General features: G+C 34.0%; 2 long non-coding RNA genes across 4 annotated transcripts; both read right to left on the bottom strand.

The window, feature by feature from the left end:
• Positions 1-37,808: 37,808 nt before the first annotated feature.
• LOC144421121 (uncharacterized) lies at positions 37,809-52,939 on the bottom strand. 2 transcript variants are annotated; one of them, XR_013474974.1, is made up of 3 exons: positions 52,823-52,939; positions 45,273-45,395; positions 37,809-38,244 (listed from the first exon to the last, which is right to left on the bottom strand). It is a non-coding gene; the product is annotated as an uncharacterized LOC144421121 (long non-coding RNA). The 2 variants fall into 2 exon arrangements; XR_013474975.1 differs by having other exon boundaries at positions 45,281-45,395.
• Positions 52,940-55,051: 2,112 nt separating this feature from the next.
• LOC144420976 (uncharacterized) lies at positions 55,052-69,465 on the bottom strand. 2 transcript variants are annotated; one of them, XR_013474827.1, is made up of 10 exons: positions 68,078-69,465; positions 67,396-67,457; positions 66,106-66,224; positions 63,648-63,709; positions 62,354-62,472; positions 60,569-60,709; positions 59,887-59,948; positions 58,597-58,715; positions 56,130-56,191; positions 55,052-55,165 (listed from the first exon to the last, which is right to left on the bottom strand). It is a non-coding gene; the product is annotated as an uncharacterized LOC144420976 (long non-coding RNA). The 2 variants fall into 2 exon arrangements; XR_013474828.1 differs by lacking the exon at positions 60,569-60,709.
• Positions 69,466-72,089: the final 2,624 nt, after the last annotated feature.

Below are 72,089 nucleotides of genomic sequence, written 5' to 3'. Positions count from 1 at the left end.
TCGAAACCACCGTCGTCAAATTTTATTAGTGATGGTAATGCTTCTTCACAGATACAAAATTAACCAAGTCAGTTTTCCAAGTGGAAGAATAGCTCGCGGAGCCCTGAGGCTCCGTAGGGAGCACTTATAGCAGTGGGGATCAACTCCCGACAAATAACTCATCTTCTCGCCCTCATCGGATAGAAATACATCACTCAAACCCTCAATATAAGCGGAATAACAGCGAATATTGTATAAAGACTGGTTCCACGTGTATCTTACAGCAAAGCATCCAAAATTCATTAAAAAACCAATACATTTTTCCCGCCTATCAGCGTTTTCATACATAAAATACAATTACAGATCAAGGCTAGAGGTAGAAAAATATCTTCGAGTTGCTGTCTCCCAAATTAAACCTCGATTTGATATGTTGTTTATTATACACAAAGCTTATAATTTGCATTAGTCATAATAAACGCTATTATTCACAATTTTATGTGATAAGTTTCATATATTTTGTGCAAGAAAAATGCTAGTGTCGACAATAGTCTTAAAATCGATAACTAATTACATGTTTACCAAATGCTTGGGTCGCGAGAAGTTGAAAAATTTTTTGATCGCGCTAAAATGTAGTTGCGGACCCTTGCTGTAGGGTACGTTGACGATAATGCGTCATGCCCTAAGGATGCCAAAACCAGCATAAAAGCGACCATTCGTTAGGAGAGAAAAAGGGGATAACGATAGTCTTCATAACGATAGTCTTCATAAGATCAGATCAGAAAGCAACAGAAATAGCCAGAAACAACCGCAAATACAAAAACAATAGCAAATACTGATTTGTTCCCTAAACACTCAACTAGGAGTAATCGAACCTGTCCCTATCGGTCACATGGTGCCACGAAATGGTTATATGCGCAAAGAAAAATGGTAAGCCTCGACCAACTGTTGATCTACAGCCCCTGAACAAGTTTGCTAGTCGCGAAACACATCACACTTTATCACCTTTCTACCAAGCTCACCAGGTACCTCGTAACACAAAGAAAACAGTTTTCGATGCTTGGAGCGGCTACCATAGCCTACCCCTACACAAAGATGACCGCCATCTAACAAGTTTCATCACACCTTGGGGCAGATACCGTTACAAAACAGCCCCGCAGGGATATATTGCATCTGGCGATGGCTACAGCAGACGTTTTGACAAAATCGCCTCTGATATTTCTGACAAAACGAAGTGTATCGATGACACATTATTATGGTCGGACAGCATTGAAAAAGCATTTTTCCAAGCTGTTCAGTGGCTCGAGCTTAACCGATGCCCGGTCCTGGTTTGGCATGGTGAACCAGGTATAATACGCTTTTGCATCAGATGAAAAGATGTTACCATTCCGCCAATAGCTCCAGCCGTCGACCAAATTTGTCTGGACGGAGGAACTCAACCAGCTCTTCGAGGAATCGAAAAAAAAACAATCATCAGAGAAATTGAATCGAAATCTATGACAAAGATAGACCCACATGCCTAACCACTGATTGGAGCAAAACCGGGATAGGATTCCGGCTTCTTCAAAAACACTGTTCATGTCCCACACAAAACCCATTCTGCTGCAAATCAGGATGGAAAATAACACTTGTCGGTATCACGATATGCGTCAGTAGAAGGCGAGGCCCTAGCTGTTGTTGACGCCCTTGAGAGAGCGCGCTATTTTGTTCTTGGGTGCGAGAACCTTACAGTTGCTGTTGATCACAAACCACTCTTGAAAATATTTGGAGACAGATCACTGGGGAACATTTCGAACCCTCACCTAATGAACTTAAAAGAAAAGTTGCTACGCTACCATTTCAAAATGATACACGTTCCAGGGCTAAAAAACCTAGCGGCTGACAGCATGTCAAGACATCCAGTTGGTAAAGCAACAAAGATGACATTGATTGATGACATGTCTGCTTTAGATAACGCAATCGAGCATTCTAATGATCATAATTCGATACCCTTTCTACCTGGCTCTTTCATTGCTAAATCTGCATATCTAATGAATCAGAGAAGTTTCTCACATCCTGCGAAAATGCCACCACAATCCATGCTCTCAACAGCCTACAATCAGTTACATGGGACGACGTAAAAGTAGCCACTAATAGCGACCCAGGCATGTCAAAACTCATGACTATGATCAAAGATGGCTTCCCAGAATTCCGTATGAACTCCTCGTGGAACTACGCGAAAATCATAGATTTCGTAACGACCTCCACACTTACGACGGGATAATACTCTACAACAGGGGTGGGCAACCCCTGGCACGCGTGCCAAAATTGACTACAAAGAATTATATTATGACGTAACAAAAGAGTGAGGTCCCGAGAAATTTTGTTGAGAAGACCGCAGCATTCATTTGGCTACATTCTTACGTAATATAGTTCGTCTGTGCTGCCCTTTTTGCTTCATTTCTGCCTGATTTATGAAGTATAGCTCATGTTGGTTAGAGTTACTATTTGCTACCTTACTGTTATAAATTGATTTCGAAAAAACTATAAGCGATTAGGGAAGGGAATACAAGAGAGAAGTGCAGAAAACGAATTATTGCATGATTGGAATGCCATTGCCAAAAATATTTCGTGTCTTAAAAACTTTGCAACTGCATTACTCAGATATGTTTTCATTTACATATGCTTGTGAATCTCTGTTCTCAGTTATGAACTTTATTAAGTCTCGTAACAGGAGTATCCCAAAAGATGAAACGAGTAGTTTGTCTATTTTTTTGAAAGTTACCAAATATAAAACCAATGTAAAATCTCCATCAGCGGTAATGCAGCAGCAGAAGACTCACTGATATAGAATAAGAAAAGTAATCAAATCTATTTGCCGGACTGATATTTTACCGAATAGTGGATCTGTCAGTACATGTTTAAAATGTTTTTTGTTTTGACAGTAGCAAAGCAATGTTTCTATATTGGTAGGCACGCGGAAGAATTATGTTGTTAAATTTAGCCGATTTTGGCAACCGAGCCGTAAAAGGCCCACCCTGCTCTACAAGAACCGGATTGTGGTTCCACCGTACCTCAGGGAACGCATCCTAAAATCCACTCATTCTGCCCATCAAGGGTATCATCTATGTCATGACATCACGAGCAGAGACATCCGTTTTCTGGCCAGGCATCCCAAATGGTATCATAGCTGCGAGGACAAGATGCAAGCACTGCAATCGTATGGCACCATCTCAGCCAAGCAACCCACCTACGCCCACAATCCAACCAGTATATCCATTCCAATTTATATGTGCAGACTATTTTCACTATAAAGTGTTTAACTACTCTGTCATAGTCGACAGATATTCACAAATGGAGAATTAAACACGGATGCATTCCAGCGAGCGATGCTACAATATCGCAACATCCCAGATCAGGATACTAAAATGTCTCCGGCCATGCAGGTATTTGGTAGGCCAATTCGGGACTTTATTCCTATTCCACCCGGAAAATACGTACCTCAACAGACATGGCGAGAAACAAAAACAGCCAGAGAGGAAGCCTTGAGGAATCGTCACTAGGGCTGGGCATTTCGAATCGAATATTCGAATCGAATAGTAAATTATTCCAATCGGTTTAGAGCAAATTTTCGAATCGCCGCCATCTTGTTTTACTCTTTCCGCCAATGGTCGAGGTAAATTTCTCAATTTTTTTTTCCTTGAAGCCATATTTTTTCAACACAATTCTGACTTATGACTCTTTTCTGTATTGAGGTATTGATGAAAACGTTTTTTTTTTTATTGTCAGTGATGTATTCTATGTTTTCAGTAATTTATGTGTCTGGAGGACCTAAAATACTAAAAAATTTACATACAATTTTATACCTTCCAAGTATTCGAGATTCGATTCGATTCGAAAAAATTATTCGATTCGATTCTGAAATCATCAGGTATTCGAAAATGCCCAGCCATAATCGTCACATGAAGGCTGCGGAACGCTGGACTGAACACATGCGACAACTCCCTGCCTTGGAGATCATGTCCGAATCCAAAATCGAACTGGCACACATCCGAATAAATGGGAAAAGACTGGAATCACTCCTGGAGGTGAAACAGTTTGATCAATACATGGTTAAAGTTGACGGATCTGGTCGAATTATCATGAGGAACAGAAAATTTCTTAGGCGATATGTACCAATGTATCCTAGGAGCCCAATTATCGACCTTTTTCAAAATATGGCATCCCCATACATGCCACAAATTCAACATGGCCGCACGTCCAAAAGCGTTGACCGGTCACGAACAATACCACCTGATGATGAAGCAAAAATTCGTACTCCAGAAGAATAAACACCAGAGAGCGAACCCAACCACCCGCAGAAACCAACAACTGAGTCCCCGATTACACCAACATCTTCAAACTATAAGAAACTACGTAGAGCAGGGTGGTCCAAACCCAGCCCCGCCGCCGCTTCATTATCTGTGGCCCGCGTCACATTCGGAGAGTAATCAATAAATCGCATTTCGTGTTGTTTTGTAATCAAATTTATCAGAAAAACATATTGTTACATATTAATGATACATATATTTGACACTAATGTCACTGAATTGACTATAGTGTTATGGCTAGCTGAGGCAACTGGTGAAGTTGAATGATGTGCTTGGCAGTCTAAATTATTATCTGGCTTTCTATCTTTTTGGTCGGGAATATATGCTAACAATATAGGCATCATAGAAAACTGAAAATCAAATGCGGATTCTATTAACCTGGGATGGCTATGTCTGATAACTATGTGTTTGCACAATAAAAAAAGGGTTCGTTTTGTATTGCACTGTTTACCTATTCTTGGCACTATTGTGGCCCGCAAACAATAAATAAATAAATTTGTGGCCCGCGGAGCCGACAACCTTGGATCACCATGACCTAGAGCATTGGTTCCCAACCGCCGGTCCGCGGACCGGTGCCGGTCCGCGAAGCTTTTTTGCCGGTCCGCGAGAAAATTTTGGTGTTTTGTTGTTTTTATGCCGTCCAAATCGCTTTACCGAGGACGAGGTCGCGTTGGTTTATTACGCAATTTCTTTTCCGCCGTCATATTGCGACATCTTGGCGCCGAGTAATCATACTTTTCGCTTTTTCGGCTCCGATTCATCTCGAATGCGCTCCGATCTCTTTGACGAGGTCGATTTATTACGCAATTTCTCTTCCGCCGTCATATTGCGACGTCTTTCGCGACATCTTGGCGCCAAGTAATCACACTTTTTGATCATCGTGAATGCGCTCCATCGAATCTCGCAAGATTCAGAAACCTAAAAATTGGCACGCGTGCTTTTTCTGTTTTGCATGCTTTTCCTGGTTAATATGACCACCTAAATAAAACGTTACGCATATTTCTTTGTTCAAACCAGAAAACAGTCAAGAAAAGTATAATACTACAGTAAAATATGGCAGGTGGTCACGAGGAGCGCAAAAAAGCATGGGCCGCTGAGATCTTTCCCAGTATCTTGAGCAGACAAAGTAGGATTTTGAGCCTGGTGCCAAATTACCGACGACTTTGTCATTGTAATGTAAATTCCCTCCGTTTGAAGCATCGATCAACTGCAGAGGGATTAATATGATGAACCCAATGAAAAAGCTTGATTCAAATTGTGATTCTACTTTACAGTCCAGATTTAAAAAAGAATCACTGTCACAATTTTGGATATCTCTTGATAACGAATACCCATCGCTAAGTAATCGAGCAATCAAACTGCTGTCCGTATTTTCAACGAGTTACTTATATTTTTATTACTTATATATAAAAATATTTTCATCACTAGCTTCAATTAAAGCGAAGCAAGGAAATTGGCTGCACGCCGCTGCAGGGCTACGTGTTGCAGAAACTTTCTTGAGGCATCGTTTGCAATCCTATATTGGAAACTAAACAGCAGCAAAATTTCCACTAGAGTTAATTGCGTTTGTACATGATTTGACATGTACATGTTTTTTATGTTAGATGTTTTATGTGTGCCTTCCTTACGCATAATGGGCGCCCAGCACCAAAGCATTACGCAAATATTTTTGGCCGTCACATTATTTGATAGTTTTTCTTCGTGTGAGCTGTTTTTAAGTGTGCCTTTTTTGTCTAGATGCATATTGAGTGCCCGACATTGCATTGTATTACGCAAATACATGTTATTCTTTTATGTTCTGGTCATTTCAATTTTTTGCCGGTCCGCCAGTACATTTAAATTAATTTTACCGGTCCGCCAGGGTAGAAAGGTTGGGAACCACTGACCTAGAGCGTTATTCAGGCTTCAACCTTATAACAACCCTGGTCTACACGAATAGCCACGAATAACTTCACACAGGCCTAATACCTTGCCAAATCAAGATCTACCACTTCGGTCATTAAGACACAAGAAAACCGACTAATGACACAAATTTAAAATAATTTGCACTTATTGATATTGCAAAATTGTTTCAAACATTTATTTGTCACAATGCTCATTTATATATCAGTCTTTGTCTAAACTGGAACGCTATCCAAAAACTTGGGAGCGCATAGTTGATTATCAGTAGCAATATGCATTTCTTTTTGTATATATATTTATTGGTATTCGTTATTCACCATATACTTTCTGTTCATACATTGTTTACTGATAGCCTAATTAACAAATAGTGATTTATACTTATCTAGTTATAGTCGTCAAACATCATAACTTTACTTGAAGCAAAGATAAAAAATATTCCGTAAGAGAAATATTGTCAGACAAGCCAACTCAATTTGAAAACCTGCATACATTTTGTGATTTTCATTCAATGCTTCGGTAAGATTATGGGTTGATGCGACAGAATGTGCAAAGAAGTTGACAAAATAACAAAAGTAAATTACCTTAGATAATTAGGTCCTCATAATTAGCGCCTATATAAACAGACACGAGTTATTTGTATTCATGTCAAATAGCTATGAGGCGAATTTTATCCTATAATAGACGATGCCCACAATGAACGAATTCATGAATATAAATTTCGAAAATCGAATGAGGCCTCAAAATGTAAAACACTGACCAGGTGAGCTACTGGTGCCACCATGTCTTTCACGTTCGCATTTTTTTTTTTAATTTTCATGATATCCAAAGGTGAAGAATTAGCATTGGTGTTTCCGGCAGAACCTTATACATGCATGAGAATCAAATATTTTACTTTGGCCATTCATTTGCGTTCCATATTCAGATAATAAACATATATAGAATGGCCTTTAAATTTTTAGCAATTTAATCTATGTTCGATCAAGATTCGTCTGAATATAGAGGTTTCATCTGCGTCCGAGGATATTTTACTGATGCAATAATGGCACAATCTGAACTCAAGCTGTGAACAACCAAATGCGCAATTGCGCAATCTACCTTACGCAAAGCGTTACGCACGACGTTACGTTACGTCGCGTGAACATTATCACGACAATGTCGTCGTCGCCCTTTGCGTTGTTACGCAAACTTGGCGTCAAAATAGTTGATCAATTTTGTTCACAAACCATTGGAATCGATAGCACAAATTCTGCAACAAAATGAGTTATGCGTAATTTAAGAAAGTCATCCGTATATCTCCTGATAGGTAATTGAGTATACTTTTCAAAATTTTATATAAATTGATGACACATTTCTAAAAAAGTTGTCAAATCTTACCAAATACATAAAATTAGTAGATGGGGCTAAAAATAGGCTTACACATCTTATCAAAACATCTCGTAAGAAATGATGCCAGTTATAAATAAAAGACTAGATTAGCTTTTATAAGACATATTACATACCATCTGATATCTATTGGTTTAGAAGTTACATTGATTTAAAATTAGGGATATTACAAATTTTTAACGCGTCGAATTGATGAGACGCCGTGGGATGTCAGGGTGAGAGAGTAGCGTCGTTCTGGGGATTCAGAGTTCAAGGAGTTAATATACCGCACCAATCTGAACCAGTCTCTCTCGAATTTGGCCAGTACAAGGTTAGAAAGAGACCATTTAGTAGCAAGAATACCGTTTATCAGACTTACCAAAAAACGCCTAAAATCAAGATGATCGTACACAAAATCATCTTCATCCACAAATATTTTGCTATATGGCGCATATTCATCAAACTTCAAAGATATGTGTTTTATGTTGTTTACAGTCGGTTCATGTTCAAGAAGTCGGCAATTGCTTGTTTTAACTTGTGGTTGTATCGCGCGAAATATTTGTAGTATTATCAAAAACATAAAACTAAATCTCTCAACGTGCGACTGCGACTAATGATTCAACGTGTTACTTCAATACAAACTCAAACCAGAATTTGAGCTAATATCTGTGTTTTTATCTATACTAATTTTATTACATTTAATTGGAAATACATAGCATACTAATATATACATATTTTGAGTTTTAAACTGCACCAGAGTATAAACGTTGTATTCATGATTTGAATATATTTTAACGCTCCAGATAATGAATATATTCGAGAGGGTAATATTAGCCATCAATTTAATTCTTTGGTATAATTGTCTAAGTTATCAACATAAACACATTTGGAAAAATGCAATTTCCCATCCAATTCCTATTTCAATCATATTGTTGAAGACTCGCAACAAATCTTCTGCTGTCAGGTGCCGATTGCGCATTTGTAACCAAACACTTCTCGAGCTTGCTTCGATATCATTGTTAATAAGATTTCCCGTGTATATTATATAATTTTCGTAATCATTATGCATAGAACACATCAGCGTCGGAAAATCCTCTGCGACTTTTTCATCAGTTGTTTGCTGTTCCGACGAAGATGCGCCGATGTCTTTTGTTAATTCACTTTCAAACCTGTTCCGATCACTATTCATAATTCGATATCTGTTGTCTCCTATATAATCAGAGATTAGGGGAATCTTTTTAAATCTTATCTTTTCGATATTGTAATCTAACTGATAAAAGAATCTACCACGTTCGGTTGATTTATATTCTTTCGCTGCAACACACCCTGAGATGCTGTCGATCCTTAGGTTAGCATTCAGAACATCGAACCATTTACCGTCCAATCTGCCCCAGTTTATCTGATACGCAGTATCATATCCCTGAACACTTTCCTCATTGCCATACGTTGCCTTTCTTACAAAAAAATACAAAGGTCTGTGTTACTTCAAGACAAACTCACCCCGAATTCGAGCAAATAGCTGTGGTTTACTTATATCCGTTTCATTACATTCACATGGAATATATATAGAGTTACCATATTTTAATGACTTTAAAGCGGGACGCCTCCAAAGACCAAAACCCGATAGCTGTGATTTTTTTTACTTCACATTTTTTCGATTTTACCACATAAGCCAACATTTAAAGCCATCCCGGCAGTCTTCATTGACCATATTGTAAACGAGAGTTCATGCGCATATTCTCTGTCTAAATATCGGATTCAGTTCGAAAATAGCAAGGAATTGACTTTAACGATACAAAATAATTTGAATTTAGATATTTTTTATGTACAGCAAAAAGAAAAAGAATAATAAAATTGCCTGCCGCTCTCAAGCAATGAGAATTTACTTATTATACTCTATATTACTGTTTACTAACGATACAAAATAATTCGAATTTAGAATTTTTTATGTACGCTTTCAAGCAATGATAATTTACTTATTCGCTCAACCATATTGTTCTGTAGATAACACCTTCTTTAAAAAGACGTTGTTCGATGTTACATTCTTGCGTACGACTTTTACGTCCTGCTGACTAGCAACCTCTTGACGTACAGGGATTACACGTAACAAATTGTACCAATGAACCGCCAACAATGTTAGCGGAAAACAACGGAACAAACAAAACCGCCTTCAGTAAGTATAGGCTTCCGGCACGCTACACAGCAACAACAGTACCAAGAACATGCTAATTGGTAATGTTCGTGTATTATGCTGACTTAACGCCAAACCGGAACTTTTGGCTGAACGGTCGGCACAAGACGTGAAAAAGTGGGAATGTCCCGCTTAAAACGGGACGTAAGCCTGAATATAAAGCATATATATATATACAGGGTGTCTCAAAAGTAAGTATACACTTTTAATTATGATTTTCTTTTCAGGTACTCATCATAGAGCGTTCATTTCATCAGGAAACATCCTAAAAGTAAAATTTAGATATTGTTTGCATTTTTCAACAACCCACAGAATGACAAGGAGATTGACCCAAGAAATGAGGTGAAAAATTGCTGTTTGGCTAAGAAATTCCCTAGCGACACACATCTTTTCACCAAAATGCTTTTAAAAACGTCTGTCAAGTGTTCCACTTGTGGGACACATTCGGACAGGCCCTGGGGACATTCAGAAAGAACAAAAAACAATGATGTAATATTTAAAATAAAACCGGCATTTATATGTTACCAAGCAAAATTTCTAATTCCGGCCAAAGGCAAGTTATTTACTTTTTCGAACCTGCATCAAAAAAAATTGAATCTGGTTTACATTTCATATTGAGCTATGGGTCAAAAGGTAACCTAATAGTGCTCAAAACATAACGCATTTCTAGACTTCCAAGCACTTGATGAATCAAAAACTGTCGAATTGTGCCCAGTGGAGCATGTCCCACTAAACCCCGGTCCATTGTTCCCCACAGGGAACAAATATTTTCAGACTACCCCACGTCGAGATTAGGAATGCACATCGAAACGCCAACGTTTTGAATGTTTTACAGCGGACTGAAGCTGGAAAATATCAGACGTTGGTTTGTCATGTTGGAAAGGCTATGGTAGAAAAACAATAAAACTTCAATGCTAAAATTTTAGTTTCAACCCTCCAAACAAATTTTATCCCATAACTTACGTCGCTCACAGCCGTTGTCCGTTTGCGAGGACGTTGTAACTCAACGAAGGGCGGATTCAAAAATTGAACCGCAGACCTGATTTCGGGTATAGTATGAGTGTGAGAGTTGATTTTCTGTTGTGCCCCGTGGCCCACCTTACCTTACTTACTTTGAGGCACCCTGTAGAATATATAAATCAAGTATTTAACTACTCATCAAAGATAAAAGTTAACTTGAATATATTTTAACACTCCACTGAATATTTTAGAGAGAGTAATGTCATACAACACATCGTTCTTCGGAAAAAATATTTTTATTAGTTTTCTACATATACAAATTTAAAAATACAATATTATACGGCATTCCATCCATTTCCTATTTCAATCATTTTGTTGAAGACTCGCAAAAAATCTTCTGCAGTCGGATATCGATTGGGCATGCCTACCCAACCCCTCTCGAGTTTACTTCGATGTTTTTGTCAATATATTTTGCATTCATTATGTAATTTTTATAATCAGTATATATAGAAAAATCTATATCTTATCTTTGAATAATTTTTGACAAATTCTTCTTCAATTTTACGTTGTTTTGGTAAGATTACATCAATGTCGCCTTCAAAGCCTGTTTCCAATTTCTCCAAATTTTTATGCATAATCCGATATTTTCCGGCGTCTATATATTTGTAATGAACTTAAACTTTTTGTATTTTTCTTTTTCGATGTTATAGTCAACCTCATACGCAAATCCTTCGCGCTTGTAATCGTTTTGTAATGCATCCAGTAATGCAAAATCCATGATGCCTCTTCCAATCCATTTCTCAAGATTGAGAGTGTGTGCACTAATTAGATTCGTTCAGATTTCAGAATAAAAATTCATATTTGTAGTGCAAATTCCCGTGGTTTGCATGGATGACATAGATTACCCTATAGTTGCTGTGAGCAGGGGCTGCGTGTTAATCGATTAGCTACATACAAAATTATGCGATGATAGTGTATGTTTTTTGAGATTACAGACCCTGTACGAAAAAATGTTGCCGACAAATCATTTCATGTTTCTTTTGCAATCAATAAAACGCGCAAACAAGGAACATATCATGATTATGCCCTTCTTGTCGTAGCGACAGACGCAAGGATTCAACAATTTAACCTTGGTTGCTAAAGATGAAAATAGATATATCATTCACAAGTTTGCTGCTATTTATCCTTTGCATTTGTCTGGATGGTACCCCTGTCACCTGCATTACTAAGGATAAAAGTATGTATAGCAATGGGCAATTACAAATCACCCAAGCGCGGAGGATTTGCTGATACGATTGGCCCAACATCGAACGAAAAAAATATAAAAAAATTCCAGTTTATTATAAATATATAGACGACGGAAAATATCGGTTCATAAATAGAAATTTAGAAAAAATGGAAATTGGCTTTGAAGGCGGTATAGATGCAACTTTACCAAAACAACGAGATATTGAAAAACTTGTCGAAACTTTTTCTAAGATAAGATATAGATTTATTTATACTGATTATAGAAACTACATAATATACGCAAAATACGTTTGAAATATGCATTCAAGATGCTTAAAATTGGTTCTATCATATATATGCCTAGAAAACATACATCAGATGGTCGTGTGAATTCACGGTATATCGATATACATTCCTTGCTTGAAAAAGTTTCATCCATGCTTGAATCGCACATAAAAAGCGAGTTGTACTGTTTACCCTTAAGTACGTCTTCAACATCATTACAATCGGAATGAAAAAACACTTAAAGCAAAACGACATGTTATTCTCTTGCATCCAGCAGCATTGAGTTTTCACAGGTTGCCCTGGCAAACAACTGTACCCGAATAATTTTATTGTTGGTTGGTGAAGATGGGAAGGAACATTTTATTTTTTGGCTTCATGTTCTCATATTTTTAACTGCAACGTATGGCAGCAATGAGTAAAGTGTTCAGGGACATGATTCGGCGCATCAGCTGAACGGAGACATACCAAACGGAGAATGGTTCAATGTTCTAAATACTAACATAACGATCGACAGTATCGCAGGATGTGCTGTAAACATCGACTATAAATCAACCAAACGTGGAGTATCATCACATTTGTACGATTACAATATCGAAAAAACAGTTTTAAAACGTTTCTTCTACATTCTGATTACATAGACGGAAAAATATCGATTCATGAATAGAGATAGGAAGAAATATGAAAGTGACTTAACAAAAGATATCGACCGGATATCTTCACCGGAACAGCAAAAAAATGATAAAAGTTGTTGAGAACTTTCCGACGCTGACGTATTCTATATACACTGGGTACACGCGGGCCCCACAATTATTTTTGTATTGTTTGCGGGCCACAATAGTGTCAAGTATAGATAAACAGTGCAATACAAAACAAGCACTTTTATTGTCCAAACACATTGATCGTTATTTGTTATTTATCAAGCTAAAACATGCAAAAACTACCAAAAAACTCACTAAAACGTACAAAAATCTCACTATATCTACATTTAGTGTAAGATTTCACACTCATAACTGAGAAAGTTTCCGTTTTAGATTGTCTGTTTCAATTGGTCAGCTTTATTTTCATTAATATTTAGTTATCAGGCATAGCCAACCAACGCTAATAGATTCCTCATTCGATTTTAGTTTTCTATGAAACCGGCTTTGTTAGCATATATTCCCGACAAAAAATCAACTTCTATTCCATATTTGTATAGAATATTGTCCAAACACATTGTTCGTTATTTGTCATTTATCAAGCTAAAACATGCAAAAACTACCAAAAAACTCACTAAAACGTACAAAAATCTCATTATATCTACATTTAGTGTAAGATTTCAAACTCATAACTGTGAAAGTTCCCGTTTAAGATTGTCTGTCTCAATTGGTCAGCTTTATTTTCATTAATATTTAGTTATCAGGCATAGCCAACCAACGCTAATAGATTCCTCATTCGATTTTAGTTTTCTATGAAGCCGGCTTTGTTAGCATATATTCCCGACGAAAAATCAACTTCTATTCAATATTTGTATTCGCTGCCTCATTTAATCGCCGAAGGAATTCATTTATGATATATTCCTCATCGGCTGGGTCATACGAATTCTGGAAAATAACGTCATTAGCATCTTTAACAGGGTTGATGAACACTGACAGAATTATATAATTTTGGAAATGATTGAAAACGAATTGGATGGGACAAGTTCAAGAGATTTTCACCGCCAACAATATTTCTTCCCTGAACAATTTTGGTGCAAACAATTACAACGCAGATTAAGCGGCATTCGCCCTTTTCCAGAAAATGCTCGAACACAATACAACACAGACCGGAGTTTTCAACTGGTTTACTGACCCATTGCGTGTAATATAAGATTATATTCTGAAAAACAGGAGAAATTTTCCATTTTTTTGTTTGTTTTTCAAATTGAAACTCAATTCAAACTAAAAATGATTCAAAATAGATGTATTTGATAGTGTATAGCAAATAATAACAAAAAAATATTTTTTATGAATTTATCAAGTCAAATTTATGGCTATTCAACGACAATATCCCAAATGTAATATTTTCCTTACCTTGTAAATTGCTCCTACAACTTTAGTAATATCTGTTATAGTGGATGATGCATCATTATTTACCTAAAATGAAATCTTGCTATCTAACTAAATTTTTTGATGTTGTTGCTCTGTAGCTGAATTTCACATTCTGAAGTTTGCAAATAACTCTTGCTAAGCATAAAGCCGTAAAGAATTCTTTTGAAAATTAAAAACTAATTGGATGATTTTTTTAAAGCTCCTCAATAATTCACAAAACAAATGGTGCTGTTTTGTTTTGTTCCTGTAATACATTCTTCATGTAATTTTGATTAATTTCGTTTTGTCTGTATGTCAACCGCAATGATACAAATATTGAACAAGATGTTGGAATGTCCACAATAGCTTTTTCAATACCTCGTTATATGATAAGAAGAGTTGAACGATATCTCCAACCCTTTGCACATATTTTTCAAGCCCATTTTTTCCCTGAAAGAACAAATAATGGGAAATATATATTATATTGTAAAAATCATAGTTACATACCGTGTTGAGTCATATCAGGTCAACTTAAAAGTAAAAGAGGATAATTCTCGCATTACAAAACTGAAATGTCAAAATATATATGAGGTAAAGAAAGGGCGGGATGCACGTATTTATTAGAAACAAAAACATTATAGTGCGTTATAATTTTATCAAAAATTATATACAAAAATAGACAACTTCTACCTAACTTACAACGGCTCCTGTCACAAGTGTTTAATTCATTATGCAGATCTTTGTACAGGGTAAATTACCCTTTTGTGAAGTTGCTTAATTAAATATTGCCAAAGACTTATCTAACTTTCTAAAATTAAACGATTCATCTAAATTGTGTAAGAAAAGAATTGAGAGAGCCTTGAATCATTATATTCCGCGAAAAAGTTGGAAATTCAATTCTCGAATCTAGTCAATGAGCCTGGTCATATAGTTACGCGGTTTGGAAATATAATATACTTTGCCGTACAGACTGTAGAAATTACGATATATATTAAAATTTTGATAATCACTGTTCGAGATGCTTATGACTTTTCTAATTATTCAAGACTTCGCATTAGGAACGAATAACCTGGGAACTATCTTTTTTTATTGATTCGGATTGGCGACTTAAATTAAACTTGGCCAGTCAATTGACTCAGCTATTCAGACACATCAAAGGAAAAGAATATTTTTCGAATTGCGACACATGAACAAAGACGAGAATTTGAGGAATGTCAAACTTCTATAAAAAAATGTGTTTCTAGATTTGATTTTACCCTGTGATAATATTTTTTATTATACGCCAGCGTTCTTACCATATCATTATTCCTTGATTAAGTTTGTCTGCATTGAAACGTCACCAAATTATATTATGCCAACACCAAATTAGAAAAGCGCCAACAGACTTACTCAACGTATAAGTCGCTCGCTATACGGAGTCTAGTAGAAATTTACTGCATTGTATACTTTGAAAGTCGATTTTTTGCGATCTTTATTTCGCTTTGCACTTTTTTCATACACAAAGCATATTGCCTACAGCATATGCGCTCTAGAACAGTGGTCGGCAACCTTTTTCAAGTGACGGACCGGTAAAGCCTGACCAAAATTTTGGCGGACCACCTTTATACAAACCAACTATCCCTGTGCAATAAATTATACACATTAGGAAATTAGTGTTATCAATATACTAGAAACGACGGTGATGCTATTTTAGGCGAATTGGAGATATGGTCGACATTGACACACGTTACGTGTTTCTTGAATCCAGCCTACTACGATATTTCGTTTTTGTAGTTATCAATATGGAAAACCAGGCCTCACATTAATAAGATTTATGGGAAGGTAACAATCAATGCCTGTTAACCTTTCTGACCTTAGTCTGGGTATTGATGTGATGTTTTGCCAAAACTAATTATTTTACTCGATGTGCCAACTTTATTCTGAAGTATAGAATTAGCACTGACTGGGTATGACCGGTTAGCTACGAGCCAGTAGTGGTGTAGTCACGTTTAGAGATGTATCGGCAATATCGGTCAATTTTTCGGTATCGGCTGAGTGTATACCGATATATTTTGCTTTTTAATATGATCCAAAATATTTTAAAAAATAAGTTAGAATCTTGAAATTGTTTTATGCTTGGATTGATCGTGAACTATGAGCCATTCACATGTCGGGAATAGGATTCACCTGTTTTTAGCTATTTATCAGCCAAACTGGCTCAACTAATTTGGCTATTTTAGCTGCTAAATTTTCAATATTACATGGTAATTATGAAGAAATATATCAATCGAATATTAGTGGATGTTCCGATGTGTAAAATACAAAATACGACGTTATATTGACATTGAACAATTGGATTGAACATTGAGATTACTAGCGTTAGTACTCAACGCATCTGAACCAATTAACACTTTTGATCCAAAAAATCAATTGCTCATTATGTGATATATCTCGTTTTCAATCTGAAATATTGTGCGCTATCAATATTTCCCAAAAGACTATTGTTTTAACCCGTCTGTCCTGCACATTGGAGGTAATAATTATTGTATCCGAATATCGGCCGGCAATATCGGCGTCACCGTTTTAAGCTAATATCGGATCGGTATCAGTGACAACAGGGGTATTGATGCATCTCTAGTCACGTTCTCAGCGAGAATCGTCCGGCAATATCGGCATCGCCGTTCTAGTCACGTTCTCAGCGAAAATCATTTTATTGGAGATGCCGTATTCGGATTGATGAGAGACATTCTTATACGGGCGTAGAGGAAACAATTGACCTAGCATGACATGGCAAAGTCAGACATGCTGCTCAAAAGTGTTGTGCTTGTCTAGTTTTGGTTTGCTGTTGGCTGCTGTTTTTCGTTGTAAGGTTAGTGGTTATATTGTAGGGGTTTTATTACGGCCTTGTCCATTTTTGTGTCCCCTTTCTGCGGACCAGCAGTAATCTTTCCGCGGACCGGCGATGGGCCGCGGCCCGGTGGTTGCCGACCACTGCTCTAGAATGTGCCACTAGCTACCTCATTGCTTCAGCCAATACTTCCTTGCAGTATATTGCACCATGGACATACTTACACGTCAGCAATTACTTTACCTCCTTCTATTCATCTTCACCATCAGACTATGTTTGAAATAATAAAAGAACGATACTCAAATAGATGGAAACGATAGCCGGTGCTCCTTAAGTATGCGTAACAAGATGGTGGACACCGGAACGTAGTATATGTACCACGTTGGGGTTAGGCCATAATTTCAGGTACAAATACTACGAGAGTATCTTGGCTAGTCCCCTAACTTGAAATAAAACAAAATAAGGAAAATTGAAATAAAATTATGGCCTAACCCTAACCTGATAAACATACTTCGTCCCGGTGCCCGCCATATTGGTTTACATACTTCGGGAGTACCGGAGTCGAATACTTAGTCATATATTAGGTGCAAACGTTATGTGGTGTATGTGGTCGCCGAGTTCGCCATATTTCATTTTACTTGTATTGTATTATTTATCGACTGACGATTTGCTTGCTCGTTTTTATTATTTTCCTCCGCGGGACTGCACTCGCTGATTTCTATTCTCTACCTAGGTTTCTACCACCACCATTTTTATGTTTCTTGGCCTGCTGTCATGCCCTCCCTTTTTTACCACGACCACCTGTATCGTGTGCTGATCCTGCCCTGCCCTGGTGTATCAGAATCTAGCTTATTCAATAACGTCACGCATGACAACCCACGACTAGGCTAATTAACTCTCAAAAATTACAATACACATACTGGATTGTTTTAGAGGAAGTGTTGTTATAGCTGAATGGAAGTCGTTCATCTGAAACTATCGTTTGCGTTTGCTTTACACTTTTACAGTATTCGTGGAAATAAAATGATATCTCATTTTAGCTCTTGATCATTTTAGTTTTTTCGATAAAAATGCGTAATTGCGAAAAGATGCGTAAGATAATTTGAATCCGCGTGAAGTGAATCCGCGTGAAGTGAATCCGCGAACCAAATTTCTTACGTTCAGTCAGCTTTTTCATCCTTCACAAACAGATTCAAGTTATTATTTGAGTATTTTATTTCAACCGGCCAATATCGAGGTATATGTCGTTTGACTGATTCGAATCTGCCAATTAGTCTAATTCTAAACACTGAGCCCATTGAAAAATCGTCTATGGAAATTACTAAAGTGCAGATATTTCTGTGATGCCCATTTTCATTATTGCCAGAAGCACCTGATTCTATTACTTAATGCAGTGGTTCCCAATCATTTACGGTAACACGTCCTAGCAGCCACAGCCTGTCGGTACTGGACTATATATGTTTCTTTCTTCTGACAGCATTATCCAAGTCTTCATTACGTTTCATTCCACTGCTCTTGACCTATGAATAATAGACTACAATCTAATTTACAAACGTTATTGCGATTATTTTGCAACTTTGTGATTCTTCCGAAACTATGCCAGCAAAAATTAATCAACTGAAAGTAGGCTACCGTACGATTTGGGCACAGATAGCAAACGTCAGCTTCAATAACAGATGCATCGTATGACATGGAAACTACAAGATTGCAAAAAATCTTAGCCCTCTGCTTCAGGCAAATACTTGCTTCACCTATGTTTGAATATTGTGACAAAAAACAAGCATGGGGGGGAAATGTTAGAAGTCTTTCACGTTCATTATTATTCTGGTAATTGTAAATAAAATTGCAAGCTGGTTCATATTTTACACAATGCCATAAGTTTATAAGTTATATATTTCCGTAGTATGTGAACTGGGTTAAACCATACCTTCATTCAGATTTTCCTTATTTTAGTTATATTTTGAAATCGGACTGCCTGTGTTGGCCATGTAAATATACTCCTTAACATAGGTTTTTGTCCTTGATGTAAAGTGGCCCAACAAAATTAGTTACCTCCATATTTGTACACACACTTCTGGAGCGCCGTTTATGGGGCTTGATCTGGCATTTCAAAACCTTGTGCAAGTTTGAATGCCTGACATTGGGTTAAATAACTATCTTAAGCAGAGACTAAAATTAATTGATTACCATCTCGACGTAGCATGTTACAGACAAAGTTTCTTTGTTTTATTTTGTATATATTTGACAGGGTCTATTTCAAGATATCAGTCATTGAGCTTTGTTATTTGGTTGACCGCTCATAAATTACTCCCTTTTTTGAAACAATTTCACCATCTGTTTGTGGGCAGGAATAGGCCTGTCGGCGTAAACAAAACCCTTTATAGATTTTTTCTTTTTCTGTCATTCTTGTTTATTTATTATTTTGAATCATTGCCGGTCGGCTGTTTACTATTTATTTAGTGTTAGGAGTTTGATTTATTTTGCATTTGTTGCTATTGTTTGCATATTTTAGAATAAAGTATGTTTTAACCTGCCTGTTGGGTTGGTCGTAAACTTTAGCAACCCTCAACATTACTATATCCATTTATTGGGCCATCTATATTGCAAAAATTATTTACACGTCTATATCTACTATACTGGAATCACTTGTTTTTATCACCACACAATTTTGTTGTGTCATTCATCACATTTACTTGTCGGTATTTCATCGACTGCAATATATTTCAATCATATTCAAAGATGTGGAGTTTTTAATTATCGAAAAATCTGGCAGGTTATACATCAAAAGAAAGTTAATAGCGCAAAATATCACCGCCCAACACGTTATAGGCTTCTTGTAGAATGTAGATCCTCATCATAAGTACTAAGTCGCTTATACCCTACATATTATATTGACACACTCTGTTGTATTGCTCAACATATATGTACAAAACTGCGTGTCAAAATTGGTTGTTATAAATTGTCACGTTTCTGGTTTAAACATGGAGATCCTCGCCAAAGTGACCCTAGAAAGAAAATTTTCTATAGAAATGATCACTTGCGCAAGTGTACATGCAGAATGAGATATACTTATGGTGGTGTCTCTCTTTTGTCAAATATAAATTTTATTGGGTCTCCTCAAGCACGACTCTCTCGTCAAATATTTATTTTATCTGATTCTTCCCAAGCACGAAAAACGAATCCCCCCTTTATGGTTTTTAACTTGCTATACTCTTTCATGCTAGTCAGCAATTTCTTTGGTGTATCTACGTTCACCCATGCATGAAGTTACAAAGTAAAACTGACTACGCTCACTCATGCATGGCGTTTCAAAGTATGACTGACCATGCTCACTTATGCATGACGTTACAAAGTAAATTGACTTAGTGCACTCATGCATGACATTAGAAGATAAAACTGACTACCCTCACTCATGCATGGCGTTAAAAATGTGAACTGACTTCGCTCACTCATACATGACGTTACAAAGTGAAACTGACTAAGCTCACTCATGCATGAATGACGTTACAAAGTAAAACTGAATACGCTCACCGACGCATGAAGTTTTATATTAAATCTGAGTATGTTACAAGGTAAAACTGACTACGCTCACTCATGCATGATGTTACAAAGTATAACTGACTATGCTCACCCACGCATAAAGCTACAAAGTACGCTCACCCCAAGCATGAAGTTACAAAGTACAACCCCATGTATGAAGTTCCAAAGTAAAACTGACTTTGCTCACTCATGGATGAAGTTCCAAAGTAAAACTGACTACACTCACTCGTGCATGAAGTTACAAAATGCGTGAAGTTACAAGGTAAAACTGACTATTCTCACTCATGCATGAAGTTACAAAGTAAAACTGACCACGCTCACCCATGCATGAAGTTACAAAGTAAAACTGACTATGCTCACTCATGCATGAAGTTCCAAAGTAAAACTGAATATGCTCACTCATGCATGAAGTTCCAAAGTAAAACTGACTACGCTCTCCCATGCACGAAGTTAAAAAGTAAATCTGACTACGCTCTCCCATGCATGAAGTTCCAAAGTAAAACTAACTACGCCCTCCCAAGCATGAAGTTACAAAGTAAAACTGATTATGCTCACTCCTGCATGAAGTTACAAAGTGAAACTGACTATGCTCACTCATGCATGAAGTTACTAAGTAAAACTGATTTGCTGACCCATGCATGAAGTTACAAAGTAAAACTGACTATGCTCACTCATGCATGAAGTTACTAAGTAAAACTGATTCGCTGACCCATGCATGAAGGTACTAAGTAAAACTGACTATGCTCATCCATGCATGAAGTTACAAAGTAAAACTGACTATGCTCACTCATGCATGAAGTTACAAAGTAAAACTGACTATGCTCACTCATGCATGAATTTACAGAGTAAAACTGACTACGCTAGCCCATGCATAAAGTTACAAAGTAAAACTGACTATGCTCACTCATGCATGAAGTTACTAAGTAAAACTGATTCGCTGACCCATGCATGAAGTTACAAAGTAAAACTGACTATGCTCACTCATGCATGAAGTTGCTAAGTAAAATGATTCGCTGACCCATGCATGAAGTTACTAAGTAAAACTGACTATGCTCACCCATGCATGAAGTTACAGAGTAAAACTGACTATGCTCACTCATGCATGAAGTTACAAAGTAAAACTGACTACGCTTGCCCATGCATGAAGTTACAAAGTAAAACTGACTATGCTCGCTCATAAATGAAGTTACAAAGCAAAACTGACTACGCTCGCCCATGCAAGAAGGTACAAAGTAAAACTGACTACGCTCACCCATGCATGGAGTTACGAAGTAAAACTGACTTGCTCACTTATGCATGAAGTTACAAAGTAAAACTGATTGAACCTAATACGCTTACTTACTCATGCATGACGTTACAAAGTAAAACTGACTACGCTGACTTGCGCATGACGCTATAAAGTAAAACTGACTACGCTCACTCATGCATGAAGTTACAAAGTAGAACCGGCTACGCTCACCCATGCATGACATAACATTGTAAAACTGACTACGCTCAGCTATTCATGACGTTATAAAGTAAAAATGGCTATGCTCACCCATGCACTCATGCATGACGTTACAAAGTAAAACTGACTACGCTCACTATATGTTACAAAGTAAAATTGACGGAAGTTATAAAGTAAATCTGACTACATTCATCTATGCATGAAGTGATGTTCACTCATGCATGAAGTTACATAGTAAAACTCTCACCCATTCATGAAGTTCCAAAACTGCTATGCATGAAGTTGCAAAGTAAAACTAACTATGCTCACCCACGTTTCAAAGTAACACTGACTATGCTCACCACCCATGCATGAAGTTGCAAAGTAAAATTCACCCATTTTCTTGGAGACCTTTCGATGCATTTCTTTTTGTAGTCTTTCGGGGAACCCTCATCAATTGCGAACTTATAATATTTGTCTAATACAGACAATTGCTGGGTAGATGTATATAATTTAATAGCCCGACTAGATCTGCCAATTCGATACGGAATAGAACAAAACAGTCAAAATCGTTATTTTATTAAACAGATCTATTTTTTCATTTATTATATATATGCAAAATACAACTAAAACATATTGCAAAGTAAGTGCAGTAGTCACATATTTAATGAAATATTAAGTAATATATATTCATTGCAAATAGTAACATTGTATTTTTTAATAATTAAAATAAAAAAGTATTTTCTAAATTGTCAAAATAAAATACCGATCTTCCATGTGGACCCAAGAGGTGTCGGTTTTTCCACTCGTTAGGACTTGTTGATGGGGTCCTATCGCGCTCCAGAAAAATCTGAAACGCCCTATGCCCATATTTAAATTCCAAACGAATTAACTAATTTGGGAAACAAGACTTTACCAATATTATAAAAACCCAGTCATTAATGCATTATATTATACCTTATCGTGATTGTCTTCACAGATATTGTTCGGCTTCTTCTATTTCTTGGTAAGTGATCTTCTGAAAAAAATATCATTCAATAAAATATTCAATAAAATCGAACTTATTAACGGTTTTTCACTGTTTTAAAGCGTTTAAGCAGGGTTCTTGTTGTTTTTTGACGGTTTTTCAATGAAATTCACCTAATTGAACTTCTTATCATAAAAAATATCTAAGCCTAATAAAATTGGTAAAAATATTTACATGTAATTTGTAGATATTCCTTGTATTCGTCTTTTCTTAATTTTTCCAGTCCCTTCATAGTTCCGTGCCTGAGAAGCTAGAATAACATTAAAAATATCTAAGCCTAATAAAAACCCTATTTTTCCTAATGGCGGGAATGGGTCTAAATCTATCTATAACAAATAATATATTAATAGTGAAAAAGCCATGGCGATCCCTGTTAATACTTTTCTTCTTTTGTCGGTGTCACAATATCTTGTTTCCTGTTGAAAATATCTCTATAATAGAAGAGAAAATATTGATTATGACAAATAAGATAGGCAAATATGGATACAGCATATTATCAAAAAAAGCTTTGTTAATAAATATTCAATAATAATAAAAACATATTTACCGGTATTTTAGATTTGTCTCTGGTTCCGTCTTTTTTCAATTTCTTCAGTGCCTTCAAAATTCTGTGCCTGAGAAGCTAAGATAATATTAACAATATCTAAGCCTAATAAAATTGGTAAAAAATATTTACATGTAATTTGTAGATTTTCCTTGTATCCGTCTTTTCTTAATTTTTCCAGTCCCTTCATAGTTCTATGCCTGAGAAGCTAGAATAACATTAAAAATATCTAAGCCTAATATAAACCTTATTTTTCCTAATGGCGGGAATGGGTCTAAATCTAACAAATAAAATGTTAACAGTGAAAAATCCATGGCGATCCCTGTTAATACTTTTCTTCTTTTGTCGGTGTCACAATATCTTGTTTCCTGTTGAAAATATCTCTAAAATAGAAGAGAAAATAATGATTATGACAAATAAGATAGGCAAATATGGATACAGCATATTATCAAAAAAAGCTTTATTAATAAATATTCAATAATAATAATAACATATTTACCGGTATTTTAGATTTGTCTCTGGTTCCGTCTTTTTTCAATTTCTTCAGTGCCTTCAAAATTCTGTGCCTGAGAAGCTAAGATAATATTAACAATATCTAAGCCTAATAAAATTGGTAAAAAATATTTACATGTAATTTGTAGATTTTCTTTGTATCCGTCTTTTCTTAATTTTTCCAGTCCCTTCATAGTTCTGTGCCTGAGAAGCTAGAATAACATTAGAAATATCTAAGCCTAATATAAACCTTATTTTTCCTAATGGCGGGAATGGGTCTAAATCTAACAAATAAAATGTTAACAGTGAAAAATCCATGGCGATCCCTGTTAATACTTTTCTTCTTTTGTCGGTGTCACAATATCTTGTTTCCTGTTGAAAATATCTCTAAAATAGAAGAGAAAATAATGATTATTACAAATAAGATAGGCAAATATGGATACAGCATATTATCAAAAAAAGCTTTATTAATAAATATTCAATAATAATAATAACATATTTACCGGTATTTTAGATTTGTCTCTGGTTCCGTCTTTTTTCAATTTCTTCAGTGCCTTCAAAATTCTGTGCCTGAGAAGCTAAGATAATATTAACAATATCTAAGCCTAATAAAATTGGTAAAAAATATTTACATGTAATTTGTAGATTTTCCTTGTATCCGTCTTTTCTTAATTTTTCCAGTCCTTTCATAGTTCTGTGCCTGAGAAGCTAGAATAATATTATAAATATCTAAGCCTAATAAAAACCCTATTTTTCCTAATGGCGGGAATGGGTCTAAATCTATCTATAACAAATAAAATGTTAACAGTGAAAAAGACTTGGGGATCCCTGTTAATACTTTTCTTCTTTTGTCGGTGTCACAATATCTTGTTTCCTGTTGAAAATATCTCTAAAATAGAAGAGAAAATAATGATTATGACAAATAAGATAGGCAAATATGGATACAGCATATTATCAAAAAAAGCTTTATTAATAAATATTCAATAATAATAATAACATATTTACCGGTATTTTAGATTTGTCTCTGGTTCCGTCTTTTTTCGATTTCTTCAGTGCTTTCAAAATTCTGTGCCTGAGAAGCTAAGATAATATTAACAATATCTAAGCCTAATAAAATTGGTAAAAAATATTTACATGTAATTTGTAGATTTTCCTTGTATCCGTCTTTTCTTAATTGTTCCAGTCCTTTCATAGTTCTGTGCCTGAGAAGCTAGAATAATATTATAAATATCTAAGCCTAATAAAAACCCTATTTTTCCTAATGGCGGGAATGGGTCTAAATCTATCTATAACAAATAAAATGTTAACAGTGAAAAAGACTTGGCGATCCCTGTTAATACTTTTCTTCTTTTGTCGGTGTCACAATATCTTGTTTCCTGTTGAAAATATCTCTAAAATAGAAGAGAAAATAATGATTATGACAAATAAGATGGGCAAATATGGATACAGCATATTATCAAAAAAAGCTTTATTAATAAATACTCAATAATAATAATAACATATTTACCGGTATTTTAGATTTGTCTCTGGTTCCGTCTTTTTTCAATTTTTTCAGTGCCTTCAAAATTCTGTGCCTGAGAAGCTAAGATAATATTCACAATATCTAAGCCTAATAAAATTAGTAAAAATATTTACATGTAATTTGTAGATTTTTCTTGTATCCGTCTTTTCATAATTTTTCCAGTCCCTTCATAGTTCTGTGCCTGAGAAGCTAGAATAACATTAAAAATATCTAAGCCTAATAAAAACTCTATTATTCCTAATGGCGGGAATGGGTCTAAATCTATCTATACCAAATAAAATATTGAAAACAAAACAAAAAACATGGCAAGCCTTATTAATACTTTTCTTCTTTTGTCGGTGTCACAATATCTTGTTTCCTGTTGAAAATGTCTCTAAAATAGAAGAGAAAATAATGATTATGACAAATAAGATAGGCAAATATGGATACAGCATATTATCAAAAAAAGCTTTATTAATAAATATTCAATAATATTAATAACATATTTACCGGTATTTTAGATTTGTCTCTGGTTCCGTCTTTTTTCAATTTCTTCAGTGCTTTCAAAATTCTGTGCCTGAGAAGCTAAGATAATATTAACAATATCTAAGCCTAATGAAATTGGGAAAAAATATTTACATGGTATTTGTAGATTTTCCTTGTATCCGTCTTTTCTTAATTTTTCCAGTCCCTTCATAGTTCTGTGCCTGAGAAGCTAGAATAACATTAAAAATATCTAAGCCTAATATAAACCTTATTTTTCCTAATGGCGGGAATGGGTCTAAATCTAACAAATAAAATGTTAACAGTGAAAAATCCATGGCGATCCCTGTTAATACTTTTCTTTTTTTGTCGGTGTCACAATATCTTGTTTCCTGTTAAAAATATCTCTAAAATAGAAGAGAAAATAATGATTATGACAAATAAGATGGGCAAATATGGATACAGCATATTATCAAAAAAAGCTTTATTAATAAATATTCAATAATAATAATAACATATTTACCGGTATTTTAGATTTGTCTCTGGTTCCGTCTTTTTTCAATTTTTTCAGTGCCTTCAAAATTCTGTGCCTGAGAAGCTAAGATAATATACACAATATCTAAGCCTAATGAAATTAGTAAAAATATTTACATGTAATTTGTAGATTTTCCTTGTATCCGTCTTTTCTTAATTTTTCCAGTCCCTTCATAGTTCTGTGCCTGAGAAGCTAGAATAACATTAAAATATCTAAGCCTAATAAAAACTCTATTATTCCTAATGGCGGGAATGGGTCTAAATCTATCTATACCAAATAAAATATTGAAAACAAAACAAAAAACATGGCAAGCCTTATTAATACTTTTCTTCTTCTGTCGGTGTCACAATATCTTGTTTCCTGTTGAAAATATCTCTAAAATAGAAGAGAAAATAATGATTATGACAAATAAGATAGGCAAATATGGATACAGCATATTATCGAAAAAAGCTTTATTAATAAATATTCAATAATATTGATAACATATTTACCGGTATTTTAGATTTGTCTCTGGTTCCGTCTTTTTTCAATTTCTTTAGTGCTTTCAAAATTCTGTGCCTGAGAAGCTAAGATAATATTAACAATATCGAAGCCTAATAAAATTGGTAAAAAATATTTACATGTAATTTGTAGATTTTCCTTGTATCCGTCTTTTCTTAATTTTTCCAGTCCCTTCATAGTTCTGTGCCTGAGAAGCTAGAATAACATTAAAAATATCTAAGCCTAATATAAACCTTATTTTTCCTAATGGCGGGAATGGGTCTAAATCTAACAAATAAAATGTTAACAGTGAAAAATCCATGGCGATCCCTGTTAATACTTTTCTTCTTTTGTCGGTGTCACAATATCTTGTTTCCTGTTGAAAATATCTCTAAAATAGAAGAGAAAATAATGATTATGACAAATTAGATAGGGAAATATGGATACAGCATATTATCAAAAAAAGCTTTGTTAATAAATATTCAATAATAACAACAACATATTTACCGGTATTTTAGATTTGTCTCTGGTTCCGTCTTTTTTCAATTTCTTCAGTGCCTTCAAAATTCTGTGCCTGAGAAGCTAAGATAATATTAACAATATCTAAGCCTAATAAAATTGGTAAAAAATATTTACATGTAATTTGTAGATTTTCCTTGTATCCGTCTTTTCTTAATTTTTCCAGTCCCTTCATAGTTCTGTGCCTGAGAAGCTAGAATAACATTAAAAATATCTAAGCCTAATATAAACCTTATTTTTCCTAATGGCGGGAATGGGTCTAAATCTAACAAATAAAATGTTAACAGTGAAAAATCCATGGCGACCCCTGTCAATACTTTTCTTCTTTTGTCGGTGTCACAATATCTTGTTTCCTGTTGAAAATATCTCTAAAATAGAAGAGAAAATAATGATTATCACAAATAAGATAGGCAAATATGGATACAGCATATTATCGAAAAAAGCTTTATTAATAAATATTCAATAATAATAATAACATATTTACCGGTATTTTAGATTTGTCTCTGGTTCCGTCTTTTTTCAATTTCTTCAGTGCCTTCAAAATTCTGTGCCTGAGAAGCTAAGATAATATTAACAATATCTAAGCCTAATAAAATTGGTAAAAAATATTTACATGTAATTTGTAGATTTTCCTTGTATCCGTCTTTTCTTAATTTTTCCAGTCCCTTCATAGTTCTGTGCCTGAGAAGCTAGAATAACATTAAAAATATCTAAGCCTAATATAAACCTTATTTTTCCTAATGGCGGGAATGGGTCTAAATCTAACAAATAAAATGTTAACAGTGAAAAATCCATGGCGATCCCTGTTAATACTTTTCTTCTTTTGTCGGTGTCACAATATCTTGTTTCCTGTGGAAAATATCTCTAAAATAGAAGAGAAAATAATGATTATGACAAATAAGATAGGCAAATATGGATACAGCATATTATCAAAAAAAGCTTTATTAATAAATATTCAATAATAATAATAATTAATTTACAGGTATTTTAGATTTGTCTCTGGTTCCGTCTTTTTTCAATTTCTTCAGTGCCTTCAAAATTCTGTGCCTGAGAAGCTAAGATAATATTAACAATATCTAAGCCTAATAAAATTGGTAAAAAATATTTACATGTAATTTGTAGATTTTCCTTGTATCCGTCTTTTCTTAATTTTTCCAGTCCTTTCATAGTTCTGTGCCTGAGAAGCTAGAATAATATTATAAATATCTAAGCCTACTAAAAACCCTATTTTTCCTAATGGCGGGAATGGGTCTAAATCTATCTATAACAAATAAAATGTTAACAGTGAAAAAGACTTGGTGATCCCTGTTAATACTTTTCTTCTTTTGTCGGTGTCACAATATCTTGTTTCCTGTTGAAAATATCTCTAAAATAGAAGAGAAAATAATGATTATCACAAATAAGATAGGCAAATATGGATACAGCATATTATCGAAAAAAGCTTTATTAATAAATATTCAATAATAATAATAACATATTTACCGGTATTTTAGATTTGTCTCTGGTTCCGTCTTTTTTCAATTTCTTCAGTGCCTTCAAAATTCTGTGCCTGAGAAGCTAAGATAATATTAACAATATCTAAGCCTAATAAAATTGGTAAAAAATATTTACATGTAATTTGTAGATTTTCCTTGTATCCGTCTTTTCTTAATTTTTCCAGTCCCTTCATAGTTCTGTGCCTGAGAAGCTAGAATAACATTAAAAATATCTAAGCCTAATATAAACCTTATTTTTCCTAATGGCGGGAATGGGTCTAAATCTAACAAATAAAATGTTAACAGTGAAAAATCCATGGCGATCCCTTTTAATACTTTTCTTTTTTTGTCGGTGTCACAATATCTTGTTTCCTGTTGAAAATATCTCTAAAATAGAAGAGAAAATAATGATTATGACAAATAAGATGGGCAAATATGGATACAGCATATTATCAGAAAAAGCTTTATTAATAAATATTCAATAATAATAATAACATATTTACCGGTATTTTAGATTTGTCTCTGGTTCCGTCTTTTTTCAATTTTTTCAGTGCCTTCAAAATTCTGTGCCTGAGAAGCTAAGATAATATACACAATATCTAAGCCTAATGAAATTAGTAAAAATATTTACATGTAATTTGTAGATTTTCCTTGTATCCGTCTTTTCTTAATTTTTCCAGTCCCTTCATAGTTCTGTGCCTGAGAAGCTAGAATAACATTAAAAATATCTAAGCCTAATAAAAACTCTATTATTCCTAATGGCGGGAATGGGTCTAAATCTATCTATACCAAATAAAATATTGAAAACAAAACAAAAAACATGGCAAGCCTTATTAATACTTTTCTTCTTCTGTCGGTGTCACAATATCTTGTTTCCTGTTGAAAATATCTCTAAAATAGAAGAGAAAATAATGATTATGACAAATAAGATGGGCAAATATGGATACAGCATATTATCAAAAAAAGCTTTATTAATAAATATTCAATAATAATAATAACATATTTACCGGTATTTTAGATTTGTCTCTGGTTCCGTCTTTTTTCAATTTTTTCAGTGCCTTCAAAATTCTGTGCCTGAGAAGCTAAGATAATATACACAATATCTAAGCCTAATGAAATTAGTAAAAATATTTACATGTAATTTGTAGATTTTCCTTGTATCCGTCTTTTCTTAATTTTTCCAGTCCCTTCATAGTTCTGTGCCTGAGAAGCTAGAATAACATTAAAAATATCTAAGCCTAATAAAAACTCTATTATTCCTAATGGCGGGAATGGGTCTAAATCTATCTATACCAAATAAAATATTGAAAACAAAACAAAAAACATGGCAAGCCTTATTAATACTTTTCTTCTTCTGTCGGTGTCACAATATCTTGTTTCCTGTTGAAAATATCTCTAAAATAGAAGAGAAAATAATGATTATGACAAATAAGATGGGCAAATATGGATACAGCATATTATCGAAAAAAACTTTATTAATAAATATTCAATAATATTGATAACATATTTACCGGTATTTTAGATTTGTCTCTGGTTCCGTCTTTTTTCAATTTCTTCAGTGCTTTCAAAATTCTGTGCCTGAGAAGCTAAGATAATATTAACAATATCTAAGCCTAATAAAATTGATAAAAAATATTTACATGTAATTTGTAGATTTTCCTTGTATCCGTCTTTTCTTAATTTTTCCAGTCCCTTCATAGTTCTGTGCCTGAGAAGCTAGAATAACATTAAAAATATCTAAGCCTAATATAAACCTTATTTTTCCTAATGGGGGGAATGGGTCTAAATCTAACAAATAAAATGTTAACAGTGAAAAATCCATGGCGATCCCTGTTAATACTTTTCTTCTTTTGTCGGTGTCACAATATCTTGTTTCCTGTTGAAAATATCTCTAAAATAGAAGAGAAAATAATGATTATGACAAATTAGATAGGGAAATATGGATACAGCATATTATCAAAAAAAGCTTTGTTAATAAATATTCAATAATAACAACAACATATTTACCGGTATTTTAGATTTGTCTCTGGTTCCGTCTTTTTTCAATTTCTTCAGTGCCTTCAAAATTCTGTGCCTGAGAAGCTAAGATAATATTAACAATATCTAAGCCTAATAAAATTGGTAAAAAATATTTACATGTAATTTGTAGATTTTCCTTGTATCCGTCTTTTCTTAATTTTTCCAGTCCCTTCATAGTTCTGTGCCTGAGAAGCTAGAATAACATTAAAAATATCTAAGCCTAATATAAACCTTATTTTTCCTAATGGCGGGAATGGGTCTAAATCTAACAAATAAAATGTTAACAGTGAAAAATCCATGGCGACCCCTGTTAATACTTTTCTTCTTTTGTCGGTGTCACAATATCTTGTTTCCTGTTGAAAATATCTCTAAAATAGAAGAGAAAATAATGATTATCACAAATAAGATAGGCAAATATGGATACAGCATATTATCGAAAAAAGCTTTATTAATAAATATTCAATAATAATAATAACATATTTACCGGTATTTTAGATTTGTCTCTGGTTCCGTCTTTTTTCAATTTCTTCAGTGCCTTCAAAATTCTGTGCCTGAGAAGCTAAGATAATATTAACAATATCTAAGCCTAATAAAATTGGTAAAAAATATTTACATGTAATTTGTAGATTTTCCTTGTATCCGTCTTTTCTTAATTTTTCCAGTCCCTTCATAGTTCTGTGCCTGAGAAGCTAGAATAACATTAAAAATATCTAAGCCTAATATAAACCTTATTTTTCCTAATGGCGGGAATGGGTCTAAATCTAACAAATAAAATGTTAACAGTGAAAAATCCATGGCGATCCCTGTTAATACTTTTCTTCTTTTGTCGGTGTCACAATATCTTGTTTCCTGTGGAAAATATCTCTAAAATAGAAGAGAAAATAATGATTATGACAAATAAGATAGGCAAATATGGATACAGCATATTATCAAAAAAAGCTTTATTAATAAATATTCAATAATAATAATAACATATTTACCGGTATTTTAGATTTGTCTCTGGTTCCGTCTTTTTTCAATTTCTTCAGTGCCTTCAAAATTCTGTGCCTGAGAAGCTAAGATAATATTAACAATATCTAAGCCTAATAAAATTGGTAAAAAATATTTACATGTAATTTGTAGATTTTCCTTGTATCCGTCTTTTCTTAATTTTTCCAGTCCTTTTATAGTTCTGTGCCTGAGAAGCTAGAATAATATTATAAATATCTAAGCCTAATAAAAACCCTATTTTTCCTAATGGCGGGAATGGGTCTAAATCTATCTATAACAAATAAAATGTTAACAGTGAAAAAGACTTGGCGATCCCTGTTAATACTTTTCTTCTTTTGTCGGTGTCACAATATCTTGTTTCCTGTTGAAAATATCTCTAAAATAGAAGAGAAAATAATGATTATCACAAATAAGATAGGCAAATATGGATACAGCATATTATCGAAAAAAGCTTTATTAATAAATATTCAATAATAATAATAACATATTTACCGGTATTTTAGATTTGTCTCTGGTTCCGTCTTTTTTCAATTTCTTCAGTGCCTTCAAAATTCTGTGCCTGAGAAGCTAAGATAATATTAACAATATCTAAGCCTAATAAAATTGGTAAAAAATATTTACATGTAATTTGTAGATTTTCCTTGTATCCGTCTTTTCTTAATTTTTCCAGTCCCTTCATAGTTCTGTGCCTGAGAAGCTAGAATAACATTAAAAATATCTAAGCCTAATGAAAACTCCATTATTCCTAATGGCGGGAATGGGTCTAAATCTATCTATACCAAATAAAATATTGAAAACAAAACAAAAAACATGGCAAGCCTTATTAATACTTTTCTCCTTCTGTCGGTGTCACAATATCTTGTTTCCTGTTGAAAATATCTCTAAAATAGAAGAGAAAATAATGATTATGACAAATAGGATAGGCAAATATGGATACAGCATATTATCGAAAAAAGCTTTATTAATAAATATTCAATAATATTAATAACATATTTACCGGTATTTTAGATTTGTCTCTGGTTCCGTCTTTTTTCAATTTCTTCAGTGCTTTCAAAATTCTGTGCCTGAGAAGCTAAGATAATATTAACAATATCTAAGCCTAATAAAATTAGTAAAAATAATTACATGTAATTTGTAGATTTTCCTTGTATCCGTCTTTTCTCAATTTTTCCAGTCCCTTCATAGTTCTGTGCCTGAGAAACTAGAATAACATTAAAAATATCTAAGCCCAATAAAAACCCTATTTTTCCTAATGGCGGGAATGGGTCTAAATCTATCTATAACAAATAAAATGTTTATAGTAAAAAAGCCGTTGCAAGCCCTGTTAATACTTTTCTTCTTTTGTCGGTGTCACAATATCTTGGTTCCTGTTGAAAATACCTCTAAAATAGAAGAGAAAACAATGATTTTGACAAATAAGATAGGCAAATATGGATACAGCATATTATCAAAAAAGCTTTATTAATAATTATTCAATAATATTAATAACATATTTACCGGTATTTTAGATTTGTCTCTGGTTCCGTCTTTTTTTAATTTCTGCAGTGCCTTCAAAATTCTGTGCCTGAGAAGCTAGGATAATATTAACAATATCTAAGCCTAATAAAATTAGTAAAGATATTTACATGTAATTTGTAGATTTTTCTTGTATCCGCCTTTTCCTAATTTTTCCAGGTCCCTCCATAGTTCTGTGTCTGAGAAGCTAGAATAACATTAAAAATATCTAAGCCTAATAAAAACCCTATTTTTCCTAATGGCGGGAATGGGTCTAAATCTATCTATAACAAATAAAATGTTAACAGTGAAAAATCCATGGCGATCCCTGTTAATACTTTTCTTCTTTTGTCGGTGTCACAATATCTTGTTTCCTGTTGAAAATATCTCTAAAATAGAAGAGAAAATAATGATTATGACAAATAAGATGGGCAAATATGGATACAGCATATTATCAAAAAAAGCTTTATTAATAAATATTCAATAATAATAATAACATATTTACCGGTATTTTAGATTTGTCTCTGGTTCCGTCTTTTTTCAATTTTTTCAGTGCCTTCAAAATTCTGTGCCTGAGAAGCTAAGATAATATTCACAATATCTAAGCCTAATAAAATTAGTAAAAATATTTACATGTAATTTGTAGATTTTCCTTGTATCCGTCTTTTCTTAATTTTTCCAGTCCCTTCATAGTTCTGTGCCTGAGAAGCTAGAATAACATTAAAAATATCTAAGCCTAATAAAAACTCTATTATTCCCAATGGCGGGAATGGGTCTAAATCTATCTATACCAAATAAAATATTGAAAACAAAACAAAAAACATGACAAGCCTTATTAATACTTTTCTTCTTCTGTCGGTGTCACAATATCTTGTTTCCTGTTGAAAATATCTCTAAAATAGAAGAGAAAATAATGATTATGACAAATAAGATAGGCAAATATGGATACAGCATATTATCGAAAAAAGCTTTATTAATAAATATTCAATAATATTAATAACATATTTACCGGTATTTTAGATTTGTCTCTGATTCCGTCTTTTTTCAATTTCTTCAGTGCTTTCAAAATTCTGTGCCTGAGAAGCTAAGTAAATATTAACAATATCTAAGCCTAATAAAATTGGTAAAAAATATTTACATGTAATTTGTAGATTTTCCTTGTATTCGTCTTTTCTTAATTTTTCCAGTCCCTTCATAGTTCTGTGCCTGAGAAGCTAGAATAACATTAAAAATATCTAAGCCTAATATAAACCTTATTTTTCCTAATGGCGGGAATGGGTCTAAATCTAACAAATAAAATGTTAACAGTGAAAAATCCATGGCAATCCCTGTTAATACTTTTCTTCTTTTGTCGGTGTCACAATATCTTGTTTCCTGTTGAAAATATCTCTAAAATAGAAGAGAAAATAATGATTATGACAAATTAGATAGGCAAATATGGATACAGCATATTATCAAAAAAAGCTTTGTTAATAAATATTCAATAATAATAACAACATATTTACCGGTATTTTAGATTTGTCTCTGGTTCCGTCTTTTTTCAATTTCTTCAGTGCCTTCAAAATTCTGTGCCTGAGAAGCTAAGATAATATTAACAATATCTAAGCCTAATAAAATTGGTAAAAAATATTTACATGTAATTTGTAGATTTTCCTTGTATCCGTCTTTTCTTAATTTTTCGAGTCCCTTCATAGTTCTGTGCCTGAGAAGCTAGAATAACATTAAAAATATCTAAGCCTAATATAAACCTTATTTTTCCTAATGGCGGGAATGGGTCTAAATCTATTAAATAAAATGTCAACAGTGAGAAATCCATGGCGATCCCTATTAATACTTTTCTTCTTTTGTCGGTGTCACAATATCTTGTTTCCTGTTGAAAATATCTCTAAAATAGAAGAGAAAATAATGATTATGACAAAGAAGATAGGCAAATATGGATACAGCATATTATCAAAAAAAGCTTTATCAATAAATATTCAATAATAATAATAACATATTTACCGGTATTTTAGATTTGTCTCTGGTTCCGTCTTTTTTCAATTTCTTCAGTGCCTTCAAAATTCTGTGCCTGAGAAGCTAAGATAATATTAACAATATCTAAGCCTAATAAAATTGGTAAAAAATATTTACATGTAATTTGTAGATTTTCCTTGTATCCGTCTTTTCTTAATTTTTCCAGTCCCTTCATAGTTCTGTGCCTGAGAAGCTAGAATAACATTAAAAATATCTAAGCCTAATATAAACCTTATTTTTCCTAATGGCGGGAATGGGTCTAAATCTAACAAATAAAATGTTAACAGTGAAAAATCCATGGCGATCCCTGTTAATACTTTTCTTCTTTTGTCGGTGTCACAATATCTTGTTTCCTGTTGAAAATATCTCTAAAATAGAAGAGAAAATAATGATTATGACAAATAAGATGGGCAAATATGGATACAGCATATTATCAAAAAAAGCTTTATTAATAAATATTCAATAATAATAATAACATATTTACCGGTATTTTAGATTTGTCTCTGGTTCCGTCTTTTTTCAATTTCTTCAGTGCCTTCAAAATTCTGTGCCTGAGAAGCTAAGATAATATTAACAATATCTAAGCCTAATAAAATTGGTAAAAAATATTTACATGTAATTTGTAGATTTTCCTTGTATCCGTCTTTTCTTAATTTTTCCAGTCCTTTCATAGTTCTGTGCCTGAGAAGCTAGAATAATATTATAAATATCTAAGCCTAATAAAAACCCTATTTTTCCTAATGGCGGGAATGGGTCTAAATCTATCTATACCAAATAAAATATTGAAAACAAAACAAAAAACATGGCAAGCCTTATTAATACTTTTCTTCTTCTGTCGGTGTCACAATATCTTGTTTCCTGTTGAAAATATCTCTAAAATAGAAGAGAAAATAATGATTATGACAAATAAGATAGGCAAATATGGATACAGCATATTATCGAAAAAAGCTTTGTTAATAAATATTCAATAATATTAATAACATATTTACCGGTATTTTAGATTTGTCTCTGGTTCCGTCTTTTTTCAATTTCTTCAGTGCTTTCAAAATTCTGTGCCTGAGAAGCTAAGATAATATTAACAATATCTAAGCCTAATAAAATTGGTAAAAAATATTTACATGTAATTTGTAGATTTTCCTTGTATCCGTCTTTTCTTAATTTTTTCAGTCCCTTCATAGTTCTGTGCCTGAGAAGCTAGAATAACATTAGAAATATCTAAGCCTAATATAAAACATATATTTCCTAATGGCGGGAATGGGTCTAAATCTAACAAATAAAATGTTAACAGTGAAAAATCCATGGCGATTCCTGTTAATACTTATCTTCTTTTGTCGGTGTCACAATATCTTGTTTCCTGTTGAAAATATCTCTAAAATAGAAGAGAAAATAATGATTATGACAAATAAGATAGGCAAATATGGATACAGCATATTATCGAAAAAAGCTTTATTAATAAATATTCAATAATATTAATAACATATTTACCGGTATTTTAGATTTGTCTCTGGTTCCGTCTTTTTTCAATTTCTTCAGTGCTTTCAAAATTCTGTGCCTGAGAAGCTAAGATAATATTAACAATATCTAAGCCTAATAAAATTAGTAAAAATAATTACATGTAATTTGTAGATTTTCCTTGTATCCGTCTTTTCTTAATTTTTCCAGGTCCCTTCATAGTTCTGTGTCTGAGAAGCTAGAATAACATTAAAAATATCTAAGCCTAATAAAAACCCTATTTTTCCTAATGGCGGGAATGGGTCTAAATCTATCTATAACGAAACAAATATTTAAAAAAAAAGCCATGGTAATCCCTGTCAATACTTTTCCTTTGTCTTCACGATATCTTGTTTTCCTGTTAAAAAATATCTAAAAATACTATAGAAAATAATGATTATAACAAATAAGATAGCCAAACATGGAAGTAGCATATTTTCAAAAAAAGCTTATTAAAAAATGTACAATATCAGTGAAAAACAATAATATGAATAATAAATCAGTAATATACAATAACAGTAATAAAAATATAAGTATAACGTAAAACGAAAGAAATATTTTAATTTTTTCATACCAGGACATCAAATAAACGATTGCATTACAGGGTGTTAAAATACAATTAAAACAATTGTATTTAGTTTTCTGAGCTATTATTCAATTCATTAATGAATATATAATCAAGAATTTGTTTGCAATTATTCAAATTACACAAATAGTTCTTCACGGGTCGAGCCATGTTGAACTTCCGCTTATAATCCTTTTACAGTGTGTATGGCATTTTGGTATAGTTTTAAACAACAGTCTTATTTGATATAAATACATTCGTGTGTACTGCCCAGTGCATTTGTTTGCGACCACATATTGGTAATCAGTGCACATGCATACGATCTCAAAGTACGTATGACAATGGGATACAGTTTCAAACCAACAGTCAATTTTTCTATATCAAAGTCTTGTGTGTGGACTCAACGCATTTGGTCGCTAGCACATCTTAGTTATCTTCAATAAAACTCTTCTTCCTATTTGAATAATTGAGTTTCATTTTCTTTTGAAAAACAGAAAGAGTCGTCAAGTTTCATAATTGAGTAATCCTGTAAAAATATATATACATTTAGTTATTATGCCTTTTTATAGTAGAGGAAGTAAATTACAAGAAACTTATTACGTATGATGAGGCTCTACAAGGCGCCTATAACGTGTTGGGCGGTGACGCTGCGCGTCATCACTCCCTCAGACTTATAACCTTCTAGTTTCACAATATTAACAACTCCACCACTTTGAATATGATTGTAGTCCATTACTGGCAATGAAATATCCAATCTACATGAACAATGTACGAGAGACGAATAATATGTGATGAAATACGACAAATAGTGTGGTGATAAAAATGATTATTGTAGAGGTCGAAACGCATATTGTAGATGTATAGGGTTGCTAAAGTTTACGTCCAACCTAAGTATGTCGACAACATACTTAATTTCAAAAGATGCAAACAATAGCAACATTAATAATTTATGTAATATGAATGAACCTATTTAACCAAAATATAAAACAAGCAAACAATCCGTTTATTACGGCAATTAAATTAACACTACTTAAACGACAAACTTCTAATGCGAGCATTAACTCTTAAATAGCCGACTTGCAATGATCCGAAATACCGAAATAATAATAAACAAACATATGAGAAGACAAGACGATACAAGATTTTGTTTACGTCAACATGCTTATTTTCGTCCCACGAACAGGAGATTAAATTCCCTTGAAGACCTTAATTGCCCTAAAGGGAGTAGTCTATGAACGGTCATTCACCAAAAGTACAATGGCCGATAACTTTCAAAATAACCTCGGATCAAACATATATACGGAATAAAACAATTAAACTTTGTCTGTAGCTGAGGAAATGAATCGTACTATTAGTATGTGTAACCAATTACATTTGATACAATAACGCATGGGATGGATGTCTATTTTAAACATAACATTAACGTCCATTACATTATACTAGAGATTCCAACAAGAGAGATGTACCGATACCACTTGTCGCCGATACCGGTCCGACAACAACGATAAAACGCCGATATCAATATTTTAAAGCAGAAATTGCCGACATTTACATGCTATGTAATTATTATTTCAAGTGTGCAGTCCAAACTAGTTGAAGTAACAGTTTACAAGCATTATTCATGCCACACAATTTTTCAGATTGAAAGAGACATATTTCAGATAATAAGAAATTAATATTTGAATCCTGATACGTTTTTTGGTTTAAGCGTTTTAGCAGGGTTAAATACATTGCGCACTGACGCTAATAATATCGGTGTTCGGTCAGAAAACTCATCGGGTTTGGCTACTGTGGGGGGGTAAAATAAATAAATGTTTACTCACTTTATCTAACTGATACATCGAGTTGCGTGCGCAGAATTTTATGCCATTATGACGTCGTATTTTGTTTTTTACAAATCTAAAAATTCCCATTTGATATATTTCCTCATAATTTCCATGTAATGTTAAAAATGTCAATATAAAAAATGGGCTGCAAAAATAGCCAAATTAGTTGGGCTGATGAATGGCTACAATCAGGTCATAATCCTATTCCCGTTTCTATTCGCGCGGTTGGGAAACAGCATTGCTCATACTTAACGAGGCTAATACCGTGAAAAGCAAAAAATAATTTTCATATCAGTATTTCGAGCTACTTTTTAAAAACATTCTGGAATTGATCAAAAAGTTACTTATCGTGGAAATATCAGTCTACATTTAGCCGATATCAATACGAATACCGATACCAAATATTATTACCGATGCCCGATACCTTTTATCGAAAGCCTTTTAATTTAGTTTTAACCAGCACTGACTGTATAACGACATTGATGTTTGTTTTAAGCAGAAGGTAGAACACTCATTTAACCACTCCGACCCGAAATTGAAATTAATGAAAAGCCAATATACCTCAATTAATAATGAAATAAAACAAGTAAACAATACACGATAGTAATATGAACATTCGTTAAAAAATTAATATTCAAGCCAGACGATATTATTGCAAAATGAACCTAGCAATTTGTGTTAGTTTAGCTGCCCTCAGTTAATATTTGGACGTGTTTCAACTTAAAATTATTCTAATTTGAATCGAGCATTAAAATTGGAACCAAGTTGAAGTAATAAAAACGAGACTATCAGAAGGCGACCCGTAAGTTACAATTACATTATATTTTCATGACACCGTGATTCCAGGACAAGTTCATAGATGACCTCTTATTAGGGGGAAAAGGAGAACAAACGATAAGCAAGAGACTCAAGTAGAAAATGCGTGTAAACATTCACAATAAATGATCTTTTTAAAACCAAGAGAAAAAAAACTGTAAAATCAAAAACGATCTTGACAACAACAAAAAATGAATAAGTCTGAAACGCAAGTAGCTACAGAAAAAAATGTGGAATGGACAGACATTTTTCTTCTTTACATGTATTCCATATTTTCCTCTGCATGAAAGCAAGTAGAATCCGCATTTTTATTTTTTCAAATGCTCAAAGTAGTATAATTTTGTCACAATTACAACCAACAAGGCTCATTTACGCAACGAGCGTATTTTTATTTATTTTTTGACGCTTCAAATTTCATTAATGTGATACGGAATGAATAAAAGCAAAGCATTTCCGTCGGCGAAATTTAAAACTATCCAACGCTAAAACTTTGTCTTTCCAAACACAGTTTAGCGCCCTAGCACATTCTGTCTCATAATCATTATTTTATCTCGGCTTTAAATTATGAATCAGTTTCCTTTTGTGTATATTTTTCAGTGCACGCACAAGTTTAACCAGTGCTAGGCATTTGTAGCAGAGGCATTATCCAGCATATTGGGTGAATATAAGCGCCTTCAGTTAACAGTTAGTTGGACGTGTTTTAACCTAAAATTAATCTAACACTATCCAACATTGAAATCAGAAACAAGTTAAAGTAATGAAAACGCGGCTATTTGAAGAACTGTATGGTAATACGACATTATAGTGGCATGCCCTTGGTATACCCAAACAAGTTTTTAAATGTCCACTTATTAGCAGAGGATCAGCTAAAATAGAAGAACAAACGATTAAGCGAGGGCTTAATTAATATGACTCGGCATGTGTGCAGTCTAAATTGGATATTTTCTGGCCTGCCAGCCTGTTTGGAACTGTTTTCTATGCGCTCAAAAATATGAATATCCAGTGTAAGCGTCAAATATGCAACATTGCAGCCTTCAACAGATTTAGCAACCAATCACAAGAAATCACATTTCTTTGCTACATTAGATACCCGACAGACGGACTGCACCTTTTGAAAAGAAGTCAGAAACATCAACCGTTGGAATATCAAGCGCACAAACCCAGGATAAACAGATCGAGTAATAATCAAACACAACAATTTGATAACAATCAAAAACTATATGAATGTATGTATTATTATTCCTGTATTATAATTTGTACACCCCAGCTGTTTGATTTACATTTTTTACCACCAAAACTATGTCGTGTCTGACATTAAAACTTAACGGTTCTAATGAATTTACTAATGGAGACAAAATCCGAAAAACTTTCGCTTTCAATTAATATGTTTTCAGTCAAATATTTGCACCAATAAATTGGGTTTTTTTATGAATCTGTTGTTGTGCATGGCTTTCAAACATCTGATCAAGCGTTTTTGTTATGGCGGATATAGTGTGGGGAATCTTGTATAAATAAAACATGGTATTAGGAACAAGAATTATGCAGTTCATTTTCATCTCTTCACCACGTAGCTTAAGATTTTCGCAAAATACCATTGTGTAATAAAGCATTGTTCTGCAAAAGTACTCACAAGCTCTAATGAAAAACAAACTGATCAGTATCAATACGACAAAATCAGAAAATTCTAGAAAAATAAAGAAAAGTCCCCATGTTGCGTGTTTTTAAATCTACCAATTTATTACGCTTTATCAGAGAATTAGAAGTGACCATTTCATTTCTTTTTTAAATTCGTGGAAACGTTCAGCGCTTTTTTGTTGATACGTTTGCTTGCATTTCTCCAATATTTAGCTTAACATTATTACTTTCCATCTTTGCTGTTTTACTTAAGTAAGAATAATAAACATCATTGGGCATTTTCCAATGTATTTTTGTACGGCTAAGACATCCATGCGACAATGACTTAGAAATAAATTATTATTTATCAGAATTTTTTTCTATTTAAATAAAAATTCAAATTCACCAAACACAAATCTGAGTCGGGCATTTAAGTTACGACAGATTTAAATTCAATTCAATGGAAGAATTAATTTCAGAAAAAAAAAACATCCCTGAATAAGATTTTAAATTTTTGAATAATTCCTAACCCGAACCCAAGCTGAACAACTACTAATTTGTTATGCCGGGAAAGCACTTAGGTGCTCATAAAAATGTGATCCTAATATGTTTGTTGAGTAAGAGTTAATATCCTTTACGTATACATCTCATGTGCACTAAGTCAAAAGAGTAAATCAAAACAAAAGCAACAAGAAACTTTTGCGTCGTTTTCAAGCATGATATATGCTTGTCCGATTGTTTGTGGCCACGGTAGCACGTAATTTCTCTTTATCATATTTTCAATTCTCCGAGTTTTATGTCTGTAAGTATTTCAAAGTTAGAAATATACAGAGGAATATGTTATTGCTTGAAAGAAAGTAATTTGAGCTAGCGAGCAATCGTTTTCAGCGCGTATATAAGCTAGTAATCATAACCCGCACAATAATAAACAAACATTAAATGCGCTCGCTCGAAATTACTCGCGAAAACATGCTCCCTTTGTTAATTGAATATTCACTTTGCTTCAAAAGCAAGATTTGGGCTTGCCAGAACGGTGACGTAATTTTTTCTTTCGTGAGAGACTTTGTTGTCGAGTCGATTTCGCTTGTATTTATCAGAGCGGTACTAAAGCAAAACTTAAAGAAAAAAAAAAAAAAAAAATTTCTCTCATTTTCAACGCGACACGGCTGAGCGAAAGGCACACGTATCGGGAAGCGTCTGGCACAAAGCGCCCTAATCAAGTTTTCCCATGAGATTTAGCTCAAATGGAGGGCGAGTAGATTGAGTTAAGTTAATGACAGATTTAAATTCAATCCAATGGAAGCATCAACTTCAAAAAAAAACACCCGAATGCAGATTTCAAATTTTCAAATCATTCCTAACCCGAACCATATAACCCAAGCTGAACAACTATTAATTTGTTATTTTAAAGCGAGCGGGGGTGTTTTCCGAAATCTCATTTTTCCAAAGAAACATTTTCAACTGTGGTAATATACTTAAATATTTAATATACAGTGCAAACGAAATTGAGAATGAAACACAATAGCGGGGGGAAATTTGAATATTTCATTAAATCGAGCACTAATATAAAAAAAACTTGATTCAACAAAAAGTTGTGGTGGCTCAATGTGATTAATTTCAAAAAAATAATTAATTATTTTGATTTAATTTCGGTTGGGGGGTAAAAATTTGAATGTACCAATAACTTTTCGAACTATGTCATTATGTGAACTATATGAACTATTTCAAGTTTTGGGTTTATGAATGACAGAAAATGTAATTTGCTAAATTAGATATGAATTGGATATATTGGAATTGGATATATTAACAAAGCAGAAAAATTTATTGCATACCGGCTAAAACTGCACACCTGCCCGTGAACTAACCACTGCACAGTGGCGTAGCCCGGGGGTGGTTTTGCGGGTCGACCCCCTCCCCTCTTTTAAAAAGAAAAAAAAAATTTTTTTCTGTATCATAGATGGCAATCTTCCGTACCTTGAAACGCTTTTTAGACTCCAAAGACTGCTGAAACACGCGTATTCTAGCGTTCGATCGGAGTCGCTAGCTGTTTCGATCTAACTTGGCGAAAAAAAATCAGAATTGAAAAATGATTAGGCTCAGACCTTTCCTATCAAGATCTATCAAGATCAAGATCCTATCAAGATCGGAGCCTAGAACACATTGATAAATGTTCTAGTAAAACTTATTGTGAAATCAAGCACGCCGCGGAACAATTATTCCATGCTGAGAACCGATCGCATTTTTTTATTTCGCAATCTGTTTCTGAATATCAATAATTGTTTTTCATTGTTTGGTCACAATTAATTTCAAACAAATTTATTTATCGCCATATTTAAACTGCATGATTGCTCTTTTCTTGTCATTGTTGTAAACTGCTTGTCTGATTTTTGAGGAAGTCTGATTTTGGTCAGACGAAACGTTACAGAAATATTTGTGTTAGTGTGCACAGCAGACTCTTGAATTGCATAGTATGGTATTTTATTCTTGCTACAGCATCCTTGCATTACATGCATACGGATCCACTAGCGCAAAGGCATAGAGGAAGGATTGGGAGTTAGTCTCGCACAACCTCTACTGATCGTTATATTAGTCTTTTCGCGTGACTTCTGTATCCGAATGGATCCTGCCAAACTACTCCGGACTCGACAACTACCACAAGAACAGAATTTAGAAGCAATACTAAAAAGAATTCAACGCCTTTAAAAGAATCACATTAAAAGGACCCTGGCTATCAAGATCTGAGCCTAGAACACATTGATAAATGTTAAACACATTGGTAAATTCTACTAGCGCAAAGGCATAGAGAAAGGATTGGGAGTTAGTCTCGCGCAACCTCTACTGTTCGCTAATTTATTAGTTGTTGAACGTGTAAGTTCTAATATCTGAGATGAACTGTAGCTAAATTTGCATAATTTGTAGACGATGTGATAGAAAAGTGCCATATGATAAAACTGTGTTAATTTGAAGGACCCTCGTCGAACCCCTGGAACAGCTCCAACGAACACCAAAAATTCGATTGAACCCAGGTAAAAAAAAAACTACTGTTATAGACCAGCGTTTCCCAAACTTTTTCGGCCACGGAACTTTTACACTTTTTATCTCGCCTCGCGAAACAAAAATGAAAGGGTAAAATTGATAAAGGAAAACGGTCTAATGTAGTGGTTCCCAATGGATAATATTTTGGACATCTTGTGCGATAATTGAAATATTTGCAGCTCTTCCTGACTAGCGGGATTGAACATGATATATATATCAGTTTATACGTGACAAAATATGAATTGATAGATTATAAGATTACATATATACTTGCTCTTTACTCTTTAGACTATATAGGCGTCAATCTCACTCCGTGATGCACCAGACTATTAACAATGTCGATTCTGTTTGATGCAATGACTCTTTCAAGCAGTGTTTTAGAAAACTGAAAATAAATATATAGTTTCATTATCAAGTTTGGGATTTATAAATCACAAAAAGTGCTGTTTGGCAGAGGTAAAGCAAAGGTAAACTTATATTAAAAATACATAAAAAAAAATCAATCCAATGTTATGTTCATGTGTATACCGAGTCCATCTAACTTTAGGTGAAACTAAATTTCGTTGACCTAAGACACTATCAAGTTATTTAAATCACAAAAAATGCTATTTAACAGAAATACAGAAAAGAGATTTGGTTAAAGACATAGTCTTTTAAACTATGTCCTTATCAATCTTTGGAGCTGTAATTAACATGGACACAGAGTAGCTAAGCTTATACTAGAAGTTAAAAAAAATAAAAATATTAATTTTTCGTTTAAATAAAATTATTTGCTGATTTGCTGCGTTACAGTATCGCCACTGGAAACGATATTTTATTTTGGGGCTTGCATGGCGTAGTTAACCAATGCCAAATCGTATAGAATTCACATTGATACACTCGGTTGGAATTACTTATTATCCAGAAAAAAACGATAGTTGTCCGAATCATGATATTATACAGTATTTAGACTAGAGGATTTTCCAAAATAAATTCCATTTGACAGACAAACCAAAGCTGAGCTTATACTCAATATAATAAAAAGAATACTTTGTCAGCAGGTTTCCCGAAAAAATTGCAGATATTATTTATTGATAGATATACAAGTAATTTACACGAGACGCGAGATATTCCAAACTTGAACGGCTTAAAATGTTTGTGTACCACAGGCATTGTACGTTATATTTACCTAATATTGAGGTCCTCTAAATTAGCCACAGGGATTGTAGACATTCTACATTCATTATAAGAACATAACATATTAATACTCGAAATAAACTATGAAGAAATAGGGAATATATTTCTAGATTTGAAAACTTATGGACATGAGGGGCATGGGTTCTAGGAACACTACCAATGAAGGTCTGTCTATACTGGTTATAAGGTATTTGCGGCTATAGTATATCATAGGAAATTTAATTTTAGGACACGAATTTTGGGAGAGGGGATTAACAACTACATTAATACCCTCTGGTGAAAACGGGTTCCAAGATTAATAAAAAAAAATGGTATATGGTATGCAGAATGATAAGGACATGTTAGCTTTGGTACCTCATGATAAACGATTTTAGAGTCGTAATATTTGCAATAATAAAGCGTCATATATATTACATACACGCATGAATATAAGATATGAATACTCGCACTTAATAACAGCGCATTAGGAATATTGCCAGCTTCGAACACTTATCAATATGAACCGTATGGTTACTTGAACTACCAAGGAATGCCAGCTTCGAACACTTATCAACCTACTTCGAACATTCATAAATATGAATCGTATGGTTACTTGGACTACCAAGGATTGCCGGCTTCGAACACTTATCAATGTGAACCGTATGGTTACTTGAACTACCAAGGAATGCCAGCTTCGAACACTTATCAATATGAATCGTATGGTTACTTCGACTACCATCGATTGCCAGCTTCGAACACTTATCAATATGAATTGTGTGGTTATTGGTTACTAGGACTACCAAGGGAAGAATAAGTCGGGTGTACAATTGGCCTAATTTATATATTATCCTTATTGAAAATTTCAGTTTGGGACACAAATTACATGATTCACGGTTATATTAATGTACTTGATTAGACTCACTCCAATATTACCAGTATTGAAAATTTATTGCGATTCTGGATTGGAACATGAATGACATAGTTATTAACTGTTTACTACCAGGTGGTATAAACCAGGGATTTCCAAAGTGGGCGGTTATAATTATATTATAACCTGATAATTTAGTCAAGAGTTAATCGTTTAACGAGCCTACAATTTAAATATAATACGACGAATGAGAACACGCTACAATGGGCAGGGGTTCAATAGCGCAGAAAATATTTAATTTAAATGGAGCTCGTGGAAATGCAATGAAATGAGGAAATAAAATCCATATGTTATATTTGAGAAATGCATCGATACGTGATTTTTATAAAGATGTATCTTTTTAATGAAAATCTCTCATAATTTGACAAACCATGCAAAAAAGACAGAAGGCAGAAACCCGAATTCTTTCATTTACGACCTCGTTTGTGGTAAAGAAGGGGTTTGTAACAATGGAACAAGTGCTATCAAAAAAAAAACATCGCCATTCAATTAGTAAACGGGATGAGTTGAGATTGTGGCTGACGAAAATGTCACCAAAAATATAAAAAAACACTCTCTGGAAGACCAATAAGCTTATATATCTCATTGAAAAAACACTATAAACTATGATTTACCTTGTTTATTTGTTCTGTATTATATTCGTTTCTGACCTCAAATGTTTTTGTAAACTGGGTGGGTATATATTACTGCGAATAAAAAGTTTAGGAACCACTGATATAGACCATGATAATTTACAGATACATTTCTGCGCTTAGTCGGATTCTTTTTTATAGTATGATACTATTTTGTGGAAAAAAACAAGTGAATTCTACACAGAATATTAAGAACCATGTTATCAATAAAGTAATACCCATATAAATAAAACATGAGAAATATAGACAAATCCGTGTATTTATTCTATTGGATCATTTATATAGATGTATACACATAATAACCTAACATATTAGTACCTGCAATCAACGATATAGCAATAGGAAATATATTTCTAGATTCAAAAAGTTATGAACATGAACGAACTATTACCAATAGGAAATATATTTCTAGATTCAGACAGTTATGAACATGAACGAACTATTACCAATAGGATTTACGGCTATATTGATACGTTACAGCAGTGGTTTTCAAAATGGGCGTCGTAAATTTTTTTTTGTTTTGCGGAATCTCTTTTGCGGCGCGTAGAAAAAGTAATAATACAAGCGTGAAAATGATACTAAACAAGAAAAGGCTAAAAACGCAAGTACGACGTAGGCTACATTGACTTTGGATCGTTCAAGTAGTAAAGCTCCGTGATTTTTTGTTGCAACTGGGGATGCGATGATACTAAATGCCGTTTGGGCTTATTAGATAACATGTTTCACTGGCCAAAATCTTGCTTCAACAAAACATTGCTGCTTTTCTTCGTCGTTTTTAAACGAAATCGATGTAAAAAAAAATTTGGATTTTCTCCAATAAGGATCATCCTTCATTGGTAAAAAAAAAGCGTTGCGCACTCTGATCCCTTTTGCGATTTCGTATTCAAGCGAAGCAAGATTTGCGACCATGGTCGTAATACGAACAAAATATCGATCTCGAGTAAATGTTGAGAGAGAAATGCGTGCGGCTCTCACAAATCTTACCAAGGTTTAGTAACAGTTGTAAAAAGACGCAAGTATTCCCATCCCATTAAATGCAATTTCACTGACTTTGGTTTAGTTTTCTTTGATCGTTTAAATAAAACTCATTGCAAAAAGGTCCTTTATTGGAAGGTACGGTTTAATACGGTTTCCACGAAAAGTCGCAACTTGAGCATATTTTTTGGAGGGTGTCACAATACGAAGAAGTTTGAGAACCACTGCGTTACAGTATCACCACTTGAAACGATATTTTAGTTCGGGGCTTGCATGGCGTAGTTAACCAGTGCCAAATGGTATAGAATTCACATTGATACACTCGGTTGGAATTACTTATATCACATCGTTATTGGAAAGCTAATGTAATTCTGGCTTGGAACACGAATGACACGGTTAACTGGTTACTACCATGGTCATAGACTATGATACTTTCAAATTACATATATAAGATTAGCCAGATTGGCCCAGAAAATTAAATCAATAAATTCTATGCAAGAAAATAATGACTATGCTATCAATAAAAGAAGGCAATATACATATAAATATGACACAGGATATATAGACATCCTCGTATCCGCAAAACTCAGTGTGTACTCAATTTAATTCATTATACATAGAAATGAGTTTCAATGTTTTTGAATTAATGATTTACTCTCTATATTATTATTGATACAATGCTGTTCTAGCAGTTAGGTAGACGTTTTCGAGGGAGGATTCAAGGAGAAATCGATAAAGAAGTACTGGTACTTATATCTTGAGTATAATTTTTTTTCATAAGTATAGTATAGCTATGAAAATATTTTTACGAATTGTGGTGATTACAATGTAACTCTTGTTATGAAAATGCTCGCAACAACTCAAAAATAACTAGCTAGCAATAAGCTACATATAACAAATATTATGTTTCATTCAAAAATACCTTGAAAATACGGGGATGGAATGTAAATATCCAAAAAATGCACGATTAAGTCCAACAAACAAAAAATAGATTTAATTAGCTACATGCCTCCTCAAAAATTGTCTACGCCCCTTTTGCAAAGCGCGCCCCATTCTTTGAAAACCATTGCCCCAGTGAATAATTGCTGATACTATCAAATTTCATGCCAACGATACTGAGAAATGAACACTGGTCCGGTTCTAAAGACTTTGCCATATAAAATTATTAGCGCGCATTGGTGCCTAAACTAACAGTATTACTGCAAACACAAGGGGAAAAGTTCCTTCTCAACAATGACGAAAATTTGACAAAATTTGGAACAAAGTAATGCAAGTTTTATTCCGAATATTGGACGGTAATATAACAAAAACACGGTTTTTTATTGCTAAAAATCATTCTTGTCTTATTCGCTCATTAGCCTATAAAGTATTTGGGGGGTTTACCAAAAAAAACTCCATTTGACAGACAAACCGAAGCTGAGCTTATACTCAATATAATAAAAATAATACTTTGTCAGCAGGTTTCCCGAAAAAACGGACTTAGTTAACTTTTTATTCATAACTATTATATATGTGTCCATCAGCCCTTTCACGAAGTATATTGTTAATGCTGAATATGTTTTGCTCTTTATAACTAACAAGAGAGCTATGCTCAAATATATGGACACGAAATCCATAACGAAAATTTTTACCATCATTTCCCTGAAAATCATATGGTTTTCGTGTCCCACGCGTCCCATGGGAAATACAAAGGTGTGTTATCCCATCCCATCTCATGGCACGTTTCCCATGGACAAGCCTGGACATAAGGTAACTTTGCGATAATGCGTATCCATATTAAGTTTTTGGCCACTCGGAAGCGTTGACACAAAATCTTAATATGGTGAGCTGGAGTGAATATTTAATTATTAGATGCAAACAGCTAATTTTCAAAGAGATGCTAAAATTGTACAATATTCCGCCTAAAACTCAGCTATTAAACATGTACAACGATACTTCAAACACTTTTACGAAAATTTCTTCCCTGGTCTATTAAGCCGCAGGGGTTCTCAAACTTTTGGTGTTGCGGAGCCCTTGAAAAGGTTGACTATTATTCACGGAGCCCCAAAATAAATGTTAAAATTGTTACTTTCAGATTAATATTCCTGAGCAAGTTAAACGTACTTTACTTAATTTAAATGCTGAACTTTTTTTAATAGGGTTAATACAAGTCATAAATAAATCTCAATTTCAAAGATAAATTATATATACTCTTACTAAAGCTGTAAATTTGACACTTGACAAACATATTAAACTAGGGGTCGAATCTTTTCCCTTTTGACATTTTCGGAAGGCCGCTAATAACGTGCGCGATTGCATTTTGTCACAATCACCGATAGTTTTCGTCAGCATGGCATGTTTTTAAACATCTTTACGCCGGTGTTTATTCTCCCTAAATCAAAAATTTTCTTTGGCATATACATGTATTGTTCCACAATGACGACGATAATTGCTTTTTTGTTCTCGTGGGGAATTATGAGTTTTATGTGAAAAACATGTTACCATATAGTCATCGGCGACGAAGTGCTAATAATAATAATTAATAATAAAGAGGTAAATCCGCAACCCAAATTTCTTGATTGAAAAACGGCATTCTAAAATATTAAAACTTAAAATAAAAGATCACACTATATGTTTGGTTTTAGCAGACTCACGTCAGATTAAAAACGCTTTTATAGGCATTGTAAATCACAAAATTTGGTGTTATGTTAGGTTTTCTTCGGTTATTCATCGTATAGTAACTGCGAAATCGAAACACAGTCAATTGTGTGCGCGATTCATCTTTTTTTTGTTCTACCGACGGAGCCGCATGCATTAAAATAAATTTTATTCGTTCGTATTTTGCCCAGATCTTGTGAGTTTTTGAACGGCGATATCTTGCTTAATTATAATCTCAAGTGCAAAAGAACAAATCAAGTTTGACAAATTCCAATATCGCAAAAATACGACTCCAATTTATTTATAGTTGGCAGTTTATCACGTATTTTATGTTATTTTAGAATAGTACTCTTTCATTTCAGTAATCCTGATAATAATCTCGAATGAAACGTGAGTAACTATGAGTACAATTGAAATATTACGACAAGACCCTTTAACGGCCATGCATTGAATATTTTACGCAACAGAAATCTGGTTATCCGTTTTTTTATAATCGCAAAGAATGTTGCGCGGAAATTTCCGGTTCAAATCCCCACCTCTTAAGAATCCTGGCTGCGCTCCAGCTTATAAATAATGTCATTTTTTAATTCCGCATCTTTGCCATTTTTCGAGGCTATATTGTTGTCAAATTTTATCAAAGCTGTTATTGCTTCTTTGAGCAGTTACAAAATTAGCCAAGTCATTATTGTGAAAAGTCATCGAATAGCTCGCGAATAGCTCGCTCCGTACGGAGCACTTTGAGAACCTATGTATTAAGGCATAGGTTCTCAAAGTGCTCCGTGGGAGAAACTTAGGCGCTCCGATTACTTAATAAAATACTGACTTATCCAATTTTGTGACTGTCCAAAGAAGTAATAACACTAATAAAATTTGACATCAGTAGTGTCGAAATATGACAACGAGCGCAAATTCAAATGTGACATTATATATAAGTAAGATCGCAGAGGATAAAAAGTTGTCTCTACAAAATACGAACGATTGTAATTTAAAAAATTCCAAAAAAAATGTTCGATATATTTTGCATTAATTATCTTATATATCGTCACATACAGAGAAAAAGTCGTATTGGGCTCCATCGGTAGTTTCAAAATAGACAAAAGGTACATCGCGCGAACAATTTACTGTGTTTCCATTTCAGTTCCTATATGATATACATTTTAAAGAAATCCTAACATAACACAAATTTACAATGTCTGAAAAGCGTCTTCAATCTGCTGTGAGACTGCTAGAACAAAACTTATGGTGATATCTTCCGTTTTAGATTTTAGTTTTAATATTTTATAATGCCGGTTTTCAATTAAGAAATTGGGTTGCAAATTCACCTGGTATTAAGCCTATTAAAATGTTTAGCATTTAAATTAAGTAAAGTAATTTTAACTTATTTAGGAATATTAATAGATACCAATTTTAAAATTGATTGTGGGGATCCGTGAATAGTGGTGATGAATGTAAATTAGAAAGATTCAAAAGATTTTAATAACATACTTGCTCTTTAGACTCGAGGCAGCCACCTCTCTCAGTGATGCATAATCGGACGAATAACCCCGCATGTCTTTAGATATAATGATGAATTGTCTTTCCCTCTTTCAAGAAGTGTTTCAGAAAGCTGAAATTTATATGAGATAATGAAATGTAGGTAAATTTTATATGATATTGATTTGAATTATATATAGATGTTCGAACTACGTCATTATTAAGTTTGAGGTTTATAAGTTACAGAAGATGTAATTTGACAGGAGCACAGAGAAACTATGCTTATGCTTTAGAGTTTAGATACATAAAAATGAAAATATTAATTGTCAGTTCATTGACAAATTATTCACAGATTTCCCCCTAAATTACAAATATTACTTTGGAATGATTTGTCAGCGTATAATATTGCAACACATCATATAAAATATATTTATATTCATGAAGAGCACGTTGAAAATACGGCTACATATTCAAGAAAGGAAAATATCGAAAATAAGGCGGGAAAGATAAAATCTAACAAATTTTTCCTTTACGCCCCTGAATAAATTGTCCACGCCCTTGTGATAAGCTATGCTTATTCTAAAGATACAAAGACGACAACTTGTAGCATACTGATATCCATTTACATTCATTCTATATTATTTGCAGATTTTCAATATTATAAATATTACTTATTTTGAATGATCTGTCAGTGTGCTATGTTGTATCTCATTATCTAAATCTTAAATAGTTAATAGTTTATTAGTGTGTTATATTTTACCTTCAAGTTTTCTATAGTCTTTCCCTCCCAGCAACTTCCTGAAAATATAGGCCAATAAATAACTTCAGCCACAGACATTGTAGACATATATTTATATATATAAATAAGAACAGGACAGATTATTACTACGGAATAAGAATTATATTTCCAGATTCGAAAACTTATGAACATGGGACGGTATGATTACTGAGACTACTATCAACGGGGATATAGGCTGTCTATAGTAGATTTACAATTTGGTGGGATCTCATGTATATAGTGATCTTTAAACTGGTTATCGAGCAGCGACACCCAAGTTTCTAATATCTAATTAAAAAAGTAAGAATTCCAGAGTTTTGAAACTACTATATCTCATATTGACGGCGTGTGCCGTATAAACGATCCAACTAACACCATTTAGTAGAGATTATAAATGAGAGTTTATATGAATTAAGCTCTTTACACGGGATTGGGCATAACACGACGTGACCCGCACCAACAATAGGGAAAATATGACATATATTCCCATGTCTCTAAATTTGAACAGTCCTGAACATATGAACACTTAGCACTTTTATCAAGGGGATATGGACCAAAAAAAGTTTACACTTGGTTGAATATAATTTACACAGTATTGTTTTTGAAAATTTTAGTTGGGACACGAGTTCTTTAAGGTGTAAGATTAACGGCTATCTTAATACACTTAGTATGACTCACTCTTATAATATCATTATTGGAAATTTGGGGCGATTTCAGTTTGAAGTATAGTTGGGAACATCAATGACATGGTTATCAACTGTTTACTACCAGAGCGTTCACTACCACGATGAGCTACAGTTAAATTTAAGACATTAGTCTGATTACCATTATCATTTGTGGCAAAAACGCTCATCAGATTAATAAAAAAGGCCAGGACTACGATTTCAGGGAAATTAGGCCTATTAGTGTGTATATAGGCATCCCATGATAAACAACAAGGTAAACAATAAGTTTTAATATTTGCATGGTTATTAAGTTGGGGTTGTGTTTTAACCGAATTGCACTTAACGAGGCATAGTTCAAATCCTTTCAGTATCATTGCAGATATACACTGCTGGATTAACTTATTGTATCACTTTAAAAAAATTCACTGTTTGTAGTAATCACAACGTGACGCCCTATAGCGATCAAACGCCTTTTATTTATGCTGACCCAATGAACTTTACCTAAACTGACATTACAAGATAGTAATTGGTCTTTCGGTTTGGACGATTAAACGAAACAACAGCAGATGGGACAACACAGCAGTTAGCCCCTGAACGTGCAGCGCTATACTGACTACGCCATTATTCACCGGATATTGCTACAGTTAATTTGTAGTACAGAATAGTTAATTTCGCGATTATACTCAAAATATTAAAAGTAATAATTTGTCTGTCGATATTCCGAAAAAAATACAACATATTATTTATTTATAGACATGTAAATTGAAAGATTTCAAATGATATGATTACATACTTGCTCTTCAGACTTGATAGGCCTCCATCTCACTCAGTGATGAAAATCTGACACTTGACGAATTTCTTTTGGTGCAATGATAAATTGTTCTGTCGACTTTCAAGCAGTGTTTTAAAACGCTGAAAATCAATATATATATCGTGATTTTGTGTAAGTCAATTCTAAATTTGAATTAAACTAAATTTCGTGGAGCCAACTATGCCATTTTCAGGTAGTTAATTCACACAAATGTTATTTGACAGAGACACTACAAAGCTATGCTTATGCTAAAGATACAAAAAACCAACTATGTAATTCAATTGAGGTCATTTTCAACTATGTCGCTGATTTCACCAAATTTACATCCTTTAGTTAAAATGATATGTTAGTGTATCATATTGTACCTCATTTTGTATTGTTAAAGTGAGACTCTTTTCTGAATATTTTCTTCTAAAAATATACGTAAGTTTTAATAAAATACGTAACGGGTAAATTTCGATATTTAATTTCATAAAATTTAAAATTTAGAAAGTTTAGACGAATAGACGAATAAAATTTATTCAGCGATTGACATTAAATTTCAAATATAAACTCCATAACATATCAGGTGTAGTCTTCAAACTGCACAAATTGCAAATATTACAATAACAATAAAATACTCAATGAATTTGAGCTTGTGCAAAGCTTGTGCAAAATCTAAATCTTACAATTTCGATAGAATGCACAGGATCAAAAAAGCGGCATAACAATGTTCGGACCTCCTGAAGTATGCGCACCAAGATGGCGCACAACCTGAACTCAGGTTGTGTACCTGGTTAGGATTCAGGTTATGCGACATTTTGGTGCGCATGCATCAGGAACACCCAATGTTGGCTTGCATCGAACTATTTAGCATTTTAAACGTGAACGTGGGTCTGACTTTTTTATATAAATCTTACAATTTCGAGAGAAAACACATGATCAGATAAGTGGCATAACAATGCTGACTCTGATCGCAAGACCAGAGACGCGGTGCGCTCGCATCGAATTTTTTAGCATTTTAAACAAAAACAATGGTATACAGGAATCAATAGGCGTCAAATAAAATGTTCAAATAATATTTACTTGTAATATTCCTCGTTCGTTAGTTCGTGTCTTTGAATCTTTAACCTTCAATATTTCTTCATCTGAAAAAAGTTAAGATATTGATAAATAAATTGTCGCAAAACTGTAGCTAGCATAATCAATGGACAGTGGGACTGAATTTATCGGAGCTTTTGCACAAAGCTCCCGCCACGTTTTAAAATGACATATTAGTAATTATCCATTTGGGGTTAGGAATGATTTAAAAATTTGAATTTCCAGTGCAATCTGCATTCCTAACTTAAACTGGATAATTACTAATTCTCTTATTTTGAACGTTGGTAGGGTCTTTGTACAAAGATCCAATCCATACACAATAATATATTAAAGTAAAAAGGCTATGGCGAATCTCTATTAAACCATGGATTTTGCGCTACATTTGCGAAAGTTTTGAAAGTAAGTGTATTACGTTTAAGTTTCTTCATGATAAGCTTATGTATTGTCATATAGGTTTTAAGTTTGGCCTATTTGTGAGAAAACGATAGAACCCGCTGTTAGTGAGTTGGGTGCAAAAGAGAATCATCCATCAATCTAGACTTCTGTATTAGTTAATAAGTCCAAGTCGTATAGGCCCGAAAACCTCTAATTTACCACTTATACAATAGTAAAATGAAAGCAATATAATAGCAATGAAAACAATGGGTATAAAGAACATTTAACTCACCTGAATATTGTTTCGAACTCGCTGTCCTAACCCAACAGGCAGCCTATCCATACATCCTACACAAAATCAAATCTTATCCTATCACGAAAATTTGTGACTGACTGAAAGCGATGTCGCTTGTGGCTTCCCGCGCAAAAATATCTGACGAAAAAAGCTATCTGATTGTTGGTAATCAAATGTTTTTACCTGATTACTTTAATTACTCCAGGTTGTCGTTACAAGCCGATCACGATTCTGACGCGTGATCTCAAAGTTGCAGAATGCAAATGGCGGTTGGATTTGCTTTATTCATAGTATAATACCTAGTTCACAGTAATATTCTCAGGATCTTTTGTAACAAGCCGCGCCCCAAAACAACACCCCGTCAACGCTCGAATTAAATAAAAATAGTACTTATTCAGTTAAGGTGAGGGATGCAGATTCAGCCGGAAATTCAAATTTTCGAATCGTTCTAACCCAAAACCCTAACTGCATAATTACTCATTTTTTATTTTAAAACTTGACAGGAGTGTTTAGCTCAGATCACACATTTTTGCATCAGTGACGGGAGCTTAGTACAAAGAATCCAGCAATTCCATTATATTTGTCTGTTTACATTTGTCGAGTAAACGCGCACGTGAATGCCATCAAAAATGTAACCGTCCTACAACTCAATGAAAGAATAACGGCGTGTACAGGTTCAGCGTTATATCAATGCATTCTCTGCATTGGCGTACAAATCTTAGCTCATTAACTGGCGCATAGCCAAGAATACTTTTAAGTTTTCTTACTATAACGTGCGGGCGATGTCGTTAAAAGATAGGTCATATTGTGACGTTGTTTCGATGCCTACTATATAGTAATTTCTTCGCCCAAACCAAACGGCGGAGACATAACATCAGCAACAGGATTAATCACGGTTCTATGTGAAGTAAATAATTGACTGCTCAAGACAAGAGCATACCGACGACAACAACAACAAGGTGTAAGATTAACGGCTATCTTAATACACTTAGTATGACTCACTCTTATAATATCATTATTGGAAATTTGGGGCGATTTCAGTTTGAAGTATAGTTGGGAACATCAATGACATGGTTATCAACTGTTTACTACCAGAGCGTTCACTACCACGATGAGCTACAGTTAAATTTAAGACATTAGTCTGATTACCATTATCATTTGTGGCAAAAACGCTCATCAGATTAATAAAAAAGGCCAGGACTACGATTTCAGGGAAATTAGGCCTATTAGTGTGTATATAGGCATCCCATGATAAACAACAAGGTAAACAATAAGTTTTAATATTTGCATGGTTATTAAGTTGGGGTTGTGTTTTAACCGAATTGCACTTAACGAGGCATAGTTCAAATCCTTTCAGTATCATTGCAGATATACACTGCTGGATTAACTTATTGTATCACTTTAAAAAAATTCACTGTTTGTAGTAATCACAACGTGACGCCCTATAGCGATCAAACGCCTTTTATTTATGCTGACCCAATGAACTTTACCTAAACTGACATTACAAGATAGTAATTGGTCTTTCGGTTTGGACGATTAAACGAAACAACAGCAGATGGGACAACACAGCAGTTAGCCCCTGAACGTGCAGCGCTATACTGACTACGCCATTATTCACCGGATATTGCTACAGTTAATTTGTAGTACAGAATAGTTAATTTCGCGATTATACTCAAAATATTAAAAGTAATAATTTGTCTGTCGATATTCCGAAAAAAATACAACATATTATTTATTTATAGACATGTAAATTGAAAGATTTCAAATGATATGATTACATACTTGCTCTTCAGACTTGATAGGCCTCCATCTCACTCAGTGATGAAAATCTGACACTTGACGAATTTCTTTTGGTGCAATGATAAATTGTTCTGTCGACTTTCAAGCAGTGTTTTAAAACGCTGAAAATCAATATATATATCGTGATTTTGTGTAAGTCAATTCTAAATTTGAATTAAACTAAATTTCGTGGAGCCAACTATGCCATTTTCAGGTAGTTAATTCACACAAATGTTATTTGACAGAGACACTACAAAGCTATGCTTATGCTAAAGATACAAAAAACCAACTATGTAATTCAATTGAGGTCATTTTCAACTATGTCGCTGATTTCACCAAATTTACATCCTTTAGTTAAAATGATATGTTAGTGTATCATATTGTACCTCATTTTGTATTGTTAAAGTGAGACTCTTTTCTGAATATTTTCTTCTAAAAATATACGTAAGTTTTAATAAAATACGTAACGGGTAAATTTCGATATTTAATTTCATAAAATTTAAAATTTAGAAAGTTTAGACGAATAGACGAATAAAATTTATTCAGCGATTGACATTAAATTTCAAATATAAACTCCATAACATATCAGGTGTAGTCTTCAAACTGCACAAATTGCAAATATTACAATAACAATAAAATACTCAATGAATTTATTTAACTCTTTCATGGAATATATGACTAATTAATTACCTCTGATCAGTAATTTGTAGCATTATCACATTGTTCACGGTAGAGATCGCAAACTGGGGATCGCTATCCAGCAGGGAAGCGCGCAACGAATTTTAGGGGTCGCAAAGAGTACACCAATTTGATACAAGATACTATATTTATAGTACTTTTTTGGACTTCTGCTTCGAAACACAATTATTAAAGCTTGTGCAAAATCTAAATCTTACAATTTCGATAGAATGCACAGGATCAAAAAAGCGGCATAACAATGTTCGGACCTCCTGAAGTATGCGCACCAAGATGGCGCACAACCTGAACTCAGGTTGTGTACCTGGTTAGGATTCAGGTTATGCGACATTTTGGTGCGCATGCATCAGGAACACCCAATGTTGGCTTGCATCGAACTATTTAGCATTTTAAACGTGAACGTGGGTCTGACTTTTTTATATAAATCTTACAATTTCGAGAGAAAACACATGATCAGATAAGTGGCATAACAATGCTGACTCTGATCGCAAGACCAGAGACGCAGTGCGCTCGCATCGAATTTTTTAGCATTTTAAACAAAAACAATGGTATACAGGAATCAATAGGCGTCAAATAAAATGTTCAAATAATATTTACTTGTAATATTCCTCGTTCGTTAGTTCGTGTCTTTGAATCTTTAACCTTCAATATTTCTTCATCTGAAAAAAGTTAAGATATTGATAAATAAATTGTCGCAAAACTGTAGCTAGCATAATCAATGGACAGTGGGACTGAATTTATCGGAGCTTTTGCACAAAGCTCCCGCCACGTTTTAAAATGACATATTAGTAATTATCCATTTGGGGTTAGGAATCATTTAAAAATTTGAATTTCCAGTGCAATCTGCATTCCTAGCTTAAACTGGATAATTACTAATTCTCTTATTTTGAACGTTGGTAGGGTCTTTGTACAAAGATCCAATCCATACACAATAATATATTAAAGTAAAAAGGCTATGGCGAATCTCTATTAAACCATGGATTTTGCGCTACATTTGCGAAAGTTTTGAAAGTAAGTGTATTACGTTTAAGTTTCTTCATGATAAGCTTATGTATTGTCATATAGGTTTTAAGTTTGGCCTATTTGTGAGAAAACGATAGAACCCGCTGTTAGTGAGTTGGGTGCAAAAGAGAATCATCCATCAATCTAGACTTCTGTATTAGTTAATAAGTCCAAGTCGTATAGGCCCGAAAACCTCTAATTTACCACTTATACAATAGTAAAATGAAAGCAATATAATAGCAATGAAAACAATGGGTATAAAGAACATTTAACTCACCTGAATATTGTTTCGAACTCGCTGTCCTAACCCAACAGGCAGCCTATCCATACATCCTACACAAAATCAAATCTTATCCTATCACGAACATTTGTGACTGACTGAAAGCGATGTCGCTTGTGGCTTCCCGCGCAAAAATATCTGACGAAAAAAGCTATCTGATTGTTGGTAATCAAATGTTTTTACCAGATTACTTTAATTACTCCAGGTTGTCGTTACAAGCCGATCACGATTCTGACGCGTGATCTCAAAGTTGCAGAATGCAATTGGCGGTTGGATTTGCTTTATTCATAGTATAATACCTAGTTCACAGTAATATTCTCAGGATCTTTTGTAACAAGCCGCGCCCCAAAACAACACCCCGTCAACGCTCGAATTAAATAAAAATAGTACTTATTCAGTTAAGGTGAGGGATGCAGATTCAGCCGGAAATTCAAATTTTCGAATCGTTCTAACCCAAAACCCTAACTGCATAATTACTCATTTTTTATTTTAAAACTTGACAGGGGTGTTTAGCTCAGATCACACATTTTTGCATCAGTGACGGGAGCTTAGTACAAAGAATCCAGCAATTCCATTATATTTGTCTGTTTACATTTGTCGAGTAAACGCGCACGTGAATGCCATCAAAAATGTAACCGTCCTACAACTCAATGAAAGAATAACGGCGTGTACAGGTTCAGCGTTATATCAATGCATTCTCTGCATTGGCGTACAAATCTTAGCTCATTAACTGGTGCATAGCCAAGAATACTTTTAAGTTTTCTTACTATAACGTGCGGGCGATGTCGTTAAAAGATAGGTCATATTGTGACGTTGTTTCGATGCCTACTATATAGTAATTTCTTCGCCCAAACCAAACGGCGGAGACATAACATCAGCAACAGGATTAATCACGGTTCTATGTGAAGTAAATAATTGACTGCTCAAGACAAGAGCATACCGACGACAACAACAACAAGGTGTAAGATTAACGGCTATCTTAATACACTTAGTATGACTCACTCTTATAATATCATTATTGGAAATTTGGGGCGATTTCAGTTTGAAGTATAGTTGGGAACATCAATGACATGGTTATCAACTGTTTACTACCAGAGCGTTCACTACCACGATGAGCTACAGTTAAATTTAAGACATTAGTCTGATTACCATTATCATTTGTGGCAAAAACGCTCATCAGATTAATAAAAAAGGCCAGGACTACGATTTCAGGGAAATTAGGCCTATTAGTGTGTATATAGGCATCCCATGATAAACAACAAGGTAAACAATAAGTTTTAATATTTGCATGGTTATTAAGTTGGGGTTGTGTTTTAACCGAATTGCACTTAACGAGGCATAGTTCAAATCCTTTCAGTATCATTGCAGATATACACTGCTGGATTAACTTATTGTATCACTTTAAAAAAATTCACTGTTTGTAGTAATCACAACGTGACGCCCTATAGCGATCAAACGCCTTTTATTTATGCTGACCCAATGAACTTTACCTAAACTGACATTACAAGATAGTAATTGGTCTTTCGGTTTGGACGATTAAACGAAACAACAGCAGATGGGACAACACAGCAGTTAGCCCCTGAACGTGCAGCGCTATACTGACTACGCCATTATTCACCGGATATTGCTACAGTTAATTTGTAGTACAGAATAGTTAATTTCGCGATTATACTCAAAATATTAAAAGTAATAATTTGTCTGTCGATATTCCGAAAAAAATACAACATATTATTTATTTATAGACATGTAAATTGAAAGATTTCAAATGATATGATTACATACTTGCTCTTCAGACTTGATAGGCCTCCATCTCACTCAGTGATGAAAATCTGACACTTGACGAATTTCTTTTGGTGCAATGATAAATTGTTCTGTCGACTTTCAAGCAGTGTTTTAAAACGCTGAAAATCAATATATATATCGTGATTTTGTGTAAGTCAATTCTAAATTTGAATTAAACTAAATTTCGTGGAGCCAACTATGCCATTTTCAGGTAGTTAATTCACACAAATGTTATTTGACAGAGACACTACAAAGCTATGCTTATGCTAAAGATACAAAAAACCAACTATGTAATTCAATTGAGGTCATTTTCAACTATGTCGCTGATTTCACCAAATTTACATCCTTTAGTTAAAATGATATGTTAGTGTATCATATTGTACCTCATTTTGTATTGTTAAAGTGAGACTCTTTTCTGAATATTTTCTTCTAAAAATATACGTAAGTTTTAATAAAATACGTAACGGGTAAATTTCGATATTTAATTTCATAAAATTTAAAATTTAGAAAGTTTAGACGAATAGACGAATAAAATTTATTCAGCGATTGACATTAAATTTCAAATATAAACTCCATAACATATCAGGTGTAGTCTTCAAACTGCACAAATTGCAAATATTACAATAACAATAAAATACTCAATGAATTTATTTAACTCTTTCATGGAATATATGACTAATTAATTACCTCTGATCAGTAATTTGTAGCATTATCACATTGTTCACGGTAGAGATCGCAAACTGGGGATCGCTATCCAGCAGGGAAGCGCGCAACGAATTTTAGGGGTCGCAAAGAGTACACCAATTTGATACAAGATACTATATTTATAGTACTTTTTTGGACTTCTGCTTCGAAACACAATTATTAAAGCTTGTGCAAAATCTAAATCTTACAATTTCGATAGAATGCACAGGATCAAAAAAGCGGCATAACAATGTTCGGACCTCCTGAAGTATGCGCACCAAGATGGCGCACAACCTGAACTCAGGTTGTGTACCTGGTTAGGATTCAGGTTATGCGACATTTTGGTGCGCATGCATCAGGAACAAACACCCAATGTTGGCTTGCATCGAACTATTTAGCATTTTAAACGTGAACGTGGGTCTGACTTTTTTATATAAATCTTACAATTTCGAGAGAAAACACATGATCAGATAAGTGGCATAACAATGCTGACTCTGATCGCAAGACCAGAGACGCGGTGCGCTCGCATCGAATTTTTTAGCATTTTAAACAAAAACAATGGTATACAGGAATCAATAGGCGTCAAATAAAATGTTCAAATAATATTTACTTGTAATATTCCTCGTTCGTTAGTTCGTGTCTTTGAATCTTTAACCTTCAATATTTCTTCATCTGAAAAAAGTTAAGATATTGATAAATAAATTGTCGCAAAACTGTAGCTAGCATAATCAATGGACAGTGGGACTGAATTTATCGGAGCTTTTGCACAAAGCTCCCGCCACGTTTTAAAATGACATATTAGTAATTATCCATTTGGGGTTAGGAATGATTTAAAAATTTGAATTTCCAGTGCAATCTGCATTCCTAACTTAAACTGGATAATTACTAATTCTCTTATTTTGAACGTTGGTAGGGTCTTTGTACAAAGATCCAATCCATACACAATAATATATTAAAGTAAAAAGGCTATGGCGAATCTCTATTAAACTATGGATTTTGCGCTACATTTGCGAAAGTTTTGAAAGTAAGTGTATTACGTTTAAGTTTCTTCATGATAAGCTTATGTATTGTCATATAGGTTTTAAGTTTGGCCTATTTGTGAGAAAACGATAGAACCCGCTGTTAGTGAGTTGGGTGCAAAAGAGAATCATCCATCAATCTAGACTTCTGTATTAGTTAATAAGTCCAAGTCGTATAGGCCCGAAAACCTCTAATTTACCACTTATACAATAGTAAAATGAAAGCAATATAATAGCAATGAAAACAATGGGTATAAAGAACATTTAACTCACCTGAATATTGTTTCGAACTCGCTGTCCTAACCCAACAGGCAGCCTATCCATACATCCTACACAAAATCAAATCTTATCCTATCACGAAAATTTGTGACTGACTGAAAGCGATGTCGCTTGTGGCTTCCCGCGCAAAAATATCTGACGAAAAAAGCTATCTGATTGTTGGTAATCAAATGTTTTTACCTGATTACTTTAATTACTCCAGGTTGTCGTTACAAGCCGATCACGATTCTGACGCGTGATCTCAAAGTTGCAGAATGCAAATGGCGGTTGGATTTGCTTTATTCATAGTATAATACCTAGTTCACAGTAATATTCTCAGGATCTTTTGTAACAAGCCGCGCCCCAAAACAACACCCCGTCAACGCTCGAATTAAATAAAAATAGTACTTATTCAGTTAAGGTGAGGGATGCAGATTCAGCCGGAAATTCAAATTTTCGAATCGTTCTAACCCAAAACCCTAACTGCATAATTACTCATTTTTTATTTTAAAACTTGACAGGGGTGTTTAGCTCAGATCACACATTTTTGCATCAGTGACGGGAGCTTAGTACAAAGAATCCAGCAATTCCATTATATTTGTCTGTTTACATTTGTCGAGTAAACGCGCACGTGAATGCCATCAAAAATGTAACCGTCCTACAACTCAATGAAAGAATAACGGCGTGTACAGGTTCAGCGTTATATCAATGCATTCTCTGCATTGGCGTACAAATCTTAGCTCATTAACTGGCGCATAGCCAAGAATACTTTTAAGTTTTCTTACTATAACGTGCGGGCGATGTCGTTAAAAGATAGGTCATATTGTGACGTTGTTTCGATGCCTACTATATAGTAATTTCTTCGCCCAAACCAAACGGCGGAGACATAACATCAGCAACAGGATTAATCACGGTTCTATGTGAAGTAAATAATTGACTGCTCAAGACAAGAGCATACCGACGACAACAACAACAAGGTGTAAGATTAACGGCTATCTTAGTATGACTCACTCTTATAATATCATTATTGGAAATTTGGGGCGATTTCAGTTTGAAGTATAGTTGGGAACATCAATGACATGGTTATCAACTGTTTACTACCAGAGCGTTCACTACCACGATGAGCTACAGTTAAATTTAAGACATTAGTCTGATTACCATTATCATTTGTGGCAAAAACGCTCATCAGATTAATAAAAAAGGCCAGGACTACGATTTCAGGGAAATTAGGCCTATTAGTGTGTATATAGGCATCCCATGATAAACAACAAGGTAAACAATAAGTTTTAATATTTGCATGGTTATTAAGTTGGGGTTGTGTTTTAACCGAATTGCACTTAACGAGGCATAGTTCAAATCCTTTCAGTATCATTGCAGATATACACTGCTGGATTAACTTATTGTATCACTTTAAAAAAATTCACTGTTTGTAGTAATCACAACGTGACGCCCTATAGCGATCAAACGCCTTTTATTTATGCTGACCCAATGAACTTTACCTAAACTGACATTACAAGATAGTAATTGGTCTTTCGGTTTGGACGATTAAACGAAACAACAGCAGATGGGACAACACAGCAGTTAGCCCCTGAACGTGCAGCGCTATACTGACTACGCCATTATTCACCGGATATTGCTACAGTTGATTTGTAGTACAGAATAGTTAATTTCGCGATTATACTCAAAATATTAAAAGTAATAATTTGTCTGTCGATATTCCGAAAAAAATACAACATATTATTTATTTATAGACATGTAAATTGAAAGATTTCAAATGATATGATTACATACTTGCTCTTCAGACTTGATAGGCCTCCATCTCACTCAGTGATGAAAATCTGACACTTGACGAATTTCTTTTGGTGCAATGATAAATTGTTCTGTCGACTTTCAAGCAGTGTTTTAAAACGCTGAAAATCAATATATATATCGTGATTTTGTGTAAGTCAATTCTAAATTTGAATTAAACTAAATTTCGTGGAGCCAACTATGCCATTTTCAGGTAGTTAATTCACACAAATGTTATTTGACAGAGACACTACAAAGCTATGCTTATGCTAAAGATACAAAAAACCAACTATGTAATTCAATTGAGGTCATTTTCAACTATGTCGCTGATTTCACCAAATTTACATCCTTTAGTTAAAATGATATGTTAGTGTATCATATTGTACCTCATTTTGTATTGTTAAAGTGAGACTCTTTTCTGAATATTTTCTTCTAAAAATATACGTAAGTTTTAATAAAATACGTAACGGGTAAATTTCGATATTTAATTTCATAAAATTTAAAATTTAGAAAGTTTAGACGAATAGACGAATAAAATTTATTCAGCGATTGACATTAAATTTCAAATATAAACTCCATAACATATCAGGTGTAGTCTTCAAACTGCACAAATTGCAAATATTACAATAACAATAAAATACTCAATGAATTTATTTAACTCTTTCATGGAATATATGACTAATTAATTACCTCTGATCAGTAATTTGTAGCATTATCACATTGTTCACGGTAGAGATCGCAAACTGGGGATCGCTATCCAGCAGGGAAGCGCGCAACGAATTTTAGGGGTCGCAAAGAGTACACCAATTTGATACAAGATACTATATTTATAGTACTTTTTTGGACTTCTGCTTCGAAACACAATTATTAAAGCTTGTGCAAAATCTAAATCTTACAATTTCGATAGAATGCACAGGATCAAAAAAGCGGCATAACAATGTTCGGACCTCCTGAAGTATGCGCACCAAGATGGCGCACAACCTGAACTCAGGTTGTGTACCTGGTTAGGATTCAGGTTATGCGACATTTTGGTGCGCATGCATCAGGAACACCCAATGTTGGCTTGCATCGAACTATTTAGCATTTTAAACGTGAACGTGGGTCTGACTTTTTTATATAAATCTTACAATTTCGAGAGAAAACACATGATCAGATAAGTGGCATAACAATGCTGACTCTGATCGCAAGACCAGAGACGCAGTGCGCTCGCATCGAATTTTTTAGCATTTTAAACAAAAACAATGGTATACAGGAATCAATAGGCGTCAAATAAAATGTTCAAATAATATTTACTTGTAATATTCCTCGTTCGTTAGTTCGTGTCTTTGAATCTTTAACCTTCAATATTTCTTCATCTGAAAAAAGTTAAGATATTGATAAATAAATTGTCGCAAAACTGTAGCTAGCATAATCAATGGACAGTGGGACTGAATTTATCGGAGCTTTTGCACAAAGCTCCCGCCACGTTTTAAAATGACATATTAGTAATTATCCATTTGGGGTTAGGAATGATTTAAAAATTTGAATTTCCAGTGCAATCTGCATTCCTAACTTAAACTGGATAATTACTAATTCTCTTATTTTGAACGTTGGTAGGGTCTTTGTACAAAGATCCAATCCATACACAATAATATATTAAAGTAAAAAGGCTATGGCGAATCTCTATTAAACCATGGATTTTGCGCTACATTTGCGAAAGTTTTGAAAGTAAGTGTATTACGTTTAAGTTTCTTCATGATAAGCTTATGTATTGTCATATAGGTTTTAAGTTTGGCCTATTTGTGAGAAAACGATAGAACCCGCTGTTAGTGAGTTGGGTGCAAAAGAGAATCATCCATCAATCTAGACTTCTGTATTAGTTAATAAGTCCAAGTCGTATAGGCCCGAAAACCTCTAATTTACCACTTATACAATAGTAAAATGAAAGCAATATAATAGCAATGAAAACAATGGGTATAAAGAACATTTAACTCACCTGAATATTGTTTCGAACTCGCTGTCCTAACCCAACAGGCAGCCTATCCATACATCCTACACAAAATCAAATCTTATCCTATCACGAACATTTGTGACTGACTGAAAGCGATGTCGCTTGTGGCTTCCCGCGCAAAAATATCTGACGAAAAAAGCTATCTGATTGTTGGTAATCAAATGTTTTTACCTGATTACTTTAATTACTCCAGGTTGTCGTTACAAGCCGATCACGATTCTGACGCGTGATCTCAAAGTTGCAGAATGCAAATGGCGGTTGGATTTGCTTTATTCATAGTATAATACCTAGTTCACAGTAATATTCTCAGGATCTTTTGTAACAAGCCGCGCCCCAAAACAACACCCCGTCAACGCTCGAATTAAATAAAAATAGTACTTATTCAGTTAAGGTGAGGGATGCAGATTCAGCCGGAAATTCAAATTTTCGAATCGTTCTAACCCAAAACCCTAACTGCATAATTACTCATTTTTTATTTTAAAACTTGACAGGGGTGTTTAGCTCAGATCACACATTTTTGCATCAGTGACGGGAGCTTAGTACAAAGAATCCAGCAATTCCATTATATTTGTCTGTTTACATTTGTCGAGTAAACGCGCACGTGAATGCCATCAAAAATGTAACCGTCCTACAACTCAATGAAAGAATAACGGCGTGTACAGGTTCAGCGTTATATCAATGCATTCTCTGCATTGGCGTACAAATCTTAGCTCATTAACTGGCGCATAGCCAAGAATACTTTTAAGTTTTCTTACTATAACGTGCGGGCGATGTCGTTAAAAGATAGGTCATATTGTGACGTTGTTTCGATGCCTACTATATAGTAATTTCTTCGCCCAAACCAAACGGCGGAGACATAACATCAGCAACAGGATTAATCACGGTTCTATGTGAAGTAAATAATTGACTGCTCAAGACAAGAGCATACCGACGACAACAACTGATGATATATAGATCAACTATTCGAGACCATTCAAATATTTGGTGTTATGGAGCTCGTGAAGAGGTGGACTGTTATTGACGTAGCCCCACAATAAGAACGTAACAAAAACAAATTGTTACTTAGCGATCAATATTGATGGGTGAATTGAAATTACTCTATTTAATACCTCGGATGTATTTGCTGCTGCTTAAATTTTATTAATGCCATTTTGAGTAGACGAATAGATCGCGGAGACCTTAGGTCCGTTTGGAGCACTTTGAGTCTGTCTCTAGATTAGACCTCTTGGTAAAGAACGATCATGATACAGGTATGTAAGGCCGTAAAGAACAATCCTGAGATTTCAACACCCAGGGGAAGGGTATACACGTATTATAATGTATTTGGTATCTATGTCAGCCAGTGCACTGCAGCTGACTACGTTTGCGTTGAGTGGCGCATCGTGCTAAGCCCTAGGAATGCGCTTGATTTCTAACCTAAGACTACCTCGCTTAGATTCGCAGGTTCAAATCCCGTAGGGGATAATTTAGTACCAGAGGATTGCTGGCAGCTTCCTCCCGCCACCCCTACCCCAAGCCACAGAACACTTGCACTTTTTAGGTCGCTTCGCGGAACACCAATAATGAAATTGATAAAGAAAAATGATGCAATGCAGCGAGTTGCTAAATGCGCCGCGAATACCTAAAATATGATTGGATATTTTTGTTTTGTTTTTTAATTTAAATGCTGGGTATATGAATTAATAAATTATTTCACCTATCTATGTCGATTACTTTTCATTACGTAGTGTGTGCCTTTAATGTTACGTAACAATGGAGTACTTTTATTTATCTGCTCAATCTATTATTATTTATCCACTGAATCGAGTTTAGCAAACATAAGTAACTTTTTCCGCATTTTAAAGTGTAACCAGGCAGAGGTGGAGGAAGAAAAGTTGACCTTTTGCCATTATTCTTTAGGCATACATGTTTACCTACAGCAAAACCAAAGCTGTAAACTTGATATTGAACTTGACAATCAAAAAGCTAGGCCGACGGTTAACGAAAATGCCACCACCCGCAAAAAGTTTGTCAGCTTTAGGCCGACGGTGACGCGATATTCAACAGTCGTTAGTTGGGCGACAACTTTACGATGACGTGTTTGACATGCCGACCAATTTAGCCCTAAGCGAACGCCATATAAAAAAGATGTTTTCTTGTAGGCTTTCCCACTACCGGAGGAAAAAAATCTCATTATGTATAATTTGTGCAGCCATAGATTAAACATTTGCATAAAGTCATCAGCTCCACGAAACTAGGGCTCAACGTCTCAACTTCATAACTTTGGCCGCGAGTAGGACTAGCCTAAATTTTACTGGTTGGCAAAATTGGCCCGACTTCGCTCAGTTGGATGATTCGTGTTAACCATAACATCGACTGATGGATTTCATTAATCATCTTGCACAATTTCATTGATCATTTGAAGTCTCTTTCCCAACTTTCCAAGCTAAGGAAAAACGCAAGAGAATCGATTCCGGCTCATTACAAGTTGAAGCAGTGAGGAAAGCTTACTTGTGCTTTTATGGGTTTCGCTTTGGGTAGGATCTTCATATAAGCGCGACTGGACTTAGGCCTGAACTCTGGATCTCCAGTTGGATAATGTATATTTAATACACTGACTTGTAAAGATTCATTTGTACACTCAGTGTCCAATGAAAGGATGAGCTGAAAAAGCCTAACTTGGTAACATCACGCGCACTCACTCAGAAATACAGGAGACCGATATCTGAGCAAAGTTACAGGCCAACACACTAAACTGCCAAGAAAGACTATAAAAATACATGATATACTCGACATAGTCGACCACATGTTGGAAGTACAGTAAGTTAGTCTCGCGCAATTCAACTCGTAATCCATTTAGATTCGCCAATATTATAAAACTTACGACACTTGCATAAATATAATTTTGTGTCTCCAGTATTAGATTTTCTATATGTAGCCTACTATTCAAACAACTGAACTATCGCACTATTGGATTCCTCGGGCCCCTTAAATGTTCCACTGGGATTATGCTTCACCAAAAAAAAAAAAAAAAAAAACCACTGGGTTGCATCAATATTTGATTTCATGTTTGATAACTTGACTAACTGGACAGCATAACCGATTTTTAATCGCATAACCCACACGAACTGGTAACCTGGCAAAAGGGCGTGGTACTCAGGTTTGATTACGCAGTCATTTCGGCTTTAATCACCCCCATCGGATTGTGTGTGGAAATGCTTTTTATTGAATTTTATATTTTATTTTTTTTTGGAACTTCATCGCTTTTGGCAGAATCCAAAAATACCTTAGAAGAGTGAGTAATTTGATACATAACATTATCACATTGCACCAAAACTTGTAGGGTCACATTTTTGCCAGTACAGCCATAGACCACTTGTAACACTATCACCCTTGTGTGGTGCATACCATATATGTACACACCCTTTAAACTTGACCATTTCCCCGTTTTATAGTATATATGTGGTATCATCACTCAATGGTATTGTACTTACATTCAAATTCTTAAACTTATTACTATATTTACATGCAGTGTGTTTCATGTTGTGTTGTGTCTGTATTTATATAGATGTTGTTTTGTTATACAAACTCCTTTGTACACACAGTTTTGGATACTCCACCCTTACCTCTGTTACCAAACCCACCCACCCTCCTTGCACAACTGTCTGTATAAAGGACCATATTATACGTATTTGATGTACCGTAATATAATTTATACATATCAAAAATGGGGTATGACGCACATTCGTGTTTTAGGCCAGTATGATCTTGTGCATACATACCGTATTCAGTATTTATAATTACTAATTCTTTTATATTGCTTTTACGAGACGAATAAACATACATACATACACCGGACCAATATGTGGATCCTATCCCTTTCTTACAAACTTTTAGTAATAATACTTTCAAATCATTCCTAACACTAACTAGATAAATACCAATTTCTAAACGATGCGGACCGTTTGCGTGTAAAGCGAACGTGATGACCACTACACTACAGAAACGCATACGCCGG

This window comes from Styela clava, chromosome 3 (genome assembly GCF_964204865.1).
Source record: "Styela clava chromosome 3, kaStyClav1.hap1.2, whole genome shotgun sequence".
Lineage (NCBI taxonomy): Eukaryota > Metazoa > Chordata > Ascidiacea > Stolidobranchia > Styelidae > Styela > Styela clava.
The sequence above is the reverse complement of the archived record's forward strand: the minus strand, read 5'-3'. Positions and strand labels throughout refer to the sequence as shown.